General features: G+C 33.9%; 2 protein-coding genes across 2 annotated transcripts; both read right to left on the reverse strand.

The window, feature by feature from the left end:
- Positions 1 to 7,786: 7,786 nt before the first annotated feature.
- LOC308501852 (uncharacterized protein) lies at positions 7,787 to 40,586 on the reverse strand (the record flags this gene model as incomplete). The annotated part of the gene is made up of 10 exons (XM_081058944.1): positions 7,787 to 7,834; positions 10,223 to 10,374; positions 10,892 to 10,945; positions 11,446 to 11,541; positions 11,935 to 12,129; positions 24,447 to 24,576; positions 38,669 to 38,820; positions 39,339 to 39,392; positions 39,896 to 39,991; positions 40,400 to 40,586. 10 exons carry the CDS (start codon positions 40,584 to 40,586, stop codon positions 7,787 to 7,789), a joined length of 1,164 nt encoding a protein of 387 aa, XP_080915070.1.
- Positions 40,587 to 53,482: 12,896 nt separating this feature from the next.
- On the reverse strand, positions 53,483 to 65,446 carry LOC308501853 (NKG2-A/NKG2-B type II integral membrane protein-like; the record flags this gene model as incomplete). The annotated part of the gene is made up of 6 exons (XM_081058945.1): positions 53,483 to 53,603; positions 53,835 to 53,938; positions 63,457 to 63,608; positions 64,138 to 64,191; positions 64,776 to 64,871; positions 65,260 to 65,446. The coding sequence occupies 6 exons, from the start codon at positions 65,444 to 65,446 to the stop codon at positions 53,483 to 53,485; spliced, it is 714 nt and encodes a 237-aa protein (XP_080915071.1).
- Positions 65,447 to 72,089: the final 6,643 nt, after the last annotated feature.

Raw genomic sequence — 72,089 nt, forward strand, 5'->3', positions numbered from 1 at the left:
ACAAATAATAGTTTAGTGGTTACCACTGGGTAACTGGGGAGAGAGGTGGTATATGAGGGTAAAAGGGATCAAATATTTGGTGATGGAAGGAGAACTGAGTATAGGTGGGAAAACACAATGTGATATATAAATGATGTATTACAGAATTGTACACTTAAAATCTATGTAACTTTACTAACCATTGTCACCCCAATAAACTAAAAGAAAAAATAATAGAAAATGTTAAAAAAAAGAGTTGTACAGTTGAAACCAATGAAATTTTACTAAATTTTACTAAATAAACCTCAATAAACTTAATTTTTTTTAAAAAAATGAATATCCAAGATGAAAAAAAACTAAAACAAAAATTTTCATTAAGATTTTGATGTGAATTGCATTAAATCTATATAGTGCTTTGGGTAACACTGCAATTTCAACTTCGTTGATTTTTCCAAGGCATGAACTCAGAATACCTTTCTATTTCTTTGTGTCATCTTCAATTTCTTTTAATAATGTCTTACAGTTTTCACTGTATAGGTCCTTCACATCCTTTGTTAAATTTAGTCCTGGGTATTTCATTCTTTTTTACTGCAATTGCAAAAGAAATGTTATTTTTTTCCATTTCTTTTTCTGAAATTGCATTGTTAGTATGTAGAAATGCATGGATTTTTGTACATTGATTTTGTATACTGCAACTTTTCTGTATTTGTTTACTGTTTCTAATAGTTTTTTGGTGGAGTCTTTAGGCTTTTCTACACAAAGAATTATGTCATGTACCAACTTTGTAGTTTTTGCACAGTAATCTCAATGGTTGATCAACATTTTTTTTAAAATTTATTTATTGGGGTGACAATTGTTAATGAAATTACATAATTTCAAGTGTACAATTCTGTATTACATCATCAATATATCCCATTGTGTGTTCACCACCCAGAGTCAGTTCTCCTTCCATCACCATATATTTGATCCCCCTTACCCTCATCTCCCTGCCCCCACCCCCCTTACCCTCTGGTAACCACTAAACTATTGTCTAATCAACAATTTATTAATCTCAGCTCCAAATCTGTCCTTCATGGCCCTTTTGACATAATGGAGGTAGATTGTATAACTTTTTCTCCCTTGTGATGTCATGTGATGTTGTTTTGCCAGATAAAGGCACTGGAAAGACATTGCCAGAGAAAGGACTATTGTTCCTGGTTTCACCGTGCTTTCTCCCCATTGGCTCTATGGTGAGGTTGCCAGTTGCATGCATGAGGGAAGTCCTGTGGTGTTCACCCTCCAGCAGTTTTTGTGGCCAGTCCTAGTCATATTTCTCTCTTTTCCAACTTCTGCCTGAGGACACCATGATACGGAGGTCTTCCTGCTTGCCAGTCACAGCCTGAGATCCGTCCTCACCAATAACAGCCAGCAGACTGTGGAACTGCTCTATCCAGGGCACCCAGGGACATGACAACTGTCAGAATGTCTGCACCCACACTGTGTTCAGTGAAGTCTGAAACCCATCCTAAGCGAGTTGACCTGGCTTCCTACTTATTACACCTTTGGGTACTCTTCTTTAACCCTAGGGTATACTTTATAATTTTCTTTCATGTCCTGTTAGTAGGTGATCACCACTACAAAATTTAGCAATTTTTTAAATCAAATTTTCTCTCCCTTTTGACTCCTCTATGACTTACACACTATGCCAGCCTTTGCTGTTGAATCCTCATTTTCAACATTTGAACGCTATGACAAATTAACTAGTTTGAAAATATAAATGGAATTATTCACCACATTGAGGACTTAGAAATAACAGCTCTAGATATTAAAATACATTATCTATTTTAATAACAACAAAATCTTACAAAACATATAACGTACTTGGGTATATATTTTAAAAAATAATTAAAAAATATAGATTTAAAAATAATTCTACAACACCAAGGGTTAAGCCTCACATAAACTATGGATGTTAAGTGGTTATGATGCATCAATGTAGATTTATTCTCAGTAGTGAGTGATGTTGATCATGGAGGAAGCTCTGCATGTGTAGGGATGGGGGGAATATTGGAAATCTCAGTACCTATCGTAATTTTGTTGTGACTGTATAACTGTCCTCAAAATTGTATCATAAAAAATAATTACAAGAAAATTTATTGTATGAGTTTAAATAAATCAAAAATGTGTCCTTTACAGATTAGCATTATACCAACTTCAGATACAGCGAAGTGTCTGGTGCTTACAAACATATCGTTTTTTTTCGAAACAGGGTTCATAAAAAACCTGGTGTGAGCGAAACAACACAAATGCACAATTATTGCTCATCTCTGAAGATATTGGAAACCTGAAATACAGAGAATAATATATCATTAATCTGGTAATACATGCCTAATACTTTGATGAATAAATAATTTATTTAGGCTAATACTTATATACCTATATCTGAATAGTCCTTGTATAATTTTGTATGAAAATACTTAAATAATTGTTTTCATATAATTGTTGAAATATTTCTTCTTTTTATGATTAATTACTTCAAGGCATTAAATATAAGAGTTCTCATGAAACTTACAGTTTGGAAGAGAGAGCTGAGCCAATTGGTAACACCAACAAACTTGTATTCGTTTTTAAGGAGAGGTCAGTCCATGAATGAGAACAGAAGGTGTTCAAAAAATTCTACGAGAAACAAGTTTTATGAGAAAGCACAAAAAAATGCTTTATACTAATATGATTTCTAATGGAATATAAACTTCATTCTTTCTATTTTATTCAATTTAATTTTCATTTTTCTTTATATACTTACACTCTGAACTAATTAGGAAAACATGTTATTACTAAAGAGGGAATTTGACACAAGTAATTTCAAGGCCGCAACAATTTACCAAAGACTAATAATAACTTGTGACTTATTATTGGAAAAGTTCCTAGAAATTCAAGTGAGAATGGAGCAAATTTGTGGTCTTCTTGCCTAGGATTCTTCCTATGTTGTCACCAATCCCCACCTCAGGTCAGGGAGTAAGAAGAATTGTAGTTTTTACAATTTGGAGAAGGGTGCCAAACTTAATGGTTTTGTAGCCTCAAGGGCAACACTTGATTAGCAGTGGGGAAGGGGTGATAAATTGCCTGCTATTTTTTCATTCAAAGTGCTGAATTTACAAGGTTAAAAAGAGCAAAACCCACCCTTTTTCTAGTCTGAGCTTGTGGTCTCCTTTGTGTGCAGCACAGTGCCAGCCACAAATATAATGGAGAGAAAATAAAAGGGAGAATTCACAAGAAGAGACGACATTAGCTCTCTACACGTTCTTGGCAGATGAAACAAATGTGCACTTGTGTAGAAGAGATAAAGAAGATCCCAGTAAAAATAAAAGGCAAAGGGGACTTGAAAACTAATTGTAAAGTTATGAGGACTCCCCTTTACATGCATACACATGCAAGTACAAATAACAGAGTGTGGAAACCCTATTGACTGGAGGTATTTGAATTATTTAAAAATATATAATCATTGGTTGTCAACCAACCTATGAATACACGACGGGAATCCCTAAGAAGCCAGACTAAAAATAAAAATAAATAATTAGAATTTTAAAAACTGAGAAAAGATATAAGCAAGTACACTCTAAAGAGAAGATTCTGCAGTAAAAGTTTCACAAGTCACAAAAATAATGAATCCAAGGAAAATGAAACAGAATTACAGTTTACTACACAATGTTATCAAAAATATGTAATCGTAATGATTAGAAAACATACAAAACACAATTTCTATACACAAGGTATACAGTGAAAATAATGTTTTATTGAGATAAGATGTTAGATTTATTATAAAAAATATTTTAGAGTAATTACCTTATATTTATGTTCAAATAATTATATTTGAATATGATGGCAGTAATAAACTTGTGCCAAACAGAGGAAAAACACTACATAAATGAATCAAATAGAAATTGTGAATTGAAAAACATTACCTGAAATGCAAATTTACTAAATGTATGTAAAATTTGAGACACAGCGAGAGAATTAATGAAATTGAAGATGGTGTTTAAAACATTGTTTACCCCAAAAAATAGAGAGAAAAAAAGAGAAAAATAAGTAGACACTCAGAGACTTTTGAAGCAGTATCAAGAAAACTAACATAGGTGTAAATATACACTGAGAACAAGAAGAGAGACAGACATAGAAAAACAACTTGGAGACATAAAGAATAAACAACTTTTTAAGTTTAATTTTAAAATTTTGTAGGCATTGTGATTCAGCAAACTATACATAGAAACAGCATGTAGAAATCTAATTCTCAATATATTATAATCAAATGACTGAAAAACATTGAAGACACAGAAAAAGAAATAATTATGAGGAAAAATGTGGGAGCATGATGTACCTTGAGTCAGTGTGAAAATGAGGGAATGGGTGAGATATTGTCCAACTCCAGCATCACATGGACCACATTATCTCACCCAGAATCCACATTTGTCCTGCACCCTACTACAGATGAGGGAGATGAATACTTAATAGGGGTATATAGAAAATCTCTGTCTTGTCTCAATTTTGCTCTAAACCTAAACTACTCTAAGAAAATCAAGTCTGTGTCTTTTAGTTTTTAAATGGTAATGATGAATTTTATCTTAAGTGGTGTTTGCCACAATATAAAATGTAAAATAGAAAGCAGAAAATAAGAAAAAGAGGTAAACTTGAAATAAAAAAAAACAAAACTTACTCATTACATATAGGAAATAACAATACGATTAGTAATGAGTTCTAATCAGAAAGAAAACAGAATAGAAAGCTGGAGTGACATAAACAAAGAGCTGAAAGTACTAGGGGGGGAAATAACAAAACCTGTCAAACAAGCATTCTTAATTCAGCAAAACAGTCCTTCAAAAAAGAAATTGCAATAAGGACCTTACAACATACACGAAAACAAAACAGAGAATTTCTTATTAGCAGACCTGCCCTCCAAAAATGTTCTTCAAGCTAAAAGTAAATGATACTGGATGGTAACTCATAGCCACAGAAAGGAAGAGCAGTAGAAATGGTAAATATGTGGGTAAACTTAAGCACCTGTGCTTCTGTTCTTGTGATTACTTTTAAAAATGAGATTTTTTAAGGCAACAATTCTAACACTGTATGGTTGGGTCTCTATGATTGCAACTCTGTGCTGGAAAATGGGAACTATGTTCAGGGTCGGGGGAAAAAAACCTTATTTGTTAGCATATGTTTATTTTGGATTTGCAAAAATCCCTAGAATGATTAATTTCAAGTCACCTTTGTGTAAATCATGAATGCCAGGTCACAAAGGATGTGCATTACTGTTTGTTCACAAACCAGTGCTGTCTGACTGGGTACAACATTGTTAGAAAGAGTAGTAAGACTCCAACAGACAAGAGAGGAAATAGAGCTATACTGATGTTAAGTTTCTATATTTCACTGGAATTCAGTCAGAATTAACTTGAAGTAGACAGTGATGAGCTAAGGATATATGTCTAATATCTACAGCAACTACTAAAAAAATATGTATACCCTAACCATCAACAGAGAATTAAAATGGAACGCTATAATAATATATGTTTAAGACAAAAGATGTAAGGAATTATGGAAGAAAAACCTAAAGACATGGACATAAAACTAAGAGCAAAACAGTAGACCTATATCCAAAGATACCAATAATTAATTAAATGTGAATAAAATACATATTTTAATCAAAAGATAAAAACTGTCATGCTGAGGGAAAATGTAAGATCCATCAATTTGCTGTCTATCATAAACACATTTTATATTCAAAGGTACAAAAATGAAAGTAAAAGTGGGATAAAATGATTTACCCTATGTCCTATAACTATAGGGGAGCTGAACTGGCCAATCTATTATGAGACAAAATAACTGTTAAAACAAGAAATATTATTACAAATGAAAAGAAACAATTCAGAATATTGATGATGTCATTACAAGAAGAATATAAAACAAATATAAACATGTGACCACCTAACAACAGAACTCTCAAACACACGACTAAAAACTGACAACATTAAAAAGATATATAAACACTTCAATGATTATAGTTGGACATTTAAAAGCTCCAATATCATTCCAACCTCAATAAGATATCACTTCACACCAGTTAGAATGGCTATCATCAATAAGACTAACAACAAGAATTCGAGAGGCTGTGGAGAAAAAGGAACCTTCATATACTGTTGGTGGGAATGCAGACTGGTGCAACCACTGTGGGAGGCAGCGTGGAGATTCTCAAAAAAATAAGAATAGAATTACCATATGACCCAGCAATTCCTCTCCTGGGTATCTACCCAAAAAACCTAAAAACATTTATCCATAAAGATATATGTGCTCTAAAGTTTGTTGTAGCTCTATTTATGGCAGTCAAGACATGAAAACAACCACAGTTTCCTTTGATAGATGTTTATATAAAGAAGTTGTGGTATATATACACAATGGAATTCTATTCTGCCATAAGAAAAAATGAAATAGTATCATTTGAAACAACATGGATGGAACTTGAGATTAGTATGCTGAGCGAAATAAGTTAGACAGAAAAAGTCGAGAACCATATGACTTCACTCATATGTGAGATATTAAACTGAAAGGAACAATGGAACAAGACAAACAAATAAAGAAACAAAAACTCATAGACACACATAACAGCTAAGTGGTTACCAGAGGATAAAAGGGGAGTGTGGATGGTAGAATAGGTAAAAGGGGTCAAATATGTGGTGATGGAAGGAGAGCTGATCTGTGTGGTGAACGCACAATGTGATATATAGATGATGTATTTACAGAATTGTACACCTGAAACTTATGTAACTTTATTAACCATTGTCACCCCAATAAATTTTAATTTTGAAAAAGGAATTCATTGAATACCAATGGAAAAACATGGCTCCAATGACACTCCAATAAATTTAATAAAAATGTATTTAAAGATATAAGGGTGACAAATAAGTACATGAAAAGAGTCTTAAGACCATTAGTCTTAAGAAAATTAAATTAAAACTGCTACAGATCAGACTTCTTATTCTGGTAAGATGAAGGTGGATATTCTTTATTTCCCTCACTAAATATAGCTAAATCCCCTGGACATTATACATAAAAAAAACAAAGATTAAAAGATTCAAAACTGTGATGAGAAAGTTGACAGAGCTGGGAACTGAGGACCTGAGGAAAGAAATGGCAGTAAGCTCCCTGGAATTACTTTTCACTTCATTTATCCCGGACTGGATGCTGCAGAGGCCACCAAAACCACAAACACGCAAGGACAGACAAAAGTCCCAAGGAAAGGCTTTTTATTTCCAGTCAAAGGACCAGGAAAGCAGCAGGCTAGAAAGACAGAAAACTTTAGGTGCTAGCTGCCTTATTCCAACCAAAAAGCATAGAGAACTGCAGGGAAAATACCACTCAGAAATGAAGGGGAAATCAGACAGTCTCAGATAAAGAAAAACTAAGAAAACATTTCGCCATGGGGCCAACTCTAATAGAATAGCTAAAGGGAATTATCTAAGCAGAAATTAAACGATAAAAGAGGGACTCTTGGATCATCAGGAAGGAAAAGATAACAAAGTATAAAAATCTTATTGGATATATAGACTATTCATTTCTTTTGTTTCTAAATTGTCTGATAGTTGAGGAAAATTATAAATTGAATCAAATTATATCATTCTGTCATGTGATTTTATATGTATATTGATAAAATATTTAAGACAATTATATATGGACACGGTAAAAGAACAAAAAGGGAGATAAGTTTTCACCATGTTACTCAAACTGCTGTAGACTGTGTAGACTGTGATTTATATACAGTAGTGCCCCCTCATCTGTGGTTTCAGTTACCTGCTTTCAGATACCCACGGCCAACCAGTGTCCAAAAGCACTAAAAGGAAAACCCACAATTTAAAAATTCATGTTTAAGTTGTGTGGTTCTAAGTATCCAGATGAAACTCCTCCTGTCCCACTCCCTTCTGACCAGGATATAAAGCATGTCTTTGTCCAACGTATCTATGCTGTATATGCTCCCCTTCCCTGAATTTAGTCACAAGTTGCTCTTGGTTATCAGACCAACTGTCGCAGGATCTTAGTGCTTGTGTTCAAGTCTCCTTTATTTTCCTTAATAATGGTGCTAAAATATGAGACTAGTGATACTGGCAATCAAATATACTAAACAGAGGCTGTGAAGTAATTCCTGTACGTGAAAAGGTGAAAGTTCTTGATTACTAAAGAAAGACAAAAATTCTTCTGCAAAAATCGCTAAAATCTACAGTAAGAAATCATGCTCTATGTGTGAAATTATGGAGGAAAAACAAATCTGTGCTACTTTTGCTGTTATACCTCAAGCTGGGTGGGTATAGGAAAATGAGATATTTTAAGAGAGAAATAAGAGAGAGCCCACATTTACATAACGTTTATTACAGTCTATTTATATAATTGTTCTATTTTATTATTGGTTAATGTTCTTAATCTCTCACTCTGTGTAATTTATAAATTAAACTTTATTATATATACTTATGTACAAGAAAAACCATTGTATATATAAGGTTCAGTACTCTCAGTGATTTCTGGCATCCACTGGGGTCTTGAAACATACTCCCCACAGATAAAAGCAGAACTACTCGCTTATACATATACATATAATATTATATACATTATCATCTGTATAAAGATATACATAATACCTACTACCTATATAAAGCAGGTTGGCTCATATGTATATATAGAATTATATGTTCATATATGAACATATATGAACATATGAACAGTTATTTACGAAAAGATAATCTTTGCTATAAATTCTGATCCATCAATTAGATAATGATAATAAAGGAAAACAATAAAGTCTAGAGAGTAATGTAGGGGATTATCTTCATAAACTTTGACATTTCAGAAGTGTGTCCAAAATGATCAGTAACACCCAAAATGATATAGTAGACTCTGCTAACAGTAATAAATTCTGGTCATTAAAAGACTCCAATATGAGAATAAGAATATAAGTCACAGGGTCAAAGAAACTACTTGTATCTCCTAAATTAAAAAATGAGCTTATATCCAAAATATAACAAGTCTTGTGAGGAAGGAAAATGACGGACAACATATAGGAGAAATGGGCAAGAAACATGGCAGGTACTTGTCATTCTCACAGAAGAGAATCTCATGATTAGTAGCCCAGAAGGATGTTTCCAACCAAATAGTAATCAGGGAAATGCCTATGAGTCTCACCATGATACTTTTCTATAAAGATAAAAAATTGTAACATTAAATTCCTGATAGTACTACGTTTAAATCAAAGGACTATTGGTAAAATGTGTATTTACTCAATAAACCAAAAAAATGATGGAATTATTTAATAAATTTGACATATACATATGTTTATGGCCCTGCAATTTTATTTTGAAACATAGAAGACAAGTTATATTATAATTACACCCATATACAATAATAATCATATAACTTTATCTCTAAACAATTATAAATATTGTATCTATATTATATAAAAACAATACATTCTACATAACATGTATGTATAATATATTAATTTTAAATATATTGTAATATTTGGGAAAAAGATGTACACAAGACAAGGATTTTCATAAAATATTATTCATAATACACACATTAAAACAACTGTATTCTGAATGGTGTAGATTAAAAATGTCATGTACATGTAGTACAACAGCAAAAATTCACTACAGATCAATGCAACAGTGTGGATGAATTGCAAAAATATCATATGTGAATGAAAGGAGACATAAAATGCACACTGAATGATCCCTATAATATGAAGCTCAAATTTAAGCAAAGATAATTTGGAATATTAAAAATCAGAATAGTAGTTTAGTAGGGGGAGGGAAAGTTGAGAGACTACACAAAAGTGAGCTATCGTGGACTGGAAACTTCCTTTTCATGATCTGATTTGTAATTACATGGGTCCTTCCACTTTATAAACAATCTGCACAACCATGATGTTTAGTATGTTTAGTATCCTTGACATAATTTAAAATTGTATAGGAAAACTACATAGCAAAACTTATTTTAGACAAAAGGTATGTATACAAGCACAGTTTTCTATGGAAAGTATGAACTGGAAATTATTAAAAGTGCATTAATGACATGAAATATAAATAAAAGATTAAAGAGTTAAACAATAGAATATTAACAGACTGTAAAACAAACTACAAATGTATACAAAAATATGAATGAATACTGCAATCATAATGTAGACCAAAATAATCTTTTAATAAAATGTTGGAAACATTTAAAATCTTACCACTTCTTCGTTGTTATCAATATAAAGCAGGTGTGAGTTCTTAGAAGCACAGGCCATCTGACTCTCACTCCTTGTTTTTCTTTCAGTGCTGATGTAATAGCAGTTGTTGGAATATGTAAACCACTCCTTTGGACAACGACCACGATGATATGCTGAAGAAATTATGAAAAACAATTTGAATTAAAAAATGAAAATAAATTTACATATTTGCATAATTATAAACATATGCATAACATTTCTATGCACCCTCACTGGCTGGTACATGTAAAATAAAATGCAATTACACACACTCACTGAGAAAGTTCAGCCTCTCACCCCCTAATTTATGTGCCCAAACAACGAAAAAACACAAACATAAATTTCTATTCTAACGCAAATCATGAAAGTCAAAAATAAAACCACTGTTTTAGAAAACAAAATTGTTTGTCTCATAGCATTGCAGGAGAAATGTAAGCCAGTCAGTGACAATGGGTATGGTGATTTAAAATGAACACTTCTTCATATTGTTCCATAAGAAGGACCATTCTCGTAAAGTTATTATTTATGAACATTTATTGCCCATTGTTATAATTTATATGTTCCCCCAAAAAATGTAATATTATTTTTGCCTATCCTGAGATACAAACTATAAGCTGTACTAATATTAGAACTTTGAAAATTCTTCTGTACCTTTCTGGACCCCTGTTGTCAAGATGTAATTATTCTGCTCTGGTTTTTCAGTAGCTAGGGAAAAGGAGTAATTCTTATTAAAAAATTAATATTGATCTGCACAAATCATAATATTTTGGTTTGTTACTTTGACGTTTGGTGTAATGTTTAGGATTAGAATCATCTGAAATAAAATTGATTTTACAAGAAAAATTAATGAATTAATTTTTAACATTTAAGAAAATGTATTTCAAAAGCCTAAAGGATCGAATGCTACTACAGTAGTTGATTTAACCAATCTTAAGAATTAGTTTGCATTTCTCAATAAGGTCCTTTAGCCTTCCAAAGCATGTCTTTGAGTTATGAAATCAGAATTTATATATATATATGTATGTACATATATTTGTAAAATGCTGCCTGCAATCATTCTGATATTTGTCACCCTTTCACATTTACTCTAACTGCATATGTTAAAATTAGAGGCCTAGTCCATAATATTAAGAAATATTTAGAGGCACTGGCAATCAATCATTAAAGTGAAAAGTTCCCTTATAAACTTTCAAAACTTGACATACAAGTAGTAACAGCTATCGTTACCACAGTGGACACCAAGACAACATTGATGACTCCCAGGATCCCAGCAATGAGCTTCTCTGGAGGTGATGGAAAATCTACAGAGAGAGAAAGGGAAACACTGAAGAATGAGATGGAGATAAATGCTTAGACAATTTACACGCAGGGAATCTTCCTGAACAGGGAATCATATACATAAACTAGAACCCCTGACCCATATCTACCATTGCAAACTTCCTCTCAGACTATATCATTGCATTTGTCAGGAAATACAATGCTCCATGAGTTGTTGATCAATGACTACACATTACAAAGATGCCTGAGTAAAATTAGTCCTCAGATTTCACATTAGAATACTGTATTCCAAATTCAAGCTCTGATCCCAACAAATAAAAAGTGTTTCTCCACATATTTTCTACTGTTCCCCACATCTCTGCACCCCAACAGCACATCTTAGAGCAGTTATACTGTGATTCTATTAAATATTTTACCTTTGCAGTGGTACTTCTTGTCATTCTCTTGAAGTACGTGAGAAGCATTTTGAAGATTTAATTCTGCATAGGTTATTTCCTGCTCAGTTACTGAAATGGAACTCTTAGTACTCTTAGGTTTTACTTGCTGTCTACTGGAGTCCTTAGCCAGATTCAGTTTTGCATAGGTTACTCTTTGGTTATTCATCTCTGCAGCTGAGTGTTGTCAGAAACTGTGCTCTAAGGTAAGGGTACTTAACAATGAATGGTATTAATATATGCAATGATGAGATCTCTTACTGTAAAAGTGGGTGGGGTAGAGGGTGAGCTGGGCTCATATTGCAGTAGAAGAATCTAAAGATCTTGTTTTAAATGCTTTAGAGCTTTAAATAAGTGTCTCATGGTTAAATACATTTTAAAGATATTCTGAATTTGATAATATATTTTTTGATCTGAGCAATGAAAAGTGATAAATTAGTGAGGAATAAAGAAGTTCATAAACAATAATACCCTCAATTTAAGTCAGATTACAGAGAAATGTTTTTAACATCATTAGAAGGTCTGTATTAAAAATTAAAATTCTGTATTAAAAATTACTCACAAAATTATTTATGATAATTTTGAAATACAATAAGGTTAAAGACTGAGTGCTCAAAGATGGCAAATTAGTAGTGTTGGCATATATAGTAATTTCCTGCACTAAATTAATTTCATTTAGTGCCTTACATTTATTTAGTAAAGGGAATGAGTTGTTATCAAATGATCTTTTATTTTGAATGATTGTGAAGTTATGAGAAATTATTACAAATGTAAAGAAATATTTCACATGTTGTAAAATGCTACAGACACTAAACTTATTGAAAACCTAAAAAATATTAACAACATTTTTAAAGTACTTATGTAATAGAATACATAGGTATTGATTTAATGGTAAAGATATAATAGTATATAAATCATTTATAAAAGAACTATGTTGTTTTAAACTCCCAAAAAGTTCCTATAACTTTCAAAGTCAATGGGGGTAGCTTTAGTTATTTAAGCAAAGTAATGAATTAAACCATGTAATTTAATAATTCAATCAATGGGCTCTGTGGTCAGTGAGTTCTAGAATTAAAGCTGACTCGAAATTTGTAATATATGACTTTGAAATACTTAGCATCTAGCAACATAGATTACTAATGAAAGTGGGAATAAAAACAGGTGGATATAATGCATGTAAAACACTTAATATTCAATCTGGCTTTTATAAACTCTCAATGATATGTTAGTTATGTGAATTATTATTTTAACATATTTAATATGTCATTATTTCTTACTTATGTCAGTTAGACTCTAACATAATTCATTAGACAAGCATTTCTTTATCAGTGTGATCTTTTCTTGTAACGTTTCATTAAATTTTTCAAAAAATCTTATCATTGTTTATAAATAAGCTTAGATTAGCATTTTACAGGAGTTACCTCCTCTTAATTTTTACTAACAGCCAACTGCTTTTATTTAATCTAAGTAAGAGTATGAAGAATTATATTTAACCTTCTCTGTATCTATGAGTGTGCTTCTGTTTTGTTTGTTTATTCATTTTGTCCTTTAGATTTCACATGTAAGTGAAATCATATGGCATTTGTTCTTCTCTGCCTGACCTACTCCAGCAGCACCATACCCTCCATGTTGTATGGAGGACCAACCAAGACCATCCATGTTGTACCAGATGGCAAGATTTCATTCATTTTTATGGCTAATGTTCCATTGTATATACGTACTATCTCTTTTTTATCTATTCATCCATTGATGGGCACCCAGGTTGTCTCCATATCTTGACTATTGTAAATAATGCTGCAATGAACATACGGAAGCATATCTCTTTTCAAAGTAGTGTTTTGGGTTTCCTCATATATACCCAGAAGTGGGATTATAGGGTCATTCTCTGTCTGTTGTTACAGCCTTTGTTTTAAAGTTCATTTTGTCTGGTGTAAGTATTGATACCCCAGCCTTCTGTTTGTTTGTTTCCATTTTCATGAAATATTTTTTTCCACCTCTTTACTTTCAGTCTCTGTGTGTCTTTTAACTGAAGTAAATCTCTTGTAGGCAGCATATGTAAGGGTTTTGTTTTCTTATCCACTCAGCCACCCTATGTCTTCTGATTGGAGCATAAACCATTTACATTGAAATTAATTGTTTATAGAGATGTAATTTTTGCCATTTTTAATTCATATTTTTTATTTTTTTATTATTATTCTTCTTTAAGTAGTCACTTTAATATTTATTTTAATACTGACATGATGGTGATGAACAACTTTAGCTTTTCTGTCTAGGATGCACTTTAGGTGTCCTTAGATTCTAAATGATAGCTTTGCTGGATAAAATAGTCTTGGTTGGACGTTCCTGCTTTTGGTCACTTTGAGTATTTAGTGCCAATCCTTTCTGGTCTGCAAAATTTGGGTTGAGAAATCAGCTGACAGTTTTATGAGAGTTCCTTTTAGGTAACTAATAGCTTTTCTCTTGCTGCTTTTAAGATTCTCTTTGTCTTTAATTTTGATATTTTAATTATGATGTGTTTTGGTGTGGGCCTTTTTGGTTTCATCTTGTTTGGGACTCTCTGCACTTCCTCAGGTTGTATCTCTATTCCTTTGCCAGGTTATGGCAGTTTTGCATCATTATTTCTTCAAAAAGGTTTTCAATTCCTTGCTCTCTCTCTTCTCCTTTTGGTGCCCCTATAATGCAAATACTGGTACACTTGATATAGTCCCAGAGACCCCTTAAACTATCCTTATTTTGGGGAGTTACATTTTTCTTTTTGCTCTTCTTATTGGGTGTTTTCTGCTACCTTATCTTTCAAATCACTGATTCTATTATCTGCTTCTTCTCATCTATTTTTGATTTTCTCTAATGTATTCTTTATTTAAGCATTGTAGTCTTCATTTCTGACTGCTTCTATTTTACATTTTCTACCTTCATTTTGTTTCCCGTCTCTTTGCTGATATTCTCCCTGAGATCATTGAGCATTCTTATAACCAGTGTTTTGAACTCTAATCTGGCAGATTGCTTGTCTCAACTGGGAGCTTCATTCTGCTCTTTCATTTGGGACATGTTTCTTTGTCCCCCCTTTTTGGCTGCACCCCTGTGTTTGTATTTATATTAGACATATCTGCTATGTAGATTGACCTTATGTAGTAAATATCCTGTGGGCCCAGTGGTGCAGTCTACCTTGTCACCTTAGCCTTGTGTAGCAGGTGTGTCTTTTGTGTGAATTGTGTTTGCCCTGCTTTTTCACTTGAACTTTGGTTGCTGTTGACATGTCGGTGGGAGGGATTGACACTCAGGCTGATTGGTTGTGTGTCTCATTATGACTATAGTAGAGATGCTGTTGTGCACGGCTGACCCTATGGAGCAGGATTCACTTTAGTAGGGCTCTGATACCTGCCCAGTCTTCTCTTTAGGAACTGTAGAGGTGGCCAGGTGGTGCTTTGGTGCTGTCCAAAGCCACCCACAGGTAGTGGCAGTTTTTGGGCCTCCTGAGAAGGGCACTAACATAGTCCAACTTCAATCTCCAGCTGTGCCCTGCCCAGAGCTACCTGGCATGAACCACAAAGCAATCTGCAGAAGTCTTTCTCCCATGCTGGGCTTGAAGGTGCCTGGGAGAGGCTAAGCTGTGAAGCAAGACTGGCGGCGACTACTGCTAGGTTTGGGGCAGCTTAGCAAAAGGTATGGCAAACTCTGAGGCCAGACCCTCAGTGTTCTGTGCTTTTTTCCTATTTGTGAAACTTTGAGATACTTTTGGAACATCTGAAGTATGAGCCAGCACATGTCAATTGTATGGAAAACCCACCGGAAGCAGCTAGGGTGGGCTCACATGTTCGGTGGAGCAGGGTCTCAGTGAATCATTAGGGCAGGCTAATTTTGTTAGCCAGGTTAATAACGAGTGAGATATGAAGGCTTCCTGCATCTGTACACTAGTGGAGAAAGGCTTAAACTAAGGAACAATGGCTCTTGCCAGCACTTCTGTCTGGAAGAAAGATTCCCCCTCCAGTATTCATCCTGAAGCCAGACAATTCAGTTCTTCCCCATATGCCCCTGGTGCCTTTTGAGCTGCTGCCCCAGCACTAGATCTCAAAATGAGTTATTCCATCAGTGAGTAAGTCTGTTGCACGGGCTTTTAAGAGAAATGCCTGGGACTTCTACATCTCTCTCAGTCACAATCTCCACTGGTTTGACATTGTGGGGATTTTTTGTCCTGGCACTGGAACCCTGGGTTAGGGAGCCTGGGATGTGGCTGGGTCCCCTTGCTGCGCAGGAGGGGTATCCATAGTTCAGATTTCTCTCCCAATTTTTAACTGCCACAGGTGTGTATGAGATAAACCATTCCATGACACTCCCCTTCTAATTGTTTCTACATGGCTTTTTCTGTATATCTTTAGTTACAGGACTTCTGTTCAGCTAGACTTCAAGCAATTCTCAATGGTGTTTGTTCTGTAATTTTAATGTGGTCGTGAAAGGATGCAAGCACAGTATTTAGCTACTTCATCATCTTGACCAAAAAACTACACTCTTTGCATTATTATTTATCATTTTCACAAGGATGATCCCAGAAGGCATTATTCAAAGTGAAATAAGCTACACAGAGAAAGATAAACATAGTATTGCATGGTATCATTTATGTGTGGAATTAAAAATAAATCAAATTCATAGAAACAGAGTAGAAACGCGACTGCCTGGGGATAAGGGAGGGGAAAACAAGGAGAGGCTGGTAAATGGTATCAACTTTCAGTTATAAGATGAGTAAGTTCTAAGAATCTAATGTATTACATGGTGACTGTAGTGAATTACATTGTATTGAATAATTGAAATTTACTAAGAGTAAAACTTAAACGTTTTCACCAAAAAAAAGTAAATCACACAGATTTAAAATACCCCAATTAATATGCACCATCCTGAATAAAAGAATTTATAGAAAAAACAGTATATAATATGTTTTTACCCCATTCTTTAAGGGTAACTTTATGAAGCCCTGTGAACAGCACAATTACTTACATGTACCTTTTATATCCTAAGAAGTATAATTGCGGTCAGAAAATTATGGGATGAAAGTATGGGGTCTTAAAACATGAACTTCATTAACACAAAGAAATGAAAGGCCATCAAAAACAACTTTGCCTAAGTGAATGATATGCTTGTTCATCAGAAAGAAAGGTTAGCCAAAGTTTTCCTATTTTTAGAGAAAAGGGCTGAATTACTTCAAGTTATAAAGTTGATTTTCATGTCCTGAGTTTTAAATTTTCTTAACTAATAAAATGCAGAAATGGTCATGGCGTGAAGGAGATTATTTCCATTACAGCACTGGAGAAACAAACAATAATCTGACTGATGTTTTTACTCTTTAACCAATTGGCTTAGCTGGGAAAATTAGTCTAAAATGAGTAATCTGGGATGTGTTCATTAAAACGAAAATTATCGGGCCGGCCCGGTGGCTCGGCGGTTGGAGCTCCATGCTCCTAACTCCGAAGGCTGCCAGTTCGATTCCCACATGGGCCAGTGGGCTCTCACCCACAAGGTTGCCAGTTCTACTCCTCGAGTCCCACAAGGGATAGTGGGCAGAGCCCCCTGCAACTAAAAGATTGAACGGAACCTTGAGCTGAGCTGCCACTGAGATCCCAGATGGCTCAGTTGGTTGCAGGGCGTCCTCTCAACCACAAAGTTGCCAGTTTTACTCCCGCAAGGGATGGTGGGCTGCACCCCCTGCAACTAGGAAAGGCAACTGGACCTGGAGCTGAGCTGCACCCTCCACAATTAAGACTGAAAGGACAACAACATGAAACTGAACGGCACCCTCCACAACTAAGATTGAAAGGACAACAATTTGACTTGGAAAAAAGTCCTGGAAGTACACACTGTTCCCCAATAAAGTCCTGTTCCCCTTCCCCAATAAAATCTTTTTTAAAAAAAAGAAAGAAAATTATCTAGTGTCAGATATGATGTTTACTGATCACGTATTTTACTATTCTTTTTCTGGTTATTTTTTCTCTCCTGTGCTTTTTCATTCTGAGCCTAAAATATCAGAATCAATTAATATTGTTGGATAGTGGAAATACAGCCTTCTAAACTCTGAAACTTATATACCGTATTTGCCGGCGTATAAGACGATTTTTTGGCCCCGAAAAATATGCCTCCAAGTGGGGGGGGGTCGTCTTATATGCCAGGTACACTTCAGATAGATTGCCCATAGTGCTTGCCCCGTGCCATAGTGGCCTCCCGATGCCCGCCCACTTCATTCCACATACCGTTCAGGCATCAGCAGGCTGCTGGGTGTATGCTTGGCTGTTATGCGATTTTGCTGTTATGCGATTTTACCACACTCGCAAAATCGCACACAGCCGAGCATACACCCAGTATGATAGCGCAAAATCGCGAATCGCGATACCATACTGGGTGTATGGTCGGCTGTGTGCGATTTTGCGAGTGTGGTAAATTCGGGTTACCGTATATTTCTTTACATATGCATTGAAGATTCGCGATTTTGCGCTATCATGGTGCCTGTTAGAATGTTGAAGAGCTCGCACTTGCGCACTAGTGAGGTCCCAGGGAGATGCTGATGCAAGGGTGGACCAGACTGCTATAGTGACAGGGCGGGCAAACAGGGAGCAGGGACCAATCAAATCAGGCTTTGTATACAGCCAACAGCCAACCACAATACTGCACCATTGTACAGTACAGCATAGAAAATGTCGACCAGTCAAACCCCTATCATCCCTATCATGGCACCAGCCAAAAGAAAGAAGTATGATGCAAATTTTAAACTGAAAGTTATTTGGTGTGTGGAAGGTGTGCGGAAGAGGGGGTAGTCTTATACGGCGAGTATATAACAAACTCTGTATTTTGAGTGGAAATGTTAGGGGGTCGTCTTATACGCCCAGTCGTCTTATACGCCGGCAAATACGGTAGGTAAAGCATTTCCATTTGGTCTCTCCACTTCTGACGGACTTAGTACAAAAGCTAATTTTACACAGATTTTATTGTTGACAAGTGCTGAATGTTATGAAGAAACTAGGCAAAGACTAGTAGGACATCTTAAGCAGGTTATAAAACAAACACATTGTATACTATATAAATTGTGGGATTATATCTTTAAAAATGAGATATTTTAAAGATTAGTGTCTAAATTAAATTAAAATTTTGGCAGTTTTTAACCTGAGAAGATTCAAGTTAAGGAAATCATTCTGGTTAAGGCAATTCATTTTCCATTCTTTTGTATTTACCACTGAACTAGAAATCTCTATACAGATGAGATCCTATGATTTTATATAATCAGACCCATATCTTGTGGATTTTTCCACTCTTTCATAGAAGAAATTCCAGTTAACTGGGCTCTATTACCATTCATCTTTTGCAATAATCTTTTATATTTGTCTGTCATTTAAATTTAATGTACTCTGTCTCATTGACCCCAAAAACAATAAAACAGTTTAATTTGCAGAAAGAAGAAAACACACAACACTGATAAAGTTAAGAAGTTTAAGTGTCATTCAAAACTTGACATGTGTATACCTGAGTATGAGCTAATTACTCCCAAATAATTATCATTACTTCTATTAAAACTAGTTTATTTGGTTTCTTTTGTTTGTTTCTTTTTTTTTATTGTGATGATTTAAAGTGTGAAGAGTGTTTAAAGGTATGAAATGTCATGGTGATATGAATATTAAGTGAACTGTTGCTTCTGATTTTCTTCCAGGATGTTTTCTTCCCCTCTCTTGTGAGAGGCTTCACATCATTCTGCCAACCTTTAATATACACATGGTAGGAATCGAGTTTTCACAAACAACAAAATGAATGTGATTTCTAGTTACCCAGGAAATCAATTATACCCAGGTACAATTATACCAAGATAAAAAGTTGGACATTGACCTGCCATTATTGTTCATTTTCTGTATTTTACATTTTATTGAATAGTATCACACTCCCATCTCCTCCCCCAAATAAACATCCACCCTAATGAATGTACCTTTTTGGGGAATAGAGTCTTTGCAAATATAATCAAATTAATATGTGATCATACTGATGTATAGTGGGCCCTTAATCAATACAACAGATATTCTATAAAATAGCAATATTTAGACACAAATCAGACCCACATTAAAAGCAATGAGATGACAGAGGCAGAGCTTGGAGTAATGTGTCTGTAAACCAAGAACTGGGGGCTACACCAAAAGCTCAGAGAAAGGCATAGAACATAGTCTCCCCAAGAGTCTTCAAAGTGAGTACAGCACTGTTGGCACCTTCATTTCAGATTTAGCCTCCAGAACTGTGATAGAATATTTGTGGTTTAAACCAGAAAAAAAAAAAGAAATGTATAATATGTTAGAAAGTTAAAAAATAAATAAATAAATAAAATGTTGTATGAAAGCATTTTGAATACAGTTAAGTGGAATTGAGAATGCCATTTGTGAGAATGCCATTTGTGAGGGAACTGAAATTTCATTGGGATTCATTAGAAGTGTAGTACTCGGACACAGACATGAATTTGGTGAGAAAACTAGGGTAGCAGATAAATGGAGAAGGCCATTTGAAATTGAGCAAACAACTAATCAAATTTCCTATTGAAGAAACATGTCTGAATATTTGAGGATCAGCAAAGAGGATATCGGTGGAGAAGAGTGAGTGAACGCGTTAGCTCATGCATTCTCAACAGAGGTGATAGTGTTCAAAAGTGGACAAAAACTGATTTTTGAGGGAAGTGAAAAAACTCTCACTTTATGTGTAAAGTGCAGATATACATAAAGAAAAAATGCAGTATATTGGTGGTTTTTAATTTTCAGGAAGATGGACAGGAAAAACATCTCTGTGAAAGCTCTTTAGTGGCTTGAAGTTGAGGAAGAAAATGAAAAGAAAAAAAAAAAGGTGAAGGAACATTGTATTAGAGGACAAGATGTAAGAGGTAACAGGGCTCAGATCATCCAGACTTTGTGAGGCTCCAGCTTCAAGGTGAAGCATGGAGAGCCACTCCTAGAGTTAAAAAGATGAGGAGTTGTGATAGTTCTTTACCTATTTCAGATATTGCCCCAAAATCACAGCTTCTGTTTGCAAATATCTCATGCCTTTCTGTTCGTTGCCTCTTTGTTTTGTTGATGGATTCTATTGCTGTGCAGAAGCTTTTTAGTTTGATAGATAGTACCATCACTTGTTTTAGCTTTTACTTTCCTTGACTTTGAGGTCAAATTCGTAAAATCCTCTCAGAACCCAAGGTCCACCAGGTTAGTACCTATGCTTTCTTCATTACAATATATTGCTTCAGGTCTTATGTTTAAGACTTTGATCCATTTTGTGTTAATTTTGGTATATGGTGACACGTGGAGTGTAGTTTCATTCGTTTGCACATGGCTTTCCAAATTCCCAGCACCATTTATTAAAAAGACTTTTTTTCTTCCATTGTATGTTTTTGGCTCCTTTGTTGAAAATTACCTGCCCATATATATGTGGGTTAATTTCTGGGTTCTCAATTCTATTTCATTGGTCTGAGTGTCTGTTTTTCTGCCAAATCCATGCTGTTTTGCTTGTTGTCACTTAGTAGTATAAAGTCAAGGAGTGTGATACCTCCACTCTCGTTCATTTTTTAGGATTGCTGCTGCTATTCAGGCCTGTAAGGAAGATGATGAAGAAAATTTGCCTTCATTGGTTGCTGTGAGCTTTTGTCCATTAGCTTTTATTTGTTCCTGTATGTGAGGTGATTTCTGTACTATGATCAGGAGTTGAGTAAATTCCCCTTTAGGTCTCATTCTCCCGAGCAGGGGAGACATAAGGTGAAATTTTCTGTTTGGTCTCATTATCTTGAGTAGGGGAGATATGAGATGATGTTTGTTGTTTTGTCTGTGTTGTGAGATGATGGTGAGCTTAGGGTTAAAGAAATTCTTGATCAGGGGTTGAGAGAATTCCCTCTTTGTTCTGTCTGTTTCAGTCACATCAGCAGATGAAGTGAAGACATAGCTAAGTTATATCAGGACGATATAACATGTTGCCAGGCTTTGGAAAACCTTGGGCTGATGGTCCCAAGGAGGAACAGTAGATATTGCTTAAAGGGATGAATTGGCCTTTTGGCCGGATGGTCAACATTCATATCAGTAATGCCGGACCCTCCCAGAACTAGCCATTCCCGGAGGGGGAGGCAGGAACAAGAAACTTGGCTCTTAGTTACATCTGAAAAAATATATCAGACAAACTTCAGTTGGCAGTGTTAACTATTAATTATTATTTCATCATTTGGTCATTTGTCATTGGTGATTTTGCATCATTCTAAGATTGTGAAGACTTCCAGCAACATGCAGCTTACAACACCAGGGAATATCCTGACTTTCAGCTCTGAACCTGGTGAGGTCTGGCTGGTTCCCGGCCTCTCCAGTGTTGTTCCCACGGTTAGCCTTCTTGAGAACTTGTCAGCATCTAGAAAACTTGTATGCAGCTTGCAACTTAAACATCAGAAGATGCCCTAACTTCTAACAACAACGACGACAACAACAGCAACGTTCTTCAGATCGTTAACACCTTAAAAGCTTATATGCAGCTTGTAGCTTATAACATCAGAAGATGCCTTGACTTCCAACAACAACAACAACAATGCCAACCACAACAGCGAATTCAATGCCAACAAATTCTTGGGAACTTATAAATAGCAGTGTGGGAGACGCCTGAGTTTCTCTCAGCTACAGACCTGACAAGGTTATGATTTATGACTTTTACAGTGCTATTCTCCCCCAGTTTGGTGAGCTTTTGGTATCTACTGTAATAGTTACTATCCTATAGAGCTTATTACTGCTTTTGGATACTCCTTACTGATGTTATTTGTGTATTTAGCCAAGTGATTTTTGATCAATAGTAAACATATGTTGGGATCTCTTAAACTTATATGTATGTGTATTCCTTGACGTGACATTGGTGTCAATGTATATAGTTTAGTCTTAACCACCATTACTTTCTTTCATTAGCACATTCTATTAATTGCTTTTGTCTTTTGCATCTTGCTAAATAAATTGATCAGATACTGATAAATAAATTCATTAGCCCCACTCTAGCATGTGGCCCTCCTCCTTTTCCTTGCTTGTCATTACAAGGCTCTGTCGTAACTCCACACAAATCTGACAATTATCCCTCTCTTGCATATATACACAAAAATCTGATAACATGTATCCATAAAGATATATGTACTCCAATGTTCATTGCAGTTCTATTTAGAGTGGCCAAGATATGGAAACAACCAAAGTGTCCTCCTGTAGATGATTGGATAAAGAAGTTGTGGTATATATACACAATAGAATACTACTACTCTGCCATAAGAAAAGATAAAATTCTGCCATTTGCGACAACATAGATGGATCTAGAAATTATTATGCTAAGTAAAATAAGTCAGACAGAAAAAGTCGATAGCCATATGATTTCACTGTTATGTTGTATATAAAACTGACAACAAAGGAACAAGACAAATAACTGAAGAAACAAAAACTCATAGACACAGATAATAGTTTAGAGTAACAGGGGAGAGAGGTGGTAGATGAGGGTAAAAGGGATCACATATGTGGTGATGGAAGGAGAACTGAATATGGGTGGTGAGCACACAATGTGATATGTATGTGATGTATTACAGAATTTTACACTTGAAACCTATGTCACCCCAATAAAAGACAAAAAAAAAAAAGAAAACGTTAAAAAAAAGAATTATACAGTTGAAATCTATGTAATTTTCCTAAGAGTTATTATCTCAATAAACTTAACTTTTTAAAAAAATGAAGGTCCAATATGCAAAAAATAAAAACAAATATTTTCATTAGGATTTTGATGTGAATTGCATTAAATCTATACAGTGCTTTGGATAACATGGCAATTTCAACTTTGTTGATTCTTCGAAGGTATGAACTCAGAATACATTTTCGTTTCTTTGTGTCATCTTCAATTTCTTTTAATAATGTCTTATAGTTTTCACTGTATAGGTCCTTCACATCCTTTGTTAAATTTAGTCCTATTTTGTTCTCTTTTACTGAAACTTCAAAATAAACGCTATTTTTTTCAGTTTATTTTCTGAAGTGACGTTGATAGTATATAGAAATGCATGGATTTGATAGTATATAGAAATGCATGGATTTTTGTACATTGATTTTGTATACTGCCACTTTACTGTATTTGCTTCTTGTTTCTAATACTTTTTCAGTGGAGTCTTTAGGGTTTTCTACAAAATGAATTATGTCATGTACCAACTTTGTAATTCTTGCACAGTAATCTCTAGGGTCGATCAACAATTTATTAAACTCAGCTCCAAATCTGTCCTTTATGGCCCTCTCTGAAATAATGGAGCTATAGATCCTATAACTTTTAGAAATAATAGATCCTATAACTTTTTCTCCCTTGTTAGCTCGTGTGATGTTATTTGGCCAAAAAAATGCACTGGAGAGACACTGCCAGAGAAAGGACAGTTGTTCCTGATTCATGGTGCTTTCTCCCCATTGGCTCTGTGGTGAGGTTGCCAGTTGCATGCATGCAGGAAGTCCTGTGGTGTTCACCCTCCAGTAGTTTTTGTTGCCAGTCCGTGTCATAGTTCTCTTTTTTCCAACCTCTGTCTGCGGACACGGTGGTAGGGAGGTCTTCCTGCTTGCCAGTCACAGCCTGAGATCCGTCCTCACCAATAACAGCCTGCAGACAGTGGAACTGCTCTATCCAGGGCACCCAGGGAACATGTCAGCTGTCAGAAAGTCTGCAGCCACATTGTGTTCAGTGAAGTCTGAAACCCATCCTGAAGGAGTAGACCTGGTTTCCAAGTCATTCCATCTTAGGGTATTCTTCTTTAACCCTAGTGTATTCTTTATAATTTTATTTTATCTCCTGTTTGTAGGCTATCTATCTCCCCTACAAAAATTTAACATTTCTTTAAACCAAATATCCTCTCCTTTTTGTCGTTTAACCCCACTATGACTTACCCACTATGCCAGCCTGTGTTGTTCAATCCTCAGTTTCAACATTCTAGGGTTAGGACAAAGCAACTAATATAAAAATATAAATGGAATTATTCACCATATTGAGGACTTAGAAATAACAACTCTAGATATTAAAATTTGTAATTTATACACGATTTAGTTTAATAAATAGCAAAAGCTTAAGAAGCATAGAACATGTACTTGAATATGTATTTTTAAAATAAATAAAAACGGAGATTTAAAAATAATTCTACAACACCAAGGATGAATCGTCACATAAACTATGGATGTTAAGTGATTATGATGCATCAATGTAGATTCATTCTCAGTAGCAAATGTATCATTTTGGTGAGTGATGTTGACCATGGGGGAAGCTCTGCATGTGTAGGGATGGGGGGAATATGGGAAATCTCAGTACCTGCCTGAGGGACTTTCTAGGGACTTATTTTGAAAAGCGAGATCGTTTTGCTTGAAACATGAAGGAAAGATTGAAAAAGGTCTAGAGTGGTACATGAGATACCTTTTGGGAGCCTCTTGCAATAATCTTGAAGAAAACAGATGGACGGCAATCAAAAAGGAGAGAAGTAGGTTGGTTTGAGCATATTATGCTTTGAGATTATTTGAATATGTTATAATGGGAAAGCATGATGATTTGAACTTTACCTTGACATTTTAAGATTTGACAAAGGGGTGGCTAAGCACTACCACATTCAATCTTCTTAATTTTGGTCAACTTCTGCCCAAAGAGCCTCCTTAACTATAAATATACATACATATACATATATATGTAAATATATATAAATACATACATACATATGCACACACTTATAGATACAGACATGGGTATGGTTATAGTTATAGATAGATATAGATATATATAGATATAGATGATATACATATACACATACACATACACATACGTATACGTATACATATACATATACAAGTCCTGCCAATTCAGTTTACAAACTCATCCTAGAAAAAGTGCTACATACCTCATCGCTGAATATCACTACAGTCTCCTTTGAAGTACTCCCCTTGGAAAGCTATGCACTTACGCCAGCGCCTAGCAATTCTTCAAAGCAAATTTGGAACTTTTTTTCTGGAATGGCCAGTAGAGCTGTCATCAAGTTACACTTGTTGTCCTGAATGTCATCCAAATACCTTCCTTTCAATATCTCCTTTATCTTTGGGTAAAGAAAGGAATCATTGGGGTCAGATCAGGTGAGTAGGGAGGGTGTTTCAATACAGTTATTTGTTTACTCGCTGAAAATTCTGGCACAGACAGTGCCCTGTGAGCTGGTGCATTGTCATGATGCAAGAGCCATGAATTGGTGAAAAGTTCAGGTCATTTTATCTACCTTTTTGACACACCCTTTTTACTATTTGACTATTTACTATTTGACTATTTACTATTTACTATTTGACGCACTTTCAAATAGTAAACGTGGTTAACTCTTTTTGTAGTTGGTACAAAATGATAATAAACAATCCCTCTGATATCACAAAAGTTTAGCATCACTGTTTTGCTCTTGATTTGGACTAATGGATCTTTTTTGTTCTTGGTGAATTAGTTGACTTCCATTGTGCACTTTGATGCTTTGTTTCAGGGTTACATTAGTGTTTTATCATGAATGATAACACGACCCTAAACATCATCTTGCATCTCCAAAAGGTCTTGGCAAACTTTGACTCCTTTGTTCATCAGTGAGCTCTTTTGGGACCATTTTTGCACACACCTTTCTCAAATCGACATTTTCAGTTAAGATTTCCCTGTTTCTCTATTAATGTTTACTTTGTCTGCAATGCTTCTCACAGTCAGCCAATGATTTTTACGCACAATTCGATGAATTTTTCCAATGTTTTCATCAGTTCTGCTCGTTACCAGCCGCCCTGACCTCTCTTCACCAGTGACACATTCACTCCCCTCAGAAAACCATTTAATCCATTTGTTCACTGCCATTTTCTTCATGGCATTATCCCCATAAACTTGGACTAAACATGTCCCTGATTTGACTTCCATTTTTGCCAAGTTTAACAAAAAAATTAATGTTTGTTCGTTGCTCTAATTCAAGCTCAGGCATTCTTCCAATGGTACACAGAGGCATACAACAATACTGAACTCCACTCAGCAAGACACCGCCACACATGGACACGAACACAGCTGTGAGACACGATACACCAAGGTTCTGAAACCTTACCGAGATGTTTGTATGTGCTGCCAATGTAAGCACATGGTGGCAAGTTCGCAATCCTAATTGTCATATCTTGTATACCTGATATGAGCTAATTATTCCTAAATAAATATCATTACTCTCTACTAAAACTAGTTTATTTCTATTTTTTTATTGTGATATTTTAAAGTGTTAAGAGTGTTTAAAGGTATGAAATGTCATGGCGACATGAACACTAAGTGAACTATTGCTTCTGATTTTATGACAGGATGTTTTCTTTTTCCTCTCTTCTAAGATCCTTCACATCACTGCCAACCATTAATGTATACATGGTTGGAATTGAGTTTTTACAAACACTGAGATAAATAGTATTTCTAATTACAATGACACCCAGATAAAAGATTTGGACTTTGACCTGCTATTTTTGGTCATTTTCTGTATTTCACATTTTACTGAATAGTGTCACACTCTCATACCCTCCCCCAAATTAATATCCACCCAGAACCTATAAATGTGACCTTATTTGGGAATAGAGTCTTTGCAAATGTAATCAAGTTGATAAGTGGTCATACCGATGCAGATGTAGGGTAGGCCCTTAATTAGTGCAACTGATATTCTATAAAAGAGGGATATTTGGACACAAAGACAGAGACACACAGACAGAGCATTGAGATGATAGAGGCAGAGCTTGGAGTAATATGTCTATATGTCTGTAAGCCAAGGACTGGGGGCTACACCAAAAACACAGAGAAAGGCATGGAACATAGTCTCCCCTAGAGTCTTCAAAGTGAGTACAGCCCTGTTGACACATTCATTTCAGACTCCTAGCTTCCAGAACTGTGATAGCATATTTGTTGTTTGAACCAGAAAAAAAAACATTGAAATATATAATGTTAGAAAGTTAAAAAAAAAATGTTGTATGAAAGCATTTTGAAAAGAGTAAGTAGAATTTGGAGTGCCAATTGTAAGAGGGAACTGAAATTCCATTGGGATTCTTTGGGAATATAGTATTTGGACAAAGACAAGAATTTGGTAAGAAAATTATGACAGCAGATAAATGGAGATCATTTGAAATTGAGCAAACAACTAATGAAATTTCCTATTGAAGAAACATGTCTGAATATTTGAGGATCAGCGAGGAGGCTGACATGGCTGGAGCAGAGTAAGTGAAGGGAGCAGCGTTAGCTCATGCATTCTCAACAGAGGTGATATGTTGACAAGTGGACAAAAACTGATTTTTGACGGTAGTGAAAAAAGTCTCATTTCATATATAAAGTACAGATATACATAAAGTACATTAAGAAAACTTTTATTATTTGTAATTTTGAATTTTTATGGTGATGGACTGAGAAAGCTTAATGTGAAAGCTCCTTAGTGGCTTAAAGTTGAGGGAGAAAATGGAAAAAGAAAAAGGTTGAGAAACATTGTATTAGAGGATAAGATGCAAGAAGTAACAGTACTCAGATCATCCAGGCTTTGTAAGACTCAAGCTTCTTCATATTGAAGCACGGAGAGTCACTCCGACATTTTAAAAGATGAGGATTTGTATGAGTTCTTTATATCTGTATTTTAGATATTAGCGCAAAACAATGTCACGTATTGTTTGCAAATATTTTCTCCCATTCCGTTGGTTGCCTCTTTGTTCTGTTGATAGCTTCCTTTGCTGTGCAGAAGATTTTTAGTTGGATATTTAGTTGGCTATCATCTATTTTTGCTTTTACTTTCCTTACCTTTGAGGTCAAATTCATAAAATCCTTTCTGAACCTAAGGTCCATAAATTTAATACTTATTATTTCTTTTATGCAATTTATTGTTTCAGGTCTTATGTTTAGGACTTTGATCCATTCTGGGTTAGTTTTGGTGTGTGGTGATAGAAGTTTCATTGTCTTGCACGTGGCTTTCCAATTTTTCCAGCACCATTTCTTGAAAAGGCTTGTTTTCCCCTCCATTGCATGTTTTTGGCTCCTTTACTAAAAATTATCTGGCCACGTGGGTTTATTTCTGAGTTTTCAATTCTATTCCATTGGTGTATGCATCTGTTTTTCTGCCATATCCAGGCTGTTTTGATTATTGTCACTTTGTAGAATAAATTGAAGCCAAGTAGTGTGATATCTCCAGCCCTGGTTTCTTTCGTTTTTTTTGTTTTGTTTTGTTTTGTTTTTCTGTTTTTTTAGGATTGCTTTGGCTATTCAGGCTCGTTTGTGATTTCATAATAATCTGATGATTATTTATTCTATTTCTTTAAATATTTTCATTGTGATTTTGATGGGAATTGCAGCAAATCTGTATAGGGCATTGGGCAATATGGTGGTTTTAACAATGTTAATTCTTGCAACCCATGAACACAGAATATCTATCCATTTCTTTGTGTCTTCTTCAATTTCTTTTAATAATGTCTTATAGTTTTCACTGTATAGGTCTTTCACATCTTTTGTTAAATTTATTCCAAGATATTATATTCTTTTTTGTTGTAATTGCAAGAAATGATTTCATGCATTTCTTTTCTGAAATTTCATCCTTAGTATGTCAGAATGCATGGATTTTTGTATATTGATTTTGTATACTGTAACTTTACTGTATTTGTTTATTGTTTCTAATACTTTTTCAGTGGAGTCTTTAGGGTTTTCTATATAAAGAATTATGTCATATAGCAATTTTGTATTTCTTGCACGATAATCTTGAGGGCCAATTAACAATGTGTTAATCTCATGTCCAAATCTGTCCTTCGTGGCTCTCTCTGAAATAATGGAGCTAGATCCTATAACTTTTTCTCTCTTGTTAGCTCGTGTGATGTTAGTTTGCCAGAACAAGGCACTGAAGAGACACTGCCAGAAAAAGGACTTTTGTTCTTGGTTTCATGGTGCTTTCTCCCCATTGGCTCTGTGGTGAGGTTGTCAGTTGCATGCATGCAGGAAGTCCTGTGGTGTTCACCCTCCAGCAGTTTTTGTGGCCAGACCCAGTCATAGTTTCCTCTTTTCCAATCTCTGCCTGCAGACAAGGTAGTAGCAAGGTATTCCTGCTTGCCAGTCACAGCTTGAGATCCGTCCTCACCAATAACACCAAGCGGACTGTGGAACTGCTCTATCCAGGGCAACCCAGTGAACGTGTCAGCCATCAGGTTGTCAGCAGCCACACTGTGTTCAGTGAAGTCTGAAACCCATCCTGAGGGAGTAGACCTGGCTTCCAAGTCATTCCACCTTTGGGTTTTCTTCTTTAACCCTAGGATATTCTTTACAATTTTATTTTATCTCTTGTTTGTAGGCTATCTCCTCTCCAAAATCTTAATAATACTTTAAATCAAATTTCCTCTCTTTTTTGTGTTTTTACTCCACTATGAGCGATACACTGTGCCAGCCTTTGTTGTTGAATCCTCATTTTCAACATTCGAGGGTTAGGACAAATCAACTAATATAGAACTATAAATGGAATTATTCACCATATTGAGGACTTAGTAATAACAGCTCTTGATGTTAAAACATATGGTACTTTAATAAATAGCAAAAGCTTAAGAAACATATAGCATATACTTGGGTACGTATTTAAAAAATTAATAAAAATACAGATTTAAAAATAATTCTATAACACCAAGGGTGAAGTCTCACATAAACTATGGATGTTAAGTGATTCTGATGCATCAATGCAGAATCATTCTCAGTAGCAAATGACCATTTTGGTCATTGATGTTGACCATGGGGGAACCTCTGCATGTGTCAAGATTGGTGTAATATGGGAAATGTAAGCACCTGTCTTAATTTTGTTGTGAGCATAAAACTGTACTCAAAATTGTATCATAAAAAATAATTATAAGAAAATTATTGTAACGGTTTTAAATCAATTAAGAATATGTTCTTTTCTAATTAGAATTATACCAACTTCAGGCACTGCAAAGAGTCTGGTGCTTACAAACATATTGTTTTTTTTCTAAACAGGATTCTGTATAAAACTGGTGTGAGTTAAACAACACAAATGCACAATTCTTGCTCATCTCTGAAGATACTGAGAACCTGAAATACAGAGAATAAGATATCACTAACCTGGTAATATACGACCTAATACTTTAACAAATAAATAATTGACTTACACTAATACTTATATATCTATATATATCTATATATATCTATATAGATATATATAGATATATCTATATCTGCATAGTCCTTTTATAATTTTGTATGGTAATACTTAAATAATAGTCTTCATATAATGGTTCACATATTGCTTTTTCTTTCTATGATTAATTACTTCAAGGCATAAATTATAACAGTTCTCATTAAACTTACAGTTTGGAAGAGAGAGTTGAACCATTTGGCCACACCAACAAACTTATATTGGTTCTGTAGGAGAGTTCAATCCATGAATGAGAACGAAAGGTTTTCAAAAAATTCTATGAGAAACAAATTATATGTGATACCAAAAATTGCTTTATACTAATATGAATATCTAATGGAATATAAAGTTCATTCTTTATATTTTGTTCAGTCTTCCAATTTACATTATATACTTATACACTGAACACATTAGGAAAATGTATTATTATTACTGAAGAGGGAATTTGACACAAATAATTTCAAGGTTCCGACAATTTACCAAAGACTAACAATAGCTTCTGACGTATTATTAGAAAAACTCCTAGAAATTCAAGTAACAATGGCGCATATTTGTAGTCTTCCTGCCTAGGACTGCTTCCATGTTGTCCCCCATCCCCACGTCAGCTCAGTGAGTAAGAAGAATTATAGTTTTCACAGTTTGGAAAACGCTGCCAAACTCAATGGTATTGTGGCCACAGGGGCACACTTGATTAGCAGTGGGGTAAGGGTGATAAATTGCCCACTGCTTTTTCATTCAAAGTGCTAAATTTCCAAGGTTAAAAAGAGGAAAATCTACCCTGTTTCTAGTCTGAGGTTTTAGTCTCCTTTGTGACCAGCGCAGTGCCGGCCACAAATATAATGGAAAGGAAATAAAAGGGAGATTTCACTAGAAAAGAAGACATTAGCTCTCTATATGTTGTTGGCTGATGAAACAAAGGTGTACTTGTGTAGAAAAGATAAAGATGATCCCAGTAAAAATAAAAGTCAATGTGGACTTGAAAACTAATTGCAAAGTTATGAGGACTCCCTGGTACACATATACACACACAAATACAAATAACAGACTGTGGAAACCCTATTGACTGGAGGTATTAGAATACTTTAAAAATATATAATCATTGGTTGTCAGCCAAGCTATGCATATACAAGGTGAATCCCTAGGAAGCCAGGCTAAACATAAAAATAAACAATTAGAATTTTAAAAACTGAGAAGAGATAGAAGCAAGCAAACTCTAAACAGAAGATTCTGCAGTAAAAGTTTCTCAACTCATGAAAAATAATAAATGAAACAGAATCTGAGTTCACTATACAATATTATCAAAAATACATAATCATAAATGATTAGAAAACATACAAAAATGCTTTCTATATGCAGAGTAAATAGTCAAACAATGTTTTATTGAGATAAGATGTTAGGTTTATTATAGAAAATATTTTAGAATAATTACTTTAAATATGTGTTCAAATTATTATATTTGAATATGATAACAATGATAAACCATGTACCAAATAGAGAAAGAAAAACTACAAGATGAATGAAATACAAATTGTGAATGAAAAACACTACCTGAAATGAAAATTTACTAAATGTACATAAAATTTGAGACACGATAAAATTAACAAAATTGAAGATGGTGTTTAAAAAATCATTCATCCCAAAAAATAGAGAGCGAAAAAGAGAAAAATAAGCAGATACTCAGGGACTTTATAAGCAGTATCAAGAAAACTAACATAGCTGCAAATGTACACTGAGAATAAGAAGAGAGACAGAGACAGACAAACAATTTTGAGATATAATGAATAAACAACTTTTTAAATTTAATTTTAAAAATATTGTAGGCATATGCGACTCAGCAAACTACAAATAGAATCAGCACGTAGAAATCTACTTCTCAAAATATTATAATCAAATGACTGAAAAACATTGAAGACACAAAGAAATAATCATGAGGAAAATGTGGGAGCATAATGTACCTTAGGTCGATGGAAAATGAGGGAATGGGTGAGATATTTCCCTCCTCCAGCAGCACATGGACCACATTATCTCACCCAGAATCCACATTGTTCTGAATCCTATTCCAGAGGAGGGGAAAGAGTAGCCCATAGGGGTATATGCAAAATCTCTGTCTTGTCTCAATTTTGCTGAAACCTAAACTGCTCTAAGAAAATCAAGTCAGTGTCTTTTTTTAAATTGGTAGTGGTAAATTTTATCTCAAGTGTTTTTTTACCACAATATAAAATGTAAAATCAAAAGTAAAAAAAGAGGTAACCTTGAAATAAGCAAAAGAAAACTTACCCATTACATACAGGAAATAACAATATGATTCATAGATGAGATCTTATCAGACATGTAATAGAATAGTCAGCGGGAGTGACATAATCAATGAGCTGAAAGTACTGGGGGGGGGAACGAAACCTGTCAAACAAGAATTCTTAATTCAGCAAAACAGATTTTCAAAAAAGAAGCTGCAATAAGGACCTTACAACATACACAAAAACAGAACAGAGGATTTCTTGTTAGTAGACCTGCCCTCCAAAAATATTCTTCAAGCTAAAAGTAAATGATGCTGAATGATAACTCATATCCTTGCATAACTCATATCCAAGGAAGAGCAGTGGAAATGGTAAACATGTGGGTACACTTAAGTGTCTGTATTTCTGTTCTTGTGATTACTTTTAAAAATGACATTATTTAAGGCAATAATTATGACATTGTATAGTTGGGTCTATATGGATGCAATTCTGTGCTGGTAAATGGGAACCTTGTTTAGGAGTGGAGGAAAAAAATCTTATTTGTTAGCATTTATTTATTTTTGTTTTGCAAAAATCCCTAGAATGATTCATTTCAAGTCATCCTTGTGTAAATCATGAATGCCAAGTCACAAAGGATGTGCATTATTATTTGTTCACAAACCAGAGCTGGCTGGCTCGGTCCAACATTGTTAAAAGGAATAGTAAGACCCCAAAGATGGGAGAGGAAATAAAGCTATACTGATGCTAAGTTTCTATATTTCGCTGGAATTTAGTCAGTATTAACTTGAAGTAGACAGTGATGAGCTAAGGATGTATTTCCAATATCTACAGCAACTACTAAAAAAATAAAAAAAAAAATAACCAAACCATCAACCGAAGAAGAAAATGAAATGCTATAATAATATGTGTATAGACAAAAGATGTCAGGAAATATGGAAGAAAAACTAAAGACATGGACATAGAAAAAACAGCAAAACAGCAGACCTTAATCCAACTATATTAAATGTGAATAAAATAAACATTTTAGTCAAAAGGCAGAAATTGTCATACTGAGGGAAAACATAAGATCCATCTATATGCTGTATATCATAAGTGCGCTTTACAGTCAAAGCCACAAAAAAATGAAAATAAAGGGTGAAAAATGACATACCCTATAATCTGCAAACATAAGGGAGCTGAACTGTCTAATATCAGACAAAATAACTACTAAAACATGAAATATTATTAAAAATAAAAAGAAACAATTCAAAATGTTTGATGTCATTACAAGAAGAGCATAAAACAATTATAAACATGTGACCACCTAACAACAGAACTCTCAAACACATGAGTAGAAAATAACAAAATTAAAAGGAGATATAAACAATTCAATTATTATAGTTGGACATTGAAAAGCTCCAATGTCACTCCAACCACAATGAGATATCACTTCACACCTATTAGAATAGCTATCATCAAGAAGACTAACAACAACAAGTGTTGGAGAGGCTGTGGAGAAAAAGGAACCCTCATACACTGTTGGTGGGAATGCAGACTGGTGCAGCCATTATGGAAGGCAGTGTGGAGGTTCACTAAAAAATTAATAGTACAATTACTATACGACCCAGCAATCCCTCTCCTTGGTATATACCTAAAAAACCTTAACACATTTATCCATAATGATATATGTGCTCTAATGTTCGTTGCAGCTTTATTTACGGTGGCCAAGACATGGAAACAACCAAAATTTCCTTCAACAGATGATTGGATAAAGAAGTCGTGGTATATATACACAATGGAATACTATTCTGCCATAAGAAAAGATGAAATAGTACCATTTGCAACAACATAGATGAAACTTGAGATTATTATGCTGAGCGAAATAAGTCAGACAGCAAAAGTCAAGAACCATACGACTTCACTGATATGTGGAAAATAAAACTGAAAGAAACTATATAACAAGGCAAACAAATAAAGAAACAAAAACTCATAGGCACACACAATAGCTCAGTGGTTACCAGAGGGTAAAAGGGGAGTGTGGATGGTAGAAGAGGTAAAAGGGGTCAAATACATGGTGATGGAAGGAGAGCTGATCTGGGAGGTGAACACACAATGTTATATATAGATGATGTATTTACAGAATTGTACACCTGAAACCTATGTAACTTCATTAATCATTGTCATCCCAATAAATTTTAATTTTGAAAAAAGGAATTCATTCTGTACCAATAGAAAAAAAGCATTAAAAAATTCAAACCTGTGATGAGAAAGATGAAATAGCTGGGAACTCAGGACCTGATGAAAGAGATGGCAGTAAGCTCCCTGGAATTACTGTTTACCTCATTTATCCAAGTCTGGATGCTGGAGAGGCCAGCAAACCACAAACACCCAAGGGCAAACAAAAGTCCCAAGAAAAGCCTTTTCTCTCCAGTCGAAGGACCATGAAAGCAACAGGCTAGAAAGACAGAAAACTTTTAGATGCTAAATGCCTTAATCCAACCAAAAACCACAGAATACTGCAGCAAAATTACCACTCAGGAATGAAGGGGAAATCAAGACATTCTCAGATAAAGAAAAACTAAGAAAACTTGTCACCACCAGGCCCAATCAAATAGAATAGCAAAAAGGAATTACCTAAGCAGAAATTAAATGATAAAAGAGGGATTCTTGGATCATCAGGAAGGAAAAGATAACAAAGAATAAAAATCTTACTAGACATATAGACTATCCATATCCGCTTCTGTTTTCTAAATTGTTTGATAGTTGAGGCAAAATTATAAGTTGAAGTAAATTATAACATTCCTCCATGTGATTGTATATGTATATCGATAAAATATTTAAGGCAATTATATTATAAAAAGACACAGTAAAGAGACAAAAAGGGAGATAAGGTTTCTCCATGTTACACAAACTGCTGTAGACCGTGCTGTAGACCGTGAGTTACATACATACAGTAGTGCCCTCTTATCTGTGGTTTCAGTTACCTGCTCTTTCAGATACCCACAATCAACCAGCGTCCAAAAGTATTAAAAGGAAAATCCCAAAATTAAAAAACGCAAGCGTAAGTTGTGTGTAGTTCTAAGTATCGTGATGAAACTCCTCTTGTCCCACTCCCTTATGCCCAGGACATAAAGCATGTCTTTGTCCAGCATATCTACACTGTATATGTTCCCCATCGCTTAATGTTAGTCGCATGTAGCTCTTAGTTATCAGATCAACTGTCACTTCACCTCAGTGCTTGTGTTCAAGTCACCTTTATTTTACTTAATAATGGTCCTAAAGCATGAGACTAGTGATACTGGCTATCGAATATGCCAGAGAGGCTGTAAAGTAATTCCTGTAAGTGAAAAGGTGAAAGTTCTTAATTTTATAAGGAAAGACAAAAATATTCTGCAGAAATCGCTAAAATATACAGTAAGAAATCACACTCCTTCTGTGAAATTATGGAGGAAAAAGACATCTGTGCTAGTTTTGCTGTCATACCTCAAAGTGGGTGGGTATAGTAAAATGAGATATTTTAAGAGAGAAATGAGAGCCCACATTTACATAACTTATTATACTATATTTTTATAATTGTTCTATTTTATTATTAGTTACTGTTATTAATCTCTCATCTGCATAATTTATAGATTAAACTTTATCATATGTATTTATGTACAAGAAAAACCATTGTACATATAAGGTTCAGTACTATCAGTGATTTCAGGCATCCACTGGGGTCTTGAAACATACTCCCCACAGATAAGAGGAGAACTACTATGTGTATCCTTATGTATATACATGTAATATTATATACATTACAATATATATAATACCTACTATTTATGTAAAGCAGGTTAGCTTATATTTATACATATAGAATTATATACGTATATGTAGTTATTTATGAAAAGATAATCTTTGCTATAAATTATGATCCATCAATTAGATAACGATAACAAAGGAAAACAATAAAGTCTAGAGAGTAATGTAGGGGATTCTCTTCATGAACCTTGACTGATTTCAGAAGTAGTCCAAAATGATCATAACACCAAAAATGATATAGTAGACTCTGCTAACATTAATAAATTCTGGTCATTAAAGTACTTCAATATGAGAATAAAAATGTAAGTCACAGGGTCAAAGAATCTACTTGCATCTCGTAAATACAAAAAACATCTTATATCCAAAATATACAAGAACTGTGAGGAAGGAAAATGACAGGCAACATATAGCAGAAATGGGTAAGAGACATGGCAGGTATTTGTCATTCTCACAAAGGAGAATGTCATGATTAGTAGCCCAGAAGGATGTGTTCAACCTAATAGTAATGAGGAAAAGACCTATTAATATCATCATGATACTTTTCTATATAATGACAAAAACTTATAACTTTAAATTTCCTGATAATACTATGTTTAAATCATAGGACTATTTGTTAAAATGTGTATTTACTCAATAAACCAAAAAAATGATGGAATCATTTAATAAATTTGACATACATGTATATTTATGGTCCAGCAATTTTATTCTGAGATACAGAAGACATTATATTATAATTACCCCATGGGCAATTATAATTTTATCTACAAACTATTGTAAATATTGTATATATATTATATAAATACAATGTATTCTACATAACATGTATGTATAATATATTAATTTTAAATATATTGTAATATTTGGAAAAAAGATATACACAAGGATTTTCATAAAATATTATTTATAACACCCATATTAAAACAACTGTATTCTGAATGGTATAGATTCAAATGTCATGTACATGTAATACAGCAGCAAAAATTAACTACAGATAATGCAACAGTATGAATGAATTACAAAACTACCACATGGGAATGAAAGGAGACACAAAGTTCAAATTTAAGCAAAGATACTTTGGAATATTAAAAATCAGCATAGTGGCAAGTAGGGGGAGGGAAAGTTGAGAGAATACACAGGAGTGAGCTATTGTGGACTGGAAACTTCTATTTCATGATCTGATTTGTAATTACATGGGTCCTTCCAATTTCTAAATAATCTGCACTACCATGATGTTTAGTGTCCTTGACATAATTTAAAATCATATGGCAAATTAAATAGCAAAACTTACTTTAGACATAAAGTATTTATACAAGCATGGTTGTTCATGGAAAGTAAGAACTGGAAATTATTAAATGTTCATTAATGGCATGAAAGATAAAGGATTAAAGAGTTAAAAAATGACAAGAGCTTTAAAACAAACCACAAATGTATAGAAAAATATAAATGAATACTACAAACATAATGTAGACCAAAATAATCTTTAAGAAAATGTCGGAAACATTTTAAATCTTACCATTTCTTCTTCATTATCTATATAAAACAGGTAAGATTTCTTGGAAGCACAGGCCATCTGACTTTCATTCCTTGTTTTTCTTTCAGTGCTAATGTAATAGCAGTTGTGGGAATATGTAATCCACTCCTTTGAACAAGGACCACGATGATATGCTGAAAAAATTATTTTGAAAAAACAATTTGAATTAAAAACTAAAATCAAATTTACATATTTGCATAACTATGAACATATATGTGCATATTGCTAAGCACCCTCCCTGGCTGGTACATGTAAAATAAAATACAATCACGTACACTCGCAGAGAAGGGTCAACCTCTCACCCCCTAACTTATGTGCCCAAACAACAAAAACACACAAACATAAATATCCACTTTAACACGTCATGAAAGTCAATGAACAAAACCACTTTTTGAGAAAACAAAATTATTTGTCTCATAGCATAGCAGAAGGAAACATAAGCCAAACGGCAACAATGGGTATAGTGATTTAAAATGAACATTTCTTCATATTCTTCCATAAGAAGGAGCATTCTCCTAAAATTATTATTTATAAACATATTGCCCAATGTTATAATTTATATATTCCAGAAAAAAGTAATACTATTTTTGCCTATCTTGAGTTACAAACTATAAACTATACTAATATCAGAACTTTGAAAATTCTTCTGTACCTTTCTGGATCCCTGTTGTCAAGGTGTAATTATTCTGCTCTGGTTTTTCAGTAGCTAGGAAAAAGGAGTAATTCTTATTAAAAAATTAATATTGATCTACATAAATTATAATACTTTTGTTTCTTACTTTGACACTTGTTGTAATGTTTAGAATAATCTGAAATAAAATTGATTTTACAAGAAAAATTAATGAATTAATGAACATTTAAGAAAATATATTGCAAAAGCCTAAAGGATCAAATTCTACTACAGTATTTGATTTAATCAATCTCAAGAATTAGTTTGTATTTCTCAATAAGGTCTTTTAGTCTCCTGAAGCATGTCTTTGAGTTATGAAATCAGAATATATATGTATATATGCACATGTATTTGTAAAATGCTTTCTGCAATCATCCTGATATTTAGTCTTTGAAAATTCATCAACCCTTTCACGTTTACTCTAACTACATATTTTAAAGTTATAGGCCTATTCCATAATATTAAGAAATATTTAGAGACACTGACAGTCAATCATTAAAGTGAACAATTCCCTTGTAATTTTTCAAAAATTGACTTACAGAGAGTAACAGCTATTGCTATCACAGTGGACAGCAAGACCACACAGATGACTCCCAGGATCCGTGCAAAGAGCTTTTCTGGAGGTGATGAAAAATCTACAGGGAGAGAAAGGGAAACACTGAGGAATGAGATGGAGATAAATGCTTAGACAATTTACACGAAGGTTCAGGAAGGTTCAGGAACCTTCCTGAACAGGGAATCATATACATAAACTAGAATCCTTGACCCATATCTACCATTGCAAACTTCCTCTCAGAATATACCATTGCATTGTCAGGAAATACAATGCTTCATGAGTTGCTAGTCAAAGACTACACAATACAACGATGCCTGAGTAAAATTAGTCCTCAGCTTTCACATTAGAATGCTGTATTCCAACTTCAAGCTCTAATCCCCACAAATAAAAAGTGGGTCTCCACATATTCCCTACTGTGTCCCCACACCTTTGCTCCCCCACAGCACATCCTACAACAGTTATACTGTGCATCTACTAAATATTTTACCTTTGCAGTTGTAGCTCTTGTCATTCCCTTGAAGATCGTGAGAAGCATTTTGAAGATTTAATTCTGCATAGGTTATTCCCTGCTCAGTTACTGAAATGGAACTTTTAGTGCCCTTAGGTTTTACTTGCTGTCTCCTGGAGTCCTTAGCCCGATTCAGTTCTGCATAGGTCACTCTTTCGTTATTCATCTGTGCAGCTGAGTGGTGTCAGAGACTGTGCTCTAAGGTAAGGGTACTTAAGATTGAATGACACATGCAATGATGAGATCTCTTACAGTAAAAGTGGGTGGGGTAGAGGGTGAGCTGGGCTCATTTTGCAGTAAAGAATCTAAAGATCTTGTTTTAAATGCTTAGAGCTTTAAATAAGTGCCTCATGGTTAGATACATTTTTAAGGTATTCTGTATGTGACAATTTATTTTTGGTCTGAGCAATGAAAAAGTGATAAGTTAGTGAGGAATAAAGAAATTCATAAATAATAATATCCTCAATTTAAGTTAGATTACAGAGAAATATTTTAACACCACTAGGTCTGTATTAAAAATTAAAATTCTGTATTAAAAAATGACACAATATTTATGATAATTTTGAAATACAATAAGGTTAAATACTGAGTGCTCAAAGATGTGGAATTCGTAGTGTTGGCATATATAGTAATTCCTGCATGAAATTTATTTCATTTACTGACTTACATTTATTTAGTAAAGGGAATGAGTTGTTATCAAATGATCTTTTATTTTGAATGATTGTGAAGTTATGAGAAATTATTACAAATTTAAAGAAATATTTCACATGTTGAAAAATGTTACAGACACACTAACGTTACTCAAAACCTAAAAAATACTGACAAAATTTTCAAAATACTTATGTAACAGAATAAATCAGTATTGATTTAATGGTAAAGATATAAAACTATAAAATGATAAATATGTACGTAGATCATTTATAGAAGAACTCTGTTGTTTTAAACTTCCAAAAAGTTCCTATGACTTTCAAAGTCAATGAGGGTAACTTTGGTTATGTAAGCAAAGTAATGAATTAAATCATGTAATTTAATAATTCAGTCAATGGTTCTAGGTCAGTGAGTTCTACAATTAAATCTGATTCAAAATTTATAATATATGACCTTGAAATACTCACTTAGTGTCTAGCAACCTAGATTACTAATGGAAAGTGGGAATAAAAACATGTAGATAAAATGCATGAAAAACACTTAATATTCAACCTGGCTTTTATCAACTCTCAATAATGTTAATTATGCTAATTATTATTTTAACACATTTATCATGTTATTTCTTACTTATGTCAGTTAGACTCTGTAACATAATTCATTAGACAAGCATTTCTTTATCAGTGTGATGTCTTTCTTGCAATGTTTCATTTAATTTTTTTAAAAAATATTTTCATTGTTTATCACTAAGTTTAAATTAACATTTTAAAGGAGCTACCTCCTCTTAATTTTTACTAAAAGTCAACAGCTTTTATTTAATCTAAGTAAACGTATGAAGAATTCTGTTTAACCTTCACAATTCAAAGAATTCAAGAATCTATTTTTAAAGACTTAAACATCAAATATAATATATAATTATACCTTTATTAATTACAAAAATCCAAAAATAACTGTTCCTTATCTAAATTCCAGTGGGATTTTACCCTAAATGTTTTTTATTTTGAAACCCAATTATGCATGTGTATATACACCTGAGTAATTCTCCACAGGCAAGAACTTAGGAAGTTTAAGAAAACTTTTTACCCTGAATTACTTAAATAAAGATACCAATGTTCTTTTCTATTAGCTTATTAATTATACCTCAGTTGCATCACACCTAGCATCTGTAATCTCCCACTACATAGGATGGGCCGGTAGAGAGACAGGAGAGTAGAGACACGTACCTTCTTCAGGCCTGAAAGGTGAGCATCCTTCCGTGGGAGACCACGTTACTCTTGTAAACAAACAACATCTGTGGTCTTCACAGGCTGCCCAGTGAAAGCTCAGAGTGAAGCAAGGTGGAAAAAGTAGATTTCTCATTAATGTGTCACTTAAAGTTTGAACAGGAAATCCTTACACTTGGGGTATTTTGAAGACGGTTTATCTCTTCACACACCTTCAGAATATAGGATACTTTGGGTTGGTAGTGTGTCATTTAGTTTGCCCATTGGCAAGTGCCTCTGAGAAATTATTTTCTTATTCTAAAACATTTCTGGAGACAAAAGTATTGACTACCCATGCAGTTAACTGCTTCCATCTTAATCACAAACATTGAAATTTAGGCCTTATTAAGAGTATCTTAGATGTTTAAATTCTGCTCTTAGGCAGGTTGCTAAATTCTGGCATTACATACTTTTCCTTATACTCTCAATATGTCATTTCTATTATAATGGGAAAAAATGTGAAATCCTAATCCCATCAATAATAAGTTTTTAATGATATTTGTCACAATATTCTGAAGAATCATTATGTTTTCAATTTATGGTGACTGTCACAATGATCATCAATTGCTGAACTTCTCAATTTCTCTGCCCTAGTTCTTAAAATTCCTTCATTCATTTTATTATTCTTATATAAGTTATTTAGGTTTCCCTGATAAAAATAATATCTCTGTAATGGATAAAACATGAAACAATACCAAACTATATCACCATGGCAGAGATTGAAATAGAACTACTGTTATATTTTTATTGATTCATCTTCTAATCATAATCGTCTATATTTTAAAAGAAATATTTGTTGTAAATGACAAAAGTGGAAATCTTACCATGTAGAAGTGAAACAAAGGTAATTAAATTTTTTTTTCCCTTACCAAAAAATTGGAAAGAGCAAAAAAGGTAGATATTTATTTATTTATTTATTTATTTTTCAATTATAGTTGACATTCAATACTATATTAGTTTCAGGTGTACAGCTTAGTGGTTAGACCTTTATGAAGCAACTTATGAAGTGATCTCCAAATAAGCTAGTACCCTCTTGACACCTGTCGTGAGGGGCAGCCTGAGGGGTCTCTGCTCCTGCTCCCCACAGAAGAACGCAGGACACGGTGAGGCCAAACAGGAACACCCATGGAGCCATAGTTAGGGGAGTCATACCACTATATTCTCGCTGGCGACTGGGTTGGAGACACAGGAAGCAGGAACCACACTGTCCACAACCCGCCGTGCTAACTGCAATCCGCGCTTGCTAGCTCGGCCACCATCTTCTTGCTAGCCCCATTTTTCAGCTAATGTAGCCACAGCAGTTATGTTAGTGGCCAAAGGCTCACTGATTACAGCTGATGGCCAACTAGCCACAGCTGATGGCCATCCAATTACAGTTGATGGCCATTTACTACCTGAGCCAGCACCTTTCTATGTGAGGCTGAGAGCCTGGAAACTGCTTGCTGGGGCTTTGTCCCCACAACACCATACATAATTATTACAATATTATTAATTATATTCCTTAGGCTATACCCTGCATCCCCATGACTGCTGTGTAACAACCAATTTGTACTTCTTTATTTCTTCCACTTTATCGCTCACTCCATCTGACAGCCATCAGTTTGCTCTGCGTATTGAAGAGATTTTCTGTTTTGTTTGTTTGTTTTTTAGATTCCACATATAAGTGAAATCATATGGTATCTGTCTTTCTCTGTGTGGGGACAGAGTCCCAGGGAGCAGTTTCCAGGCTCTTGGCCTCACATGGAGAGGTGCTGGCTCAGGTAGTAGATGGCCGTCAGCTGTGGCTAGTTGGCCATCAGCTGTAACCAGTTAGCCAATTAGCCACTGATATAACTGCCCCCACTGCTCGTTGGTCAGTCAGTTGGTTGGCAGGCAGAGAAGCAGGTCGTGTGGAGCCAGCCTCCAGTGAGACTATAGTGGTATGACTCCCCTATGTATGGCTCCGTGGGTATTCCTTTTTGGCCTCACCATGTCCTGCGTTCTTCTGTGGGGAGCGGGACTAGAGGCCCTGCAAGCCGCCCCGCACAACACACTGTCTGACTTTCTTGAAAAATAGTAGACTTTTAAAACACAATAAAATAACACATGAGCAATAAAAGAATGAGCAATAACACATGAGCGATTTACAGCATGATGGTTTGATTCACATATATTCTGAAATGATTATCACTATAGATTCAGCTAATATCCTCTTTCTCATATTGAAACATTAAAAAGAAAACAAAGACAAAAAGAATAAAGGGAAAAAAATTCTCGAGATGAGAACTCAGATTTACTCCCTTTACAACTTGACTATACATAGTTCCCCCTTATCCACAGCTTTGCTTTCCATGGTTTCATTTAAAAAATGATCAAACAGTACCAAAGTATTAAATAAAAAAAGAATAAATAGAATAAATTGTTTGTGTTCTGCGTTACATGATGAAATCTCAAACCATCCTGCTCTGTTGGACCCAGGACTCGAATCATCTCTTTTTCCAGCATATCCACACTGTGTTTGCTACCCACCTGTTTGTCACATAGTAATCGTTTTGGTTATGAGACAGACTGCTGTGGTTCGCAGTGCTTGTGTTCCAATAACCCTTATTTTATAAAAATCATGGAATAAGATCATCAGATGGAATGCAGGCTTCAAGTCACCCATATAATCACCAAAGGATTACAACCTCTGGAACAATACCTTGTTGAGTTTAAACGACAAAGAAACTTCCACTTACAATGATCTTCTGAAAACATTCAGCAAAATAACTTTCAATTATCGAAGATCCCTAACAGTTGACATTATCTGCTCCTACCATCCAACCATCGACACTGTCATGGCTTCATGATCCAGCATCATTCTAAGCAGATGATCCTCTTTCTGATGTATGACAGAAGGTCAATAGTAGCCTAATGCTATGTCACAAAACCGACATGGTTTGCCTCACTTCATGTCATCATGAAGGCATTTTATTATCTCCCATAATCACAAGAAATAGGAGGGTGACTAGTGTACAATAAGATATGTTGAGAGAGAGAGCCCACATTCACAAAACTTTACTACAGTATATTGTTATAATTGTTCTATTTTATTATTAGTTATTGCTCTTATTCTCCTACTGTGCCTAATTTATAAGTTAAACTTCATCTTAGGTGTGTAATTGTGGGGAAATGATGCATAGTATATGTAGGGTTCAGGAGTATTCATCGTATCAGGAGTCCACTGGGGGTATTGTAAAGTATCTCCTTCAGAAACAGGGGAAGTACTGCATATAGTACATCAATGTCAGCTATAGTCATTATGTTGTACACTACGTTCTAGCACTTACTTATTTTACAGCTGAAATTTGTACCTTTTGACCACCTTCTTCCAATCCCCCCAACTAATCCTCTACATATGGTAACCACAAGTCTGATTAGTGTTTTATGAGTTTCTTCTTTGTTGTTGTTGTTTTTATTAGATTAGTGGAAAAGTAATTTAGGTTTTTGCAATTATTTTTAACCTTTTGAACTGCAATACTTTTGCACAAACCTAATAGATTCTGCAGGTGAGATCATACGGTATTGATGACTATAGATTTGTAGGATAGCTTGAAATCAAAAAGTGTGATACTGCCTGCTTTATTCTTTAGTTCTCAGATTTTTTTGGCTATTAAATCTCTTTTGTGGTTCCACGTAAGTTTAGGAGTATTTTGTTGTACTGCATTAAATATGCCATTGTAGTCTTGATAAGGATTGCATTGAATCTATAGATGGCTTTTGGTAGTGTCGACAACTTAGCAATATTAATTCTTCCAATATGTGAACATGGGATACCTTTCCATTTATTTTTGTCTTCAATTTCTTTCATCAATGTCTTGCAGTTTTCACTGTAGAGAGCTTTCACCTGCTTAGTTAAACTTATTTCTAATGTTTTTGTTCTCCATGCTATAGTAACAGAATCGATTTCTTTATTTGTTTTTCAGAAGTTCTGTTGTTAGGATATAGAAATGCTACTGGATTTTGTATGTTGATTTTATACCCTGCAACTTGACTGAATTCATTTATTAGATCTTATATTTCTTTGTGGAGTCTAAGGTTTCCTACATGTAAAATCATGCCATCTGCAAATAGAGACATTTTTACTTTTTCCTTTCTAATTCTGCTACATTTTACTTTTTTTTCTAGCCTGATTGTTCTAACTAAGAATCTGATACTTTGTGAAAAGAAGTGATGGGAGTGGGCATCCTTGTCATCCTCCTAATCTTAGACAAAACACATTCATCCTTTTACCTCTGAGTATGATGTTAGCTGTGAACTTGTCCTTTACTGCCTATATTGACATCTATTTCCTTGATGCCATGGCAAATGTTCAATTTTGTCTAACACTTTTTTGCATTTATTGACATAATCATATATTTTTTTTTCATTCTATTAATGTGACGTATCATATTGATTGATTTGCATATGTTGAACCATCCTTGTATCTGAAGAATAAATCCCACTTGATCATGGTGAATGATCCCTTTAATGTGCTGCTGAATTGAGTTTGCTAGTATTCATTGAGACTTTTTGCATCTATGTTTATCAGGGATATTGGTCTGCGGTTTTCTTTTCTAGTAGTGACCTTTTCTGGTTTTGCTGTCAGGATAATGCTGTTCATAAAATGAGTTTGGAAGTGTTCACTTCTCTTCAATTTTTTGTAAGAGTTTGAGAATGATTAGTGTTAATTCTTTAAATAGTTGGTAAAATTTTCAGGTGAAGTCATATAGTCTTGGGATTTTCTTCTTTGGTAGTTTTTGATTTCTGATTCAATCTCCTTACTAGTAATAGTTTTATTCAAAGATTTTATTTCTTCCTGATTAAGTCTTTGTAAGTAGTCTGTTTTTACAATATTCCCATTTTTTTTTAAGTTGTTTGGCATATACCACAGTTGTACATAGTAGTCTTTTATGATCTTTAAATTTCTGTGATTTCGGTTGTAGTATCTTTTTTCTTATTTACAATTTTGTTGATTGTGTCCTATCTCTTTCTTCCTTGGTTAATCTAGCTAGCAGTTTCTCAATTTTGTTTGTTTTTTTCAAAGAACCAGCTTACTTCAGCTAATCTTTTCTGTTGTTTTTCAGTGCTCTATTTCATATTCTTCTGCTCTAATCTTATTATTTCCTTTCTTCTGCTAATTTGAGCTCAGTTTGTTCTTCTTTTTGTAGTTCCTTAAGCTGTAGACTTACGTTGTTTATTTGGGATCTTTCTTCTTAATGTAGGTAATTATTGCTATAAACTTCCCTTTTACAACTGCTTTTGCTGCATCCCATATATTCTGGTATGTTTTGTTTCAAATTTCGTTTATCTGAAGTAACTTATTATATTTTCATAAACTAATTTATTAACCTTTTCCATTACCACATTATAGAATTAGAACAAGTCATTTGTTAATGATGTCAAATAATGTAAATTTCCCTAATGTTGCCTTTTTAAAATTGATATACTTATCCCTATAGCCATCCACTTTGATGTTCTCAATTAAACAATGTTATATTTATATTATGTCCTTTGTTACACGTAAAAATACGGGGTATTTTACTGGAGTTCAACTTTAAGGAAAACTATATTAAGATAATATAAACTACAATAAAAATCACTCAAAATAACGAGTTGTTAGAATTTACTGTTTATATCGCTTCTCGGCCTTTTGGCTAAGATCAAGTGTTAGAATTTACTGTTTATGATATAAGCACAAAAGAAAAGAAAAGCCATCAAAAACAACTTTGCCTAAGTGAATGATATGCTTTTTCATCAGGAAGAAAGGTTCGCAGTTTCCCTTTTTCAGAGAAAAGAATTGAATTACTTCAAGTTATAAGCTTGATTTTCATGCCTCAATTTTAATTTTCTTAACTAATAAAATGCAGAAATGGTTATGGCATCAAGGAGATTATTTCCATTACAGCATTGGATAGAGAAACAACAATATGACTGATGTTTTTACTCTTTAACCAATTGGCTAGCTGGATAAATTAGTCTAAAATGAGTTATCTGGGAAATATTCACTAAAAAGAAAATTACCTAGTGTCTGATATCATGTTTACTCCTCATGAATTCTGCCATTCTTTTTCTATTTATTTTTTTTCTCTCCTCTGCCTTTTCATTCTGATCCTAAACTATCAGAATCAAAGATACTATTGGATAGTAAAAACATGGACTTCTAAACTCTGAAGTTTAAATAGGCAAAGAATTACCATTTGGTCTGATCTCTCTGCTTCTGATGGACTTAGTACAAAAGCTACTTTTAAACAGATCTTATTGTTGACAAGTGCTGAATGTTATGAAGAAACTAGGAAAAGACTAGTTGGGTATCTTAAGCAGGTAATACAACAAACACATTGTAAACTATATAAATTATGGGTCTGAGTCATTAAAAAAATGAGGTATTTTAAAGATAAGAATTGTCTCTAAATTAAATTAAAATTTTGGCATTTTCTAGCCTTAGATGATTCAAGTTAAGAAAATCACAGTCTGGATAAGGCAATTTATATTACATTCGTTTGTATTTATCATAGAACAACTGGACAATCTCTATGCAGATGAAATCCTGTTATTTTACATCATCAGACCATATTTTGTGGATTTCCCCACCTTTTCATAGAAGACATTCTAGTCAACTGGGTTTTACTACCATTCATATTTTGCACTACTTTTTATATTTACCTGTCATTTAAATTTTATGTGCTCTGTCTTATTGATCCTGAAAAGAATGCAAGAGTTTAATTTGTAAAAAGAAGAAAACACACAACACTGATAAAGTTAAAAAGTTTAAGTGTCACACAAAATGTGATATGTATATATCTGAGTAAGAGCTAATTATTCCCAAATAATTATTACTACCCTCCACTAAAACTAGTTTATCTAAATTTTTGATTGTGATATTTCTTTTTTTTAATTAAAGTTTATTGGAATATTTCAAAGTGTTAAGAGTATTTAAATATTTGAAATGTCATGGTGATATGAATACTAAGTGAATTGTTACTTCTGATATTATGCCAGGATGTTTTCTTCCCCTCTCTTGTAAGAGCCTTCACATTACTCTGCCAACCTTTTATTAATACATGACTGGAAACAAATTTTCACAAACACCAAACCAAATACTATTACCAGTTACAATGACAGAGAAATAAAAGATTTGGACATTGACCTGCCATGTTTGGTCATTTTTCTGTATTTCACATTTTACCGAATAGGGTCACACTCCCATGCCTATCCCAAATTAATATCTACTCAGAGCCTATGAATGTGACCTTATTTGGCAATAGAGTCTTTGCAAACGTAATCAAGTTAATATGTGGTCATACTGATGTAGGGTGGGCCCTTAACTAGTACATAAGAAGCGAGCTATTTAAATGGAAAGATAGACCCACAGTGAGAGCAAAGAGATGACAGAGGCAGAGCATGGAGTAATATATCTATAAACTGAGGACTGGGAGCGACACCAAAAGCTCAGAGAAAGGCATGAAACATAGTCTCCTCAAGAGTCTTCAAAGTGAGGACAGCCCTGTTGACACCTTCATTTCAGGTTTTAGCCTCCAGACTGTGAAAGAAAATTAGTTGTTTAAGCCAGATAAGAAATTGAAACATATATTAGAAGGTTTATTAAAAAATGTTGTATGAAAGCATTTTAAACAGAGTAAGTGGTTTGGGAGTGCCATTTGTGAGAGGGAACTGAAATTCCATTGGGATTCATTGGGAGCGTAGTATTTGGACAAAGACATAAATTTGGTAAGAAAACTAAGACAGCAGATAAATGGAGAAAACTATTTGAAGTTGAGTGAACAACGACATTTCCTATTGAAGAAGCACGTCTGAATATTTGAGGATCAGCGAGGAGGCTGATACAGGTGGAGCAGAGTGAGTGAAGGGAACAGTGTTAGCTCATGCATTCTCAACAGGGGTGATAAAATTGACAAGTGGACAAAAACTGATTTTTTGATGATAGTGAAAAATTTCACTTTATGTTTAAAGTATAGATAGATAGATAGATAGATAGATAGATAGATAGATAGATAGATAAAGTGTAATATATTGCGGTATTCAATTTTCAAGGAGATGAATTAAGGAAAACATCTCTCTGAAAGCTCCTTAGTGCCTTTAGGTTGAGGAAGAAAAACTAAAAAAAAAAAAAGAATGGTTGAGAAACATTGTATTAGAGGATAAGCTGCAAGAGGTAACAGGGCTCAGATCATTCATGCTTTCTAAGGCTCCAGCTTCCTCATGGTGAACCATGGAACACCACCCCTACATTTTAAAAGATGAGGAGTTGTATGAGATCTTTACATACGTATTTTAGATATTAGCCCAAACCAATCACAAATATTGTTTACAAATATTTTCCCCCATTCTGTTGTTTGCCTCTTTATTCTGTTGATGGTTTCTTTTGCAGATTTTCAGTTGGATATTTAGTTGGATATCATTTATTTTTGCTTTTACTTCCCTTGACTTTGAGATAAGTTTCATAAAATCCTCTCTAAACCCGAGGTCCATCATTTTAGTACGTATGCTTTCTCCTATCAATTTATTGTTTCAGGTCTTATGTTTAGGTCTTTGATCCATTTTGTGTTAGTTTTGGTGTGTGGTGACAGAGAGCAGTCTAGTTTCATTCTCTTGCACAGGGCTTCCCAATTTTACCAGCACCACTTATTGAAAAGACTTTCTTTTCTCCATTGTATGCTTTTGGCTCCTTTGTCAAAAATTATCTGCCCATACATATGTGGGTTAATTTCAAGGTTCTCAATTCTATCATATTGGTGTTTGTGTCTGATTTTCTGTCAAATGCATGCTGTTTTGATTATTGTCACTTTGTAGTAAAAATTGAAGCCTAGTAATGTGACACCTCCAGCCTTGTTTTGTTTTTTTGTTTTGTTTTGTTTTGTTTTTCTGTTTTGGGGTTTTTTTTTTAGGATTGCTTTGGCTTTTCAGGCTCATTTGTGATTCCAGACAAATCTGATGATTACCTGTTCTATTTCTTTAAAAATTTTCACTGGGAATTGCATTAAATCTGCATAGTGCTTTGTATAACATGGCAATTTTTACAATGTTAATTCTTCCAATCCATGAACAGAGAAATCTATCCATTTCTTTGTGTCTACTTCAATTTCTTTTAATAAAGTCTTGTAGTTTTCACTGTATAAGTCCTTCACATCCTTTGTTAAGTTTATTCCTAGATATTATACTCTTTTTTTTGCAATTGCAAAGAAATAGTTTTTTCCATTTATTTTCTGAAATTTCATTGTTAGTATGTAGCAATGCAGGGATTTTTGCATGTTGATTTTGTAGCCTGCAACTTTACTATATTTGTTTATTATTTCTAATAGGTTTTTTGGTGGAGTCTTTACTGTTTTCTGTATAAAGAAGTATATCATATAGCAACTTTGTAATTCTTGCACAGTAATTTCCAGGGCCAATTAACAATTGATTAATATCAGCTCCAAATCTGTCTTTCATTGACCTCTCTGAGATAATGGACCTAGATCCTATAACTTTTTCTCCATTAGCAACTCCCACAATGTTATTTTGCAAGGAAAAGTCACTGGACAGACACTGCCAGTGAAAGGACTCTTGTTTCTGGTTTCATGGTGTTTTCTCTCATTGGCTTCTCTGGTGAAGTTGCCAGTTTTATGCATGCAGGAAGTCCTGTGGTATTCACTCTCCAGTAACAGTTCCCTCTTTTCCAACCTCTGCCTGAGGACACCGAGATAGGGAGGTCTTCCTGCTTGCCACTTACAGCCTGAAATCCGTCCTCACCAGTAATAGCCAGTGGACTGTGGAACTGCTCTATCCCAGGGCCCAGCAAATATGTCTGCTGTCGCCATGTTCAGTGAAGTCTAAAACCCACCCAGAGGGAGTGGATTGGCTTCCAAGTCATTCCACATTGGGTACTCTTCTTTAATCCTAGGGTATTCTTTGTTTGTGTGTTTGTTTGTTTTAGTTTCAGGTATACAAAGCAATGTAACAGACATTTACACCCCTCAGAAAGTGATAACCCCTCTCACCCAATCTACTACCCCTCTGACAGCATATATAGCTGTTACAATTCCACTGACTCTATTCCCTATGCTGTACTCCACATCCCGTGACTACATATGTTTCATTATAGTTGACATTTAGTATTATTCAGCTTCAGCTTCAGGTGTAAATTTCAGTGGTCAGGCATCTGCTCTGTCCATTAAGTGGTCTCCCTAATAAGACAAGTGCCCTTCTGACACCCTACTGATTATTTACATTATTGGTTATATTTCCCAAACTAGCCCCATGGCAATATTGTGGTTACCAATTTGTGCGTTCCAATCCCCTAACCTTCTCCCTCATCCCCAAACCCCTCCCATCTAGGAACCATCAGTTTTTTCTCTATATTTCTGAAAGTATTTCTGTTTAGTTTGCTCATTTATTCTGTTCTTTAGATTCCACATGTAAGTGAGATCACATGGTATTTGTCTTTCTCCATCTCACTTATTTCATTTAGCTTAATGTTCTCTAGGTCCTAGGGTATTCTTTATGATTTTCTATTATCTCCTGTTTATAGTCTATCTCCCCTACAAAAACTCAGTAATTCATTAAACCAAATTTCTTCTGCTTTTTGTCTTTTGACTCCACTAGGACTTACACATATGTCTACCTGTGTTGCTGAATCCTCATTTGTAACATTCAAGGGCTAGGACAAATCAACTAATTTGAAAATATAAATGGAATTATTCACCATATTGAGGACTTAGAAATAACAGCTCTTGATGTTACAATTGGTAATTTACATATGATTTATTTTAATAAACAGCAAAAGCTGAAGAACACATTATATGCTTTGGTATATATTCTAAATTACTATAAATATAGATTTAAAAATAATTGTACAACACCAAGGATGAAGCCTCACATGAACTAGGGATTTTAAGTGATTATGACGCCTCAATGTAGAATCATTCGCCGTAGCAAATGTACCATTGTGGCACGTGATGTTGATCATGTGGGAAGCTCTGCAGGTGTAGGGATGTGGGGAGACATGGGAAATCTCAGTACCCATCTTAATTTTGTTGAGAACATAAAACTGTACTCAAAATAGTACCATAAGAAGTTATTCTAAGAAAAGAATTGTATGATTTTTGAATTAATTAAAAATGTTTTTGTAGAAAGTATTATACCAACTTTAGATAAGTTAAAGTGCCTGGTGCTTACAAACGTATTGTTTTGTTTCTAAACAGGATTCAGAATAAAAGTTGTGTGTAGGAAACATCACATATGCACAATTCTTTCCCATCTCTGAAGTAATTGAAAACCTGAAATACAGAGCATAATATAGTATTAGTCTGGTAATATATAGCCTAATACTTTGATGAATAAATAATTCACTTTGATTAATATTATATATCTACATCTGAATAGTCCTTGTATAAGTTTTGTATGGAAACACTTAAATAATTGTCTTCATGTATTTGTTCACATAGTGCTTTTTCTTTCTAAGACAAATTACTTCCATGCAGAAAATATCAGCTTTTCATGAAACTTACAGTTTGGAAGAGAAAGTTGAGCCATTTGTCCACACCCACACATTATTATTGGCTCTGTACAAGAGTCCAATCCATGAAAAATAAGTGAAGATGTTCAAAAAATTCTATGAAAAAACAAATTTTATGAGACGTCAAATAAAAGCTTGTATGCTAATATGAATTTCTAATGGAATATAGTGTTAATTCTTTCTATTTTATACAGTCTTTCAATTTACATTATATACTTATACACTGAACACAGTAGGAAAATGTGTTAGTATGATTATGTGAAGAGGAAAATTGACATAAATAATCTCAAGGCTGCAAAAATTGATCAAAGACTAGTAATACCTTGTGACATATTATTGGAAAAGCTCCTAGAAATTCAAGTAAGGATGGAGCAAAATTGTAGTCTTCTTGCCTAGGACCTCTCCCATGTCTGTCCCGCCCCCACCCCCACCTCCACCTCAGCTCAGTGAATAAGAACTGCAGTTTTTACAATTTGGAAAAGGCTGCAAAAATCAATGGTATTGTTGCCACAGGGGCAGACTTGATTAGCAGGGGGGAGGGGTGATAAATTGCCCACTATTTTTTCAGCTCAAAGTGCTGATTTTACAAGGTTAAAAAGAGGAAAGCCCATTCTTTTTCTCATCTGAGTTTATATTCTCCTTGGTGTCCAGCACAATGCCAGCCACAACAATAACAGAGAGGAAATAAAAGAGAGGGTTCACTAGAAGACAACTCTACACATTCTTGCTTGATGAAACCCATGTGCCCTTGTGTGGAGGAGATAAAGATTGTCCCAGGAAAAAATAAAAGCCAAAGGGGACTAGAAAACTATTTGCAAAGTTATGAGCACTCATCATCAGTACACACATATACACACACAAGTACATCAAATAACAGTGTGGAAGCTCTATTGACTACACGTATTTGAATACATTAAAAATATATAATCATTTGTTGTCAACTAAGTTTTGCATGCGTAAGGGAAATTCATAGGAAATCAGGCTAAAAATAAAAACAAACCATAAGAATTTTAAAATCTGAGAAGAGATATAAGCAAGCACACTCTATAGGAGAAGATTCAGCAGTAAAATTTTTCAAGTTACAAAAAAAATAAATATAAGAAAAATTAAACAAAATCAGTGTTTGCTACATGCTATTATGAAAAATGTCTAATCATAAAGATTAGAAAACACAACGCACAAAAAAAGCCTTCTATGCTCAGGGAAAACAATCTGGGAAAAGAATCTTTTACTGAGATAAGATGTTAGAATTATTAGAAAAAATACTTTAGAGTAATGACATATATATACACATATTATACATAAATTCTAAAGAAAACTATGTTCAAATGACTATAGTTGAATATGATGGCAATGACAAAATGTACAAAATACAGAAATAAAAACTACATAATTAAATCAAATAGAAATGTGAATATAAAAACATTATCTGTAATGCAAAATTTACTAAATTTACATAAAATTTGAAACACAAAGAGAGAATTAATGAAACTGAAGATGAAGTTTAAAAAATTATTTATCCCAAAAAATGAAGAGAAAGAAGGAAAAATAATCAGATCCTCAGAGACCTTTGAGGCAGTATCAAGAAAACGAACATAGGTGTAAATATACACTGAGAAAAAGAAAAGAGAGAGAGAGAGAAATGTTTTGAGACATAATGAATAAACAACTTTTAAATTTGATTTTAAAATATTTGCAAGCATATGTAGCTGAACAAACTACAAACAGAATTAACACGCAGAAATCCACTTCACAAATATTATACTTAATCAAATCTCTGAAAAACATTGAAGAAACAGACCCGATGAAACAATCATCCCGAGGGAAAACTGCAGGATTATGACTTGGCTTGAATCAGTGTGAAAATGAGGAATGGGTGAGATATTTCTCTCCTGCAGCAGCACTTAGACCACATTATCTCACACAGAATCCATATTAGTTCTGAATATTATTCCAGACGAGGGACATGAGTAGCCCAAAAGGCGTATATAGACAAATCTCTGTCTTCTCTCAATTTTGCTGAACCTAAACTGCTCTAAGAAAATCAAGTCTGTGTCTTTTTTTTTGAAATTGATAGCAGTAAGTTTTAGCTTAAGGGTTTTTTACCACAATATGAAATGTAAAATAGAAACCAAACAAATGAAAAAGAGATAACCTTGAAATAATCAAATTACATACCAATTACATATATGAAAATAACAATATGATTAATGGATGAGTTGTTATCAGAAATAATGAAGAGTAGTAGGCAGGGAGTGACATATTCAAAGAGCTGAAGGTACTGGGGTGGGGTCAGGCATGAGGGTACACAACAAAACTGTCAAACAAGAATTATAACTTCAGCGAAACAGTCCTTCAAAAAAGAAGTCGCAATAAGGACCTTACAATATACAGAAAAACAGAGAATTTCTTGTTAGCAGACCTGCCGGCCCTCGAAAAATTCTTCAAGCTAAAAGTAAATGACACAGGATGGTAACTCATATCCACAGGAAGGAAGGAAGAGCAATGGAAATGGTAAATATGGGAGTAAACTGAAGCGTCTGTGTTTCTCTTCTTGTGATTTCTTTGAAAAATGAGATTATTTAAGGCAATAATTATAGCACTGCGTGGTTGGGTCTGTATCATATCTGGATGCAACTTTGTACTGGTAAATAGGAACCTTGTTCTGGGGAAGAAAACCTTATCTGTTAACATTTGTTTATTTTTGTGGTGTAGAAATCCCTACAATGATTCATTTTGAGTCATCCTTGTGTAAATCATGAATGCCAGGTCACAAAGGATGTGCATTATTGTTGTTTGTTCACAAACCAGTGCTGGCTGGCTCAGTACAACATTGTTAGAAGGAATAGTAAGACCCCAAAAGAGGAGGGAGGAAATGGAGCTATATTGGTGCTAAGTTTCTATATTTCACTGGAATTTAGTCAGAATTAACTTGAACTAGACTGTGATGAGTTAAGGATATATTTGTAATATCTATAGCAACTACTAAGAAAATAAAAAACAAAATGAAACCAGCAACAGAGAATTAAAATGGAACACTATAATAATATGTGTTTAACAAAAGATGTCAGGAAATATGGAAGAAAAGAACCTAAAGCCATGGGCATAGAACGAAGAGCAAAACAGCAAACCTAAATCCAACTATACCAATAATTATATGAAATGTGAATAAAATAAACATTCAGTCAAAAGATACAAAACGTCATACTGAGTGAAAATATAAGATCCATCTAGATCTTGTCTATCATAAATACACTTTATATTCAAAGGCACTAAAAATGACAGTAAACAGATGAAAAACAATATACCCTACAAACTGTAACCATAAGGGAGCTGAATTGGCCATTCTAATATCAAACAAAATAGCTGTACTATAAGAAATATTATTAGAAATAAAAAGAAACTATGTTAACGATGGCATTGCAAGAAGAAGATAAAACATTTATAAACATACAACCACATACAAACAGAACTCTCAAACACAAGTAGAAACTGACAAAATTAAAAGGCAATATAAACAATTCAATATTAGTTGGATATTTAAAAGTTCCAATGTCACCCCAATGAATTTAATAAAAAAATGTTAAAAGATATAAAGGTAACAAATAAGTACATGAGAAGATTCTCAAGATAATTAGTCTTAAGAAAATTAAATTAAAGCTGCTGCAGATCAGACTTCTTGTTCTGGGAAGATGGAGGTGGATGCTCTTTATTTCTCCCTCTAAATACTCGTAGAGCTAACATCCCTTCTACATAAAAAGATTTAAAACTGTGATGAGAAAGATGACAGAGCTGGGAACTCAGGACCTGATGAAAGAGATGGCAGTAAGCTCCCTGGAATTACTTTTTAGCTCATTTATCCCAGACTGGATGCTGCAGAGGCCAGCAAACCACAACACCCAAGGGTACAGACAAAATTCCCAAGAAAATCCTTTTCTCTCTAGTCAAAGGACCATAAAAGGAGCAGGCTAGAAAGACAGAAAATTTTTAGATACTAACTGCCTCATTTCAACCAAAAACCATAGAAAACTGCAGTAAAAATGCTACTCAGGAATGAAGGAGAAATCAAGACATTCTCAGATAAAGAAAAACAAAGAAAACATGTCGCCACCAGGTCCACTTCTAATATAATAGTGAAAGGGAATCATCTAAGCAGGAATTAAATGATAAAAGAGGGACTCTTGGATCATCAGGAAGGAAAATAAAACAAGACTAAAAATCTTATTAGATATATTGACTTTTCTTCTCCTCTTCTGTTTTGTAAATTGTTTGATAGATGAGGCAAAATTATAATTTGAAGCAAATTATAACATTCTGCCATGTGATTCTCAATGTATATTGACAAAATATTTAAGGCAATTATATTATAAAAGGACACAGTGAAGGAACAAAAAGCGAGATAAGATTTCTCCATGTTACACAAACTGCTGTAGATCGTGTAGACTGTGATTTATATACAGTAGTGCCCCTTATCTGTGGTTTCAGTTACCGGCTGTCAGATACCTATGGTCAACCAGCCTCCAAAATTATTAAAAGGAAAATTTCAAAATTAAAAAACTGAAGTTTAAGTTCTGTGTAATTCTAAATAATGTGATGAAATGCCCCCTGTCCCACTCCCTTCTGCCCAGGATATGAATCATTCTTTTGTCCAGCATATCTACGCTGTATGTGCTCCTCATCCCTTAATGTTAGTCATTCAACGTTAACTCTCTTGGTTATCAGATCAACTGTCACTTCACCTCAGTGCTCGTGTTCAAGTCACCATTATTTTATTTAATAATGGTCCTAAAGCATGAGACTAGTGATACTGGCAATCGAATATATCAAGGAGAGGCTGTAAAGTGCTTCCTGTAAGTGAAGAGGTGAAAGTTCTCAATTTAATAAGGAAAGACAAAGAAATCTTCTGCAGAAATCGCTAAAATCTACAGTAAGAAGTAACGCTCCATCTATGAAATTGTGAAGGAAAAAGAAATTTGTGCTAGTTTTGTTGTCACACCTCAAAGTGGGTTGGTATATAAAGTAAGATTTTTTTAGAGAAAAATGAGACAGACCACATTCCGTAACTTTCATTACAGTATATTTTTATAATTGTCCTATTTTATTATTATTTACTGTTGTTAATCTCTTACTGTGCCCAACTTATAAAGTAAACTTTATCATAGATATTTATGTATAAGAAAAACCATTGTATATACCAGTTTCAGTAGTATCAGTGATTTCAGGCACCCTCTGGGTCTCCCCCACAGATAAATGGAGATCTACTGTGTGTATGTTTATGTATATACATATAATATTATATACATCATCATCTATATACATACTACCTATATAAAGGCGATTAGTGCATATATGTATATATAGAATTATACATACCTATATAGTTATTTATGAAAAGATAATCTTTGCTATAAATTATGATCCATTAGTTAGACAATGATAATAAAGAAAACAATGAAACATAGAGAGTAATGTTAAGAGATTATCTTCATGACCCTTGACTGATTTCACATGTAGGTCCAAAATGATCACTAAAACCCAAAATGATATAGTAGACTCTGCTAACATTAATAAATTCTGGTCATTAAAAGACTCCAATATGAGAATAAAAATGTAAGTCACAGGGTCAAAAAAGTTATTTACATCATAGAGTCCAAAAAGAGTTCATATCCAAAATAAAACAAGAACTGCGAGGAAGGAAAATGACAGACAATGTATAGGAGAAATGGGCAAGAGACATGGCACGTACTTGTCATGGCATGATTAGTACCCCAGAAGAATGTGTTCAACTTAATAGTAATCAGGAAAAGACCTATTAATGTCATCATGGTATTTTTCTATAATGACAAAAAAATTATAACATTAAAATTCCTGATAATACTAAGTTTTAAATCTAAACACTATTTGGTAATATGTGTATTTACTCAATAAACCAAAACATGGTGGAATAAAATAATAAATTTGACATACAGATATACTTATGGCCCTGCAATTTTATTCTGAGACATAGAGGACAATATATTATAATTATACACAATTATAGTATAATTATATACAATTATAATAATAGAATTTTATTTATAAACTATTATAAAATATAGTACTTATACAAATACAATATATTCTACATTACATGTATATATAATATATAAATTATAAATACAATACTTTATAACAATTGGAAAGAACATGTCAATAAGGATTTTCATTAAATGTTATTCATGATACACAATTTTAAAAAACTATATTCTATTAGAAATCGAAATAGACTGATCTACAATAAGGAAATTGAATTTTTCATCCAAAACCTTTCCAAAAACAAAAGTCCAGAAACAGATGGCTTCACTAGTGAATTCTACCAAACATTCAAAGAGGATCTAATACCTGTCCTACTCAAATTCTTCCAAAAAATTGAAGAACCCACAACCAAGAATGTGAAAGACCTAACTCATTTTATGAGGCCAACATTATCCTAATACCAAAACCTGGTAAGGATAACACAAAAAAAGAAAATTACCGACCAATATCTCTGATGAATACAGATACAAAAATCCTAAATTAAATTCTAGTAAATCGAATGTAACAATGCATGAAAAAAATTATACATCACGACCAAGTGGGGTTCATCCCAGGCGCAAAAGGATGGTTCAAAATATGCAAATTGATCAATGTGATACACCACATAAAAAAAATAAAGGACAAAAATCATATGATTATATCAATAGATGCAGAAAAAGTGTTTGACAAAATACAAACATCCATTTCTGACTAAAAGACTTAAGAAAATGAATACAGAAGGAAAATGCCTTAACATGAGAAAGGCCATATGTGACAAATCCTCAGCTAATATAATGAATGATAAAAAACTGAAGCCCTGTGCTCTACGTTCAGGAACACCACAGGGCTGTCCCCTATCACCCCACCTCTGCTTTTCAACATATTATTGGATGCCCTTGCCAGAGCAATCAGGCAAGAGAAAGAAATAAAAGACATCCAAATAGGGAATGAAGAAGTTAAATTGTCACTTTTTGCAGATGACATGATGATATATATAGAAAACCCTAAAGACTCCACCAAAAACCTATTAGAAACAATAAATGAATACAGTAAAGTTGTTGGCTGCAAAATCAACGTACAAGAGTCCATTCTATTCTTATATACTAACAATGAAACCTCAGAAAAAGAAATTTTTTTTAAAAAAAGATTCCTTTTGCAATTACAACAAAAGGAATAAAATACCTAGGAATAAACTTAACCAAGGATGTGAAAGACCTATATACTGAAAATAATAAGATATTTTTAAAAGAAATTGAAGAACACACAAAGAAACGAAAAGACATTCCATGTTCATGGATTGGAAGAATCAACATAGTTAAAATGGTCATATTACCAAAAGCAATATACAGATTTAATGCAATCCCTATCAAAATCCCAACGGCATCTTTTTTAAAAAATAGAACAGAAAATTATCAGATTTGTAGGGAACAACAAAAGATCCAGAATAGCCAAAGCAATCCTAAGAAAAAAGAATCATGCTAGAGGTATCACTCCCTGACTTCAGCTTGTACTACACAGCAACAATAATCAGAACAGTATGGTATGGGCAGAGAAACAGACACACAGACCAATGGACTAGAAATGAGAACCGAAAAATAAACCCACATAAATAAAGACAGATAATTTTTGACAAAGAAGCCAAAAACATACAATGGAGAACAGACAGCCTGTTCAATAAATGGTGCTGGGAGAATTGGAAAGCCACGTGCAAAAAATGAAACCAGACTGCTCTCTGTCACCATGTACCAAAATTAACTCAAAATGGATCAAAGACTTAAACATAAGACTTGAAAGAATAAACTGCACAGAAGAAAACATAGCTACTAAACTTATGGACCTTGTGTTCAAAGAACATTTGGTGAATTTGACCCCAAAGGCAGGGGAAGTAAAAACTAAAATAAATGATTGGGACTATATCAAACTAAAAAGCTTCTGCAAGCAACAAAAGAAACCATTGACAAAATAAAGAGGCAACAGACATAATGGGAGAAGATTTTTGCAAACAATGCCTTCAATAAGGGGCTAGTATCCAAAATATACAAGGAACTCATACAACTCAACAACAAAAAAACAAGCAATCCACTAAAAAAAAAATGGGCAAAGGACCTAATAGACATTTCTCCAAAGAGGACATAGCGATGGCCAATAGACATATGAAAAAATGTTTTACATCACTAATCATCAGAGAAATGCAAGTAAAAACCACAATGAGATATCACCTCACCCCAGTTAGAATTGCTATCATCAAGACAAATAGTAACAAGTGTTGGAGAGGCTGTAGAGAAAAAGGAACCCTCATACACTGTTGGTGGGAATGCAGATTGGTGCAGGCGCTATGGAAGGCAATGTGGATGTTCTTCAAAAAATTAATAATAGAATTGCCATATGACCCAGCAATCCCTCTCCTGGGGATCTACCCAAAAAATCTGACAACATTTATCCGAAAAGATATATGTGCTCCGATGTTCATTGCAACTTTATTTACAGTGGCCAAGACATGGAAACAACAAGTGTCCTTTGATAAATGATTGAATAAAGAAGATGTGGTATGTATACAAATGGAACACTATTCTGCCATAACAAATGATGTAATGGTACCATTTGTGACCACATGATGGATCTTGAGATTATTATGCTAAGCAAAATAAGTCACACCAAAAGAGTAAAGAACCATATGATTTCACTGATATGTGATATATAAAACTGAAAACAACAAAAGAACAAGACAAACAAGTGAAGAAGAAAAAATTTATAGACACAGCAAAAGAGGATCAAATATATGGTGATGGAATGAGAACTGACTCAGGGTGGTGAACACACAATGTGATATATAGATGATGTATTATAGAATTGTACACTTGAAACCTATATAACTTTACTAATAATTGTCACCCCAATAAACTTTAATTAAAAACAAAACAAAACAAAAAAGCTATTTTTCTGAATAGTATAGATTAAAACTGTCATGTCCATGTATTACAGTAGCAAAAATTAACTACAGATAAATGCAACAGTGTGGATGAATTGCAAAAATATCATATGGGAATGAAAGGAGACACATAAAATGCACACTGAATGATCCCTGTTGCAAGAGCTCAAATTTAAGCAATGATAATTTGGAATATTAAAAATCAGAATAGTGGTTAAATAGGGGGAAGGAAAAATTGTGAGAGAATACACAGGAGTGGGCTATTGTGGAATGGAAACTTCCTTTTCATGAACTGGTTGGTAATGACATGATTCCTGTCAGTTCATAATCAGCACAATCATGATGTTTAGTGTCCTTAATATAATATAAAATTGTACAGCAAATTTAAATAGCAAAACGTAATTTAGACAAAAAGCATTTATACAAGCATGGTTGTCTATGGAAAGTAAGAACTGGAAATTATTAAATGTGCATTAATGGCATGAAATATAAATAAAATATTAGAGTTAAACAATAGAATATGAACAGACTTTAAACTACAAATGTATACAAAAATATGAATGAATACTACAAATATAATGTAGACAAAAATAATCTTTTAACAAAATGTTGGAATCTTTTAAAATCTTACCACTTCTTCTTTGTTATCTATGTAAAGCAGGCTGGAGTTCTGGGAAGCACAGGCCATTTGACTCTCAGTCCATGTTTTGCTTTCAGTGCTGATGTAATAGCAGTTGTTGGAATATGTGATCCACTCCTTTGGACAACGACCACAATGATATGCTGAAGAAATTATCATCCAAAAACAATTTGAATTAAAGAAATAAAAATTAATTTACATATTGGCATAAGTAAAAACATATATGTGCATAACATTTCTAGGCACCTTCATTGACTGGTACATATCAAATAAAACACAATCACACACTCACAGAGAAGGGTCAGCCTCTCACCCCCTAATTTTTGTGCCCAAATAAGGAAAACACACAAACATAAATATCCACTTTAACACGTCATGAAAGTCAATAAACAAAACCACGTTTTTGGAATAGCAAAATTATTTGTCTCATAGCATAGCAGGGGGAAATGTAAGCCAATTGGCAACAATGGGTATGGTGATTTAAAATGTATATTTCTTCATATTGTTCCCTAGGAAAGACCATTCTCCTAAAATTATTTATGAACACTAATTGCCCAATGTTATAATTTATATATTCCCAATAACACCTTATTATTATTATTTTTTCCTACCCTGAGTTACAGACAAACTGTAAACTGTAGTAATATCAGAACTTTGAAAATGATTCTGTACCTTCCTGGATCCCTGTTGTCAAGGGGGAATTAGTCTGCTCTGGCATTACAGTAGCTAGAAAACAGAAATAAATCTTATTAAAGATTAATATTCATCTATGTAAATCATAACACTTTTTGTTTCCTACTTTTACATTTGGTATAATGTTTAGGATTAGAATAATCTGAAATAAAATTGATTTTACAAAGAGAAATTAATGAATTAATGAAGATTTGGGGAAATATGTTTCAAAAGCCTAAAAGATCAAACTACACTAGAGTATTTGATTTTACCAATCTCAATTAGTTTGTATTTCTCAATAAGGTCTTTTACTCTACTAAAACATGTTGTTGAACTATAAAATCAGAATTTATGTATTAGGTTGGTGCAAAAGGAATTGTGTTTTCAAAGGTTAAAAATAATTGCAAAAACTGCAATTACTTTTGCACCAACCTAGTATATATGTACATATATTTGTAAAATGTGCTCTACATTCTGATATTTAATCTTCAACAAATTTTGTTAAGCCTTTCACATTTAGTCTAAATGTGTATGTTGAAATTAGAGGTCTATTCCATAATATTAGGAAATATTTAGAGGCAATGACAATCAATCATTAAAGTGAAAAGTTCTTCATTATCTTTCAAAAATTGACTTACGATGAATAACAGCTATCGTTACCACACTGGACAACAAGACAACACAGATGAATCCCAGCATCCCAGCAATGAGCTTCTCTGGACGTGATGGAAAATCTACAGGGAAAGAAAGGGAAACACTGAGGAAGTGAGATGGAGATAATTGTCTACACAGTTTACACACAGACCACCCTCGTGCACAGGGAATCATATATATAAACTTACACAGACCCGTATACCATTGCAATCATCCTCTCAGAATGTACCATTGCATTGTCAGGAAATACAATGCTCCGTGAGGTGCTAGTCAAAGACTACACATTACAATGACACCTGAGCAAAATTAATCCTCAATTTCACATTAGAATGCTGTATTCCAACTTCAAGCTCTAATCCCCACAAATAAAAAGTGTTTCTCCACATATTCCCTACTGCTTTCCCACATCTCTGCACCCCAGCTGCACATCCTAGAACAGTTATACTGTGTATCTATTAAATATTTTACCTTTGTAGTGGTAGGTCTTGTCATTCCCTTGAAGATCATATGAAGCATTTTGAAGATTTAATTCTGCATAGGTTATTTCCTGCTCAGTTACTGAAATGGAACTCTTAGTGCCCTTAGGTTTTATTTGCTGTCTCCTGGAGTCCTTAGCCCGATTCAGTTCTGCATAGGTTACTCTTTCGTTATTCATCTCTGCAGCTGAGTTGTGTCAGAGACTGTGCTCTAAGGTAAGGGTACTGAAGAATGAATGGTATTAATATATGCAATGACGAGATCCCTTGCAGTAAAAGTGGGTGGGGTAGAGGGTGAATTCGGCTCATTTTGCAGTAGAAGAATCTAAAGGTCTTGATTTAAATACTTAAGAGTTTTAAATAAGAGTCTCATGGTTAAATACCTTTTTAATATATTTTACATTTGTTGATATATTATTTGTTGGAGCATAAAAAGAGATAATTGGCAAGGAATATAGTTCATGAATAATAACATCCCATTAATTTAAAGTCAGAGTCCACAGAAACATTTTAACATCAATGCCTGTACTAAGAATTAAAATGTTTTATTAGAAAAAGGAGACATGATATTTATGATAGTTTTGAAATCCAAAAGCAGTTAAAAACTAAGTGCTCTAAAGATGAAGAACAGCAGTGTTGACATATATAGCGATTTCCTCCACAAAATTCCATTTATTTACTGACTTAAATTTATTTGTTGAAGGGATTACCAAATGGCCCTTTGTTTTGAATGACTGAGGAGTTCTGAAAAATAAGTAAAAATTTAAAGAAATATTTTATATATTGGAAAGTGTTTCACAATACACTATAACTTATCCATAACCTAAACAATGTTGAAAATTAAACAATAAAAATGTATTAAATAGTTATTTCACAAAATAATTGATAATTGATTTAATGAACCTATAACATGATAAATGAAGTATAGGTCATTTGGGAGATCACTGCTGATTCAAGCTTTCAGAAAAAACCTTCAGTTGTCAAAGTCAGTGATGATCTCTTTACCTGTGTGGGCAATTGTAATAATCCAGAAAATGTAATTTAATAATTCAGTCAATGGGCTCTGTAGGAATTAACTCTGGCTTCAAAACTTACAATGTGTGGTCTTTAAAAAGTTATTTACTGTCAGTAACCTACTGTACTAATCTGAAATGGAAATACTATTATGCAAGATAAGATGCACGTAAAACTCAACACTCAACCTGGCACTTAGAAGCTCTCAATAAATGTTAGATATTTTAGTTATTATTTTAGGCACAATTTCCATGTTATTTTTCTGATTCTTAAGAGTTGTAACTTGACAAAGAATTCATTAAGTAGGAGTATAATCAGTATAGTGCATCTTTATTCCAATTTTGTTCAATTTTTTAAAAGTTCTTTTATTGTTTATAATTAAGTTTAGTTTAGCATTTTAAAGAAGCCACCTCATCCTGATTTTTATTAAAAATCAAGCTGCTTTAATTCCATGTAAATAAGTATATAAGGATTGTGTTTGGCCTTCATCAGGCAACAAATTCTTTTTTAAGAATCAGCAATGTTCCATTTTGACTTTGGTGTATATTAATTGTACCTCAGATGCTTCACATACATTCTTTGGAATCTCCCACTACCTGAGTGGGTTAGTAGAGACAGGAGAGTAATGACACATACCTTCTGTCAGCCAGAAAGTCAGGCATCCTTTAGTGGGAGGCCAGGCGACTCTCATAAAAGAGGCCTGTTATAGCTGGGTCATAAAAGGAGAAATTTAAAAACAGAAATTCAGGACCAAGAATAAACAACATCTGTGACCTTCACTGACTGCCCTGTGAAGGCTCAGAGTGAAGCAAGAGTGGAAAAAGTAAATATCTCATCAATGTGTCACTTAAGGTCTGAACAGGAAATTCTCACACTTTGGCTATTTTGAAATCAGTTCATCTCATCACACACCTCCAGAGTATAGGAAACTTTGGGCTCCAACTGAAAGGACAAACGGACTTCTAAGTGTGTCATTTATATTGCCCATTTTCAAATGCTTCTGAGAAATTGTTTTCATGTTCTACAGATATGGGGAAACAGAAGCTTAACCATCCATGCAGTTAATTTGTTTCCATTTCAATCACAAACAAATTTATGTCTGTTAAGTATCTTACTTACTTAACATATTACTTAAGATACTGTTAAGTATCTTAACTATTACTTTTAGAATTAAGTTACTAAATGTTGGCATTAAATACTTCTTTTCATATTTTTACTTATATTCATATTATTTCATTTATATTATCATGGAAAAAAATTCTGCAAATCACAAATCCTATTATCACCAGATATTTAATAATATAACTCACTAATTATTCTGATAAATTACTATATTCCTAACTATATTTTACCTGGCACAAAGTCCATCATTCCCAAAATTGCATACCTATTTGTCTGTTCTAGTACTTGCCTACAATTTTATTCTTTTTAAATAACAAATTTAATCTGCAGACTTCCTCTGATAAAAATAAATATCCCTTGGAAGGAAAAAAATGTATATAATATTGAACTATGCCTGACATGGAAATATTAAATAACTACTCATAATATTATTCATTAATTCATCTTCCAATCATGACTAGTTGTCTATATTTACTAGGAATATTTGGTATAAATGACAAACCCCATCCAAACTACGTGGCACAAGAAGATGTAATGTAGTAGCATATAGTCCTTCATAGTATTGTTGTACAATCTTTCCTATTTCTGTGGTATTTGTAATAACTTCTCCTCTTTCATTTCTGATTTTGCTTATTGTGTCTTTTCTCCTTTTATCTTAGTGAGTCTAGCCAAGGGCTTGTCAATTTTATTAATATTTTCAAAGAACCAGCTCTCTTTGTGGCATTAATTTTTTCTATTGTCTTTTTGTTCTCTATTTCATTTAGTTCTGCACTGATTTTTATTATTTCCTTCCTTCTGCTGACTTTGGGTTTCATTTGGATTCTTTTTCTAATTCTTTAAGGTTGTTTATCTGGGATTTCTTTTTCTTTTGAGATAGGCCTGTAATGATATAAATTTCCCTCTTGTTACTGCTTTTGCAGCATCCCAATAACTTTGATAGGATGTATTTTCATTCTCATCTGTTTCTATGTTCTTTTGATCTCTCCTTTTATTTCTTTTTAGACCCACTCGTTCTTTAATAGTCATTCATTTAATCTCCACATATTTGTGTTTTTTCTGCTTTCTTTTTCAGGTTGATATCCAATTTCAAAGGCTTGTGATTAGAGAATACGTTATTCAATAGCTGATTGGATAAAGAAGATGTGGTATATAAACATAATGGAGTACTACTCTGCCATAAGGAAAGATGAAATACTTCCATTTGTGATAACGTGGATGGATCTTGAGATTATCATGCTAAGTGAAATGAGTCAGACAGAAAAAGTTGAGAACCATACATCTTCACTCATATGTGGAATATAAAACTGAAAGCAACAAAGGAACAAGACAAACAAAGATATAAAAACTCATAGACACAGACAACCATTTAGTGGTTACCAGAGGTTAAGGAGGAGGGTGGGTGGTAGATGAGGGTAAACGGGGTCAAATAAATGGTGATGAAAGGAGAATTAACTCTGGCTGGTGGGCACAAATGTGATATATAGATGATGTATTATAGAATTGTACACTTGAAACCTATGAAATTTTATTAACCACTGTCACCCCAATACAGTTAATTAAAAAAAGAAAAGATAATTTAAAAAATATGTTGCCTAACTAATGTGGAAGGAAAACAGAAGACTTGAACCATAGGATAAATGACACAGGAACCTCAAAAAACAAATTTTTAAATTCAAAATATGTATAGTATAAAAAAAGTAATTTTTAAATCATTTCTCATCTTGTGTCAAGAAAAGGGAGAATGTTTATTCCCCAACTTTGCTAAGGATATTTCACTACCATGCAGCCTTTGCCTAGTGTTCTGCAAATTATTAGCTCTATATAATCCTAAAATGTGCTCCCTTTGGTTGTAAACCGCAAGACTAAATACACCTAGAAAACAATGGCCATTTAAATAAAAATATGCCATGCAAATAAAAATATTGATTCCTAAATTCCATGTGAACATTAATATTCATTAATCAATCTATCAGTCAATCAATTTATTAGTCTAGAGGGAAGTAAAATACATTTTTCTTTTTGTTGATATAATAAATAATTGTCACAAATTTTACCAAAGAAATACAGGTATGTTTGCCTGGTTTTAACCTATACAAATAAGATTAAGACATGTTTCTATGAAAAAGGACATTGCACTGAAATTGGAGAAAAGAAAGAATTAATTATTTTTTGAAACATGTGGGACATTAAAGAAGGTCTTCCACTCAGTGAGGCAGCAACTATAAAGGCTCCTAGGTGACAGCAAATGTGGTGTATTCATGGAACTGATATTATTGTCAGACTGAACTTAGAGAGCAAAGAAGGGAGTGGAGATGGATAGATGGGCAAGAGTCATATCCTATAGGACTATGGAGCAATTTTTTTTCTATTTTAAGGCCAATAGGAAAACTTTCCAAAGACTTATTTTAAAAAGCCATGATTGTTTTGCTTGTAACATAAAGAAAAGATTGAAAAAGGGCTAGAGTGGTAGATGAGAAACCTGGGAGTCTCTTGCAGTAATCTGAAGAAAACAGATGGATCTAAATTAAAAAGTACAGAAAATTAGCTTTGCAGTAAGCAATGCTATTCACAATAGCCAAGACATGGAAACAACCAAAATGCCCATCAGTAGACGACTGGATTAAGAAACAGTGGTACATTTATACAATGGAATATTACTCGGCCATAAAGAAGGAGGAACTCTTACCATTTGCAACGATATGGGTAGACCTAGAGAACATTATGCTAAGTGAAATAAGTCAGATGGAGAAAGACAAATACCAGATGATCTCACTTACATGTGGAATCTAAAGAACAGAACAAATGAGCAAACTAATCAGAAACAGTCTCAGAGATATAGAGAAAAAACTGAGGGTCTGCTCGACGGGAGGGGGTGAGGAAGATGGAGAAGGGAAGGGGATTAGACAGCACAAATAGGTAACCACAATTTGGCCACAAGGACACGAAAGACAGTTTAGGGAATATAATCAATAATGTTGTAAAGATTTTCTAGGGTGTCACATGGACACTTGTCTTATTAGGGAGGGCACTTCATGGACAATGTAGATGCCTGATCACTAAAGTGTACACCTGAAACTGAAGCTGAATAATGGTGAATGTCAACTATAATTTAATATATATATATATATATATATATATATATAGTCACAGGATGTGAAGTAGAACATAGGGAATAGAGTCAAATGGAATTGTAACAGCTATATACAATGTCAGAGGAGTATAGATTGGGGGAAGGGGGTTATCACTTTGTGAGGGGTGTAAATGTCTAACTATTACATTGTTTTGTACACCTGAAACTAATAATAAAAAAAGGACAGAGAAAGTCGGTTAGAACATATTATGCTTGGCAATTATTTGAATGTGTTAAAATGGGAAAGCATGAGGATTTAAACTTTACCATCAGATTTTAAAATTTGACAATGTGGTGGCTAAACACTAGCATGTTCAATCTTCTTCATTTTGGTCAACTTCTGCCCAAAGTTCCTCCATGACTATAAAAAAATATAGAGATAGATAGACAGGTATAGATATAGATATGGGTATGACTATAGGTATAGATAGATGATATAGATATCTACATAGATATAGATAGATACAGACATAGAGATAGATATAGACATATGAGGCCTGACAATTAAGTTCGTGAATTCACCTTAGAAAAAATGCTACATACCTCATTGCTGAGTATCACTATGGGCAACTTTGAAGTACTCCCCTTGGGAAGCTATGCACCAATATAAGAGCCTAGTCCACCCATCAAAGAAATTTTGGAACTCTTTCTCTGAAATGGCCATTAGAACCATCGTCGTATTACTCTTGATGTCCTAAATGTCATCAAAATGTCTTCCTTTCAATATTTCTTTAACTTTGGGTAAAGAAAGAAGTCATTGGGGAGCAGATCAGGTTATTAGAGAGGGTATTCCAATACACTTATGTTTACTGGTTAAACACTCCCTCACAGACAGTGCCTTGTGAGCTGGTACATTGTCGTGATGTAAAAGCCATGAATTGTTGGCAAAAATTCAGGTCGTTTTCATCTAACTTTATCATACAGCTTTTTCAGCACTTCCAAATAGTTAACTTGGTTAATTTTTTGTCCAATTGGTACAAATTCATAATGAATAATCCTTCTGATATCAAAAACGATTATCAACATCATTTTAACTCTTGTTCTGGACTAATGGAACTTTTTTGGTCATGGAGAATTGGCTGACTTCCGTTGTGCACTTTGACCCTTTGTTTCAGGGCCTTAGTGCTGTTTCATCACTAGTGATAACATGGTCCGAAACATCATCTTGCCTCGCCAAAATGTCTTGGCAAACTGCCACCCTCCTTTGCTTTTGTTCATCGGTGAGCAATTTCGGGAACATTTTTGCACACACCTTTCTCATGCCAAGATTTTCAGTTAAGATTTTCCTGTTTCTCTATTGATGTTTACTTGGCCTCATGCTTCTCATGATTTTGACATGCAATTCGGTGAATTTTGCTATGTTTTCATCAGTTCTGCTCATTACTGGCCACCCTGATCTCTCTTCATCAGTGATGCGTTCTCTCCCCTCAGAAAAACGTTTAATCTGTTTTACACTGCCATTATGGCATGATCTCCATAACCTTGGGCTAACATGTCCCTGATTTCACTTCCACTCTTGCCAAGTTTTACAAGAAATTTAATGTTTGTTCGGTGCT

This window comes from Rhinolophus hipposideros (assembly GCF_964194185.1).
Source record: "Rhinolophus hipposideros genome assembly, chromosome: 9".
Taxonomy (NCBI): domain Eukaryota; kingdom Metazoa; phylum Chordata; class Mammalia; order Chiroptera; family Rhinolophidae; genus Rhinolophus; species Rhinolophus hipposideros.